The 72,089-nt window shown below is 40.0% G+C and overlaps 2 protein-coding genes and 2 long non-coding RNA genes across 8 annotated transcripts; 3 read left to right on the top strand and 1 right to left on the bottom strand.

The window, feature by feature from the left end:
- The first annotated feature begins 5,196 nt into the window (after positions 1-5,196).
- LOC131246094 (uncharacterized) lies at positions 5,197-31,549 on the top strand. Of its 5 annotated transcripts, none has more exons than XR_009171158.1 (5): positions 5,223-5,999; positions 6,103-6,255; positions 7,219-7,424; positions 9,335-9,403; positions 31,152-31,364. XR_009171158.1 is itself a non-coding variant. In XM_058245964.1 (5 exons), the coding sequence occupies exons 2-5, from the start codon at positions 5,463-5,465 to the stop codon at positions 31,360-31,362; spliced, it is 1,107 nt and encodes a 368-aa protein (XP_058101947.1). In that variant the 5' UTR covers positions 5,226-5,412; positions 5,447-5,462; the 3' UTR covers positions 31,363-31,549. The 5 variants fall into 5 exon arrangements, 3 of the variants coding, with proteins under 3 accessions (XP_058101948.1, XP_058101947.1, XP_058101946.1); XR_009171157.1 differs by lacking the exon at positions 9,335-9,403 and adding an exon at positions 24,266-24,337; XM_058245964.1 differs by lacking the exon at positions 9,335-9,403 and having other exon boundaries at positions 5,226-5,412; positions 5,447-5,999; positions 31,152-31,549.
- Positions 25,061-30,575, top strand: LOC131246095 (uncharacterized). Its single transcript, XR_009171159.1, has 2 exons — positions 25,061-26,705; positions 26,745-30,575. It is a non-coding gene; the product is annotated as an uncharacterized LOC131246095 (long non-coding RNA).
- An 8,954-nt stretch (positions 31,550-40,503) lies between the features above and the next one.
- LOC131246096 (heterogeneous nuclear ribonucleoprotein 1) lies at positions 40,504-44,610 on the bottom strand. Its single transcript, XM_058245966.1, has 6 exons — positions 44,403-44,610; positions 44,270-44,310; positions 43,900-44,063; positions 43,646-43,745; positions 43,351-43,520; positions 40,504-41,401 (listed from the first exon to the last, which is right to left on the bottom strand). The coding sequence occupies exons 1-6, from the start codon at positions 44,504-44,506 to the stop codon at positions 40,910-40,912; spliced, it is 1,071 nt and encodes a 356-aa protein (XP_058101949.1). The 5' UTR covers positions 44,507-44,610; the 3' UTR covers positions 40,504-40,909.
- A 3,447-nt stretch (positions 44,611-48,057) lies between these two features.
- LOC131246097 (uncharacterized) lies at positions 48,058-50,264 on the top strand. Its single transcript, XR_009171160.1, has 3 exons — positions 48,058-48,174; positions 48,269-48,310; positions 50,046-50,264. It is a non-coding gene; the product is annotated as an uncharacterized LOC131246097 (long non-coding RNA).
- The last annotated feature ends 21,825 nt before the right edge of the window (positions 50,265-72,089 follow it).

Consider the following 72,089-nt stretch of genomic DNA (forward strand, 5'->3'; position numbering starts at 1 on the left):
ATTTTATCCTTGAAATTCGTACCTTCTCATATTCCTCAAGGATCTGAGGGTAGCTCTTTCTGACTTCAGCTTCAGTCTCCCAAGTAGCCTCTTCTTCACTATGATGCGTCCATAGTACTTTCACAAGAAGGATGACCTTGCTACGCAATACCTGCTCTTTCCTATCTAGGATACGGGTCGGTCGCAGTACATATGTGGCATCCTCGCTCAACTGCACCTGCTCCCAACTGATAATATGTGAAGGATCAGGAACGTACTTCTTCAGCATAAAAACATGAAATACGTTATGCACGCCCGCAAGTGGTGTGGACAAAGCAAGGCGGTATGCTACCGCTCCTACTCGATCCAGAATTTGAAATGGACCAATAAATCTCGGCGTGAGCTTTCCCTTCTTACCGAACTGCAGAACTCTCTTCATAGGGAAAGCCTTAAGAAATACATGGTCTCCAACCTCAAACTCAAGAGGTCGCCGCCTCGTATCAGCGTAACTCTTCTGCCTGCTCTGGGCTGTCGAAGTCGACGTCGAATAATGTCAACTTTCTCTTAAGTCGCCTGCACCAACTCCGGGCCAATCAAACTACGCTCTCCAACTTCTGCCCAGCAATACGGTGCTCTGCACGGGCGACCATACAATGTCTCGTAGGGAGCCATGCCGATACTCGCCCGGAAACTGTTATTATACGCAAACTCTGTATAAGGGAGACAATCATCCCAACTGTCCTTGAAATTCAAAACACAAGCTCGCAACATGTCTTCCAGAACCTGATTCACATGTTCCGTCTGCCCATCTGTCTGTGGATGAAACGCGGTACTGAACTTCAATTTCACACCCATCGCTTCCTGGATACGAGTCCAGAAGATAGATGTGAATCGCGTGTCTCTATCAGACACAATCTCCAAGGGAACTCCATGCAGACGTACAATCTCCTTGATGTACAATCTAGCTAACTCGTCTGTAGAGTTTGTGACTCCGATCAGTAAGAAATGAGCCGACTTCGTCAATCGGTCGACGATCACCCAAATAGAGTCATATCCCTTCCTCGTTCTCGGTAGCCCTGAAATAAAATCCATAGAGATGAAGTCCCACTTCCATTCTGCTATGTGCATGGGATGAAGCAGCCCAGGAGGTCGGCGATGCTCTGCCTTGACCTGCTGGCACGTGAGACAACGAGATACAAACTCAACAATGTGAACTTTCATGTTGTCTCACCAATAAGATCTTCTCATATCTTGATACATCTTCGTGCTACCTGGATGCATCACAAGCTTAGAATTATGGGCTGACTCGAGAACCTCCCGTCTCAGGTCAGGAATGTCTAGGACACATAGCCGGCCACGAAATCATAGGCCCCCATCTGAACTAACACTCTATTCGGAGTCCTCATCTGTACCAACCCGCTCTCTCATCTTCGCCAAAAGCTCATCATCTGCCTGAGCTGCAACGATCCTCTCGTCAATGAGGGGCTGTACACAAATGTGTGCGATAACCTCATACGGCTCTTCCACCGTAAGTTTCTGCTCAAAGTCTCACACAAACTCCAACATGTCCCACTCTGCTATCATTAGCGGATCCGCAAACTCTATAGCCTTCTTGCGACTCAACGCGTCTGCCACTAGGTTCGCCTTGCCCGGATGGTAAGAGACATCGAACTTAAAGTCTTTTAATGTTTCCATCCATCGGCGTTGCCTCATATTCAAGTCACGCCGCGTGAAGATATACTTAAGGCTCTTGTGGTCGCAAAAGAGCTCGAACTCCTCTCCGTAGAGGTAATGTCTCCAGAGCTTTAATTCAAAAATGACAGCTGCCAACTCTAGGTCATGTGTAGGGTAATTTTCTTCGTGTTTCCTCAATTGTCTCAAAGCATATGCAATCACCCCGTCCTTCTGCATAAGGACACAACCCAGACCAATGCGAGAGGCGTCAGTATATATCGTATACTTAACCCCTTGCTCTAGTAATACTAGCACAGGGGTGGACATTAGCTTGTCCTTCAGCTCTTGAAAATCTATCTCCGCCCTCTCATTCCAAGCAAACTTCAAATCTTTCCGTGTTAACTGAGACAACGGTCTGGCTATCTTCGAGAAGTCTCGTATGAAGCATCGATAATAGCCTGTTAGATCCAGAAAGCTTCTCACCTTAATAACTGAACCAGGCTGCTTCCAGTCCTGAACTGCAGATACCTTAGCAAGATCGACAGCTATCCCTTCCTTGGACACCACATGTCCTAGGAACTTGACTTTCTCTTTCTAGAAATCACATTTCTTAAACTGTGCAAAAAGTTGATTCTTCCTGAGAGTATCCAAGACCGCTCTTAAGTGCTCCTCGTGATCTTCCCGACTCACGGAATATATCAAAATGTCATCGATAAAGACAATGATGAATCGAAACAAGAATGACCGAAATACCCTGTTCATCAGATCCATGAACACGGCCGGTGCGTTCGTAAGACCGAACGACATCATAAGGAACTCATAATTGCCAGAGCTAGTCCTGAAGGCGGTCTTCTGCACGTCCTCATTCTTGACGCGCAACTGGTGATACCCTGACTGCAGATCAACCTTCAAAAAGTACTGTGCCCCCTTCAACTAATCAAATAAATCATCGATCCTGGGCAAGGGATACTTGTTCTTCACAGTCACCTGATTCAACCTGCGATAATCAATACATAATCGCAAGGAACCATCCTTCTTCTTAACAAACAGGACAGGTGCTCCCCAAGGAGACACACTAGGCCGAATAAAACCCAAATTTCAAAAGCCATCTATCTGCTTCCTCAATTCCTCCATTTCACTCGGAGGCATACGATAGGTGGGCAAAGAAATGGGTGTCGCACCAGGCATGAGATCGATAGTAAAATTAATCTCGCGCTGAGGGGGTAATCCAGGAATCGACTCGAACACATCTTCAAACTCTCGAACTACAGGCGTGCTTTCAAACGCCGATCCAGTAATACTCTCCAATAGAGAAGTATAATAACCAAGACGAAAAGGGTAACTGACCTGAACTGAGAAAGTAACTGTCTCGCCCTCAGGTCCATGGATTGTCACCGACCTAGCTTCACAATCAATCTCTGCCCGCATCTTCGTGAGCCAATCCATACCCATAATGACATCGTAATGGTAAAGAGGTGCGATAAAAAGGTCAACAAGAATCGATCCACTCCCTAGATCAATCAAACAATCCATACAACGCTTCTTCATAGCAGATGAGATCCCTATAGCGGTAGTGAGCGTCACTCCCTTCATAGTAACAGTGCCCAAACTCAGGCGCCTAACTGCCGCATACGATATAAGAGAGGTAGTGGACCCTGTATCCACCAACATAGAAACGAGAATACCTTGGATGTGAGCAGTAACCTCAAAGGATCTCGGCACCAAGTCAGCCACAGGCGCTTCAGCTGAGAGCGTGTGAACTCGAGCCTGCTGCTGGCGATTCGACGGAGGAACCATGAGCCATTGAGGTGGCCTAAAGCGAGGTACAGAAGGTCTGAAGGATGGATGAGCTGGCGCTGAACGAAGAGGTGGAGGTGAAATTTTTCGAGTCATTACACGGACAGATCCGTGTTGCGGTTGCCTTCCTAAATCCTCGGCTGGGATCTTGGGTAGACACCGTCGAGACCATATTGGAACTGGTAGAAGAGGGGTTATGCCGACCTGACTTCTCTGGTGAGTAGTAGCAGAGTCCTCCCTTAATGTCGAGCAAGTTACCCATTTGTCAACTTGCCTTTGGGACATGTAGCTGAGCACTGGGGCCGAGCTCTTTTCCTTAGTAGGATACATATGGGATATCGGGGATGACCATCCTCTTCATCTTGTCGTACAACGGAGTTTGTACTCCAGGCCTCTTTCCAAAGAGATGTTCTAAGCACCAGCTTAAAAATGTATCGGTCCGTGGAAGGGCTCGATGTCGGTCGGAGACGGAGAGATTCTTTCTACCGATGGTCGACCCTAGGGTCGTTCCGTGAAATGTAACAGAGTATCCTTCTTTAGCCATTAAGGAGCTCCTTGGTTATGACTGGCGTTGGCCGAGCTCCTCGTACTGTGCATATATGTTCGAGCTGGTTTTTCCTTGGTGGCTAGTCTGTTTTTATCCATAACAAAACATATGAGGTTATGAAAGATTCCACTCACAACAATACAGTACAAGCCAGACTGGGAATCCAAACACTTAAGTTAAGAGTCCATCCCTACGAATGTGCCGGATCGACTCTTAGATGTAACCAATAGTTGTAATTCTCTTTCATCTGTGCTTGCGTGCTAGATCTGAATGAAGATCTTAATCTTGGAATATGTCCACCTAAACTCATATGCTGGGTCAACTATAATTGTAACTCTTAGAATTGCTTTTACTTTGCTCATCAGCATGCTGCTTTAAGAAGCACCTTGATGCTCTCAACCAGGCTAGTGATCCCATCTCAGTGGTAAGTTACATATATTTCCACATCCAGCTTTCAATTTTTTTTTCATTTGACCATACAATTGATGCACCTCCGTAAAGTTATTGATTATCAAGACAAAAAGAGCTCATTGGAGGAAAAGCCCTAATCTTCACAAGTCGCCTAGTTAGTAAGCGCATTGTTTGCTGGATAGACAATTGATTTGTTGGTTGTTCAACCAAGCATTGGACTATCATAATGCCGGGGTCAACAATAATCACGGTTTGAATCGAACCAATTGGTTCTAACACGCGCACAAAGTAGCACACATATCTCATGTGTCCGAAAGTTAATCTTTTATGTAAACACCCACACGCATGTAGAAAACCACACACATGTAGAGAGGCACACATGGAAAATATAAGATATATCACTTAAAAGTATAATACCTATCTAAATGGTGACCGGCTCACACAAGAGGACTGACCATATCCCAAATTTTATTTTTGGAGTACATGTACAACATCAGACTAACGGGAGGGATGGATCGGATCCCGCACATATGCACCATGGTGGTACGTGTGGCTTATACACAAGCTTTGCATATCAAGATTCTTTATTTCTTTATCGCAAGTGATCGATTCGCACCTGCTTTCTTAACAAAAAGGCAAAATAAGTATTTTGTCGTCGTTCGTAAGTTCAGAGACATGTTTTGGTAAATATATCAGGCTGAAGATATTTGTCCAAAAACAAGCCGGAGATTTCGATCATACTCCCAAGTTTAAAATTAGGGAGATTTTATTTATAATATCTCGAGAAAAACATCAAATCTCACGAGAAAATCTCGAGCCAAGAAATTCCGGGAGAAGGAGATTTTTCAAAGTGCGTAGATGCGTCTCCCTTGGAAGAAGCGCGCGTGGGCTAAGCGAACCTCTTATCTATTCCACTGGGAGTAAACATGTAGAGGAAAAAGATCTTTTGAAGTCGGACAGGTCAGGTAGAAGGGATCCCTTCTCTCTACCCTCCAAAGCCGCCAGTGGAGAGAGAGAGAGAGAGAGAGAGAGAGAGAGAGAGAGAGAGAGAGGCATGGCTCTTGTGGTAGGCAACGTGGCGTTGTTGATAGATCCGAGCTCTCCCAGGATCTCATTGCCCGATCGTAAGAATCGTCTTTCAACCCTCGACCTCGTCTCCAACTTCCCCAAGAAACTCAAAGACTCTATCCTCCTCATCAACACCTCTCCCACCCCTACCACTTGCCCTTCTCTCGATTTTGACACCACCGACAGCGGCAGGACCCCCCGCATCACTGGCTTCGGCAGACGCAGGCCCAATTCCAAGGCCAACGCCTTCGATTTCGGTTCCTCCAATGGTCTCGGCGGCGACACCAACACCACCAACAACAACAGCAACAACAGCAATGGTGACGAGGACGATGGTGGCAACGGCACCAGCAATAATGATTGGGAGCAGGAAATGCGGAAGAGGTTGAAAGAGATTGAAGAGATGAAAGAATTGGAGAAGAAGGCGGAGGAATTGCAGAGTGAAATGGCTGACCAAGACCAAGGAGATGATGAAGAAACAGAAGAGGAGAAGAAGAACAGGGTCCGAAGGGAGCTTGAGAAGGTTTGTTCATTGTTATACATATATGTATATATTCAATTCATGTATGTAAGGTGACTAAGCAAAAAAAAAAAAAAAACAAAAAAAAAACATGCCTCTTGTGTAGCTGGCCAAGGAGCAGGCGGAACGGAGGGAGATGGCTAAGTTGATGTTCGATTTGGGTCAGAAGGCATATGGGAAAGGCATGTATGGGCGGGCGATTGAGTTCTTGGAAGCTGCCCTCACTATCATTCCGAGGCCTACTCTCTTTGGTGGAGAGGTCATTGTTACTATCCCTATAGTTGAATTATTCTCATCATTTATTTCATGCTTGTCCTTGAAACCGTTTAGCTGCAGCCTGCTTTCTGCCTGTTCATCTGGTGGGACCCATGCTGTAAAACTATACTCCATCTGATGACCTTAACTATCTGGTTGTTAGTTAGGTCACTAATCATATATGGCAGGCATTTTGCATGGGAGTTTTTATTTTATTTTTTAAATTTTTTTATGGGGGGCATTGGACTGCTTAGCAGATGATGGTGCCTATCAAAGAAACCATTTTGCTTGACTGATCATTGCCTATTTCCTCTTAATCTGATTCAAGACTAGGAATAATTTACAATTAACTCAAGGCCTTTTCGGACATGGTTCTAAATATTATCCAAAACCAAGTCAACCTAGTTTCAATGGGTAAGCCATGCTCTGAAACTAGATCTCGTCAGAAAGTTCCATCCAACTCATAATGAATTAAGGTGAGTCATACAAGTTTTCATCTCCAGTTGAGCTACACTCCAAAATCGCTGTTTAAAAGCATTGAGTTTAGCTTGGAGGAGGGAACAACTTATCATATGAGGTTTTGTTTGGCAGCGTGGATTTTAAATCCTGTGGAATCGAGTGGATTTAGCATATCAGCTTTGAGGTGGGAGTGCAAGAAGGGGCTCTTTTGAGGGATTTTGATTCCTCTGAAATCCAAATCCCTCCAAATCCTTGCTAACAAATGACCCAAAAAGCAAAAAAAGAAATCCCTACAAATCCCTCTGAATCCATGCTGCCAAATGATCCCAAAAATGCATGGTTGGAAGACTGGTTTGACGACTGGTTTCATACTTGAGAAAGTGAGTGCAGATAATGTCCTCTCATTCAAGTGAATTGTGGATAGAGAGTAACAGAATGACAAACTGTAATACTAATTCTTCTCACCTTTATTTTATGCTAAGTCTGTGTTATATTTTGGGGTATTCAGATACAAATATGGCTTGCTATGGCTTATGAGGCAAACAATCGTCATAGCGATTGCATTGCCCTATACCAACAGTTGGAGAAGAAGCACCCTAGTGTCAGTATCCGACGCCAAGCTGCCAATCTCCGGTACATTTTGCAGGCACCCAAGCTCAAAATATCGGAGGATGAGATGGTTACAATACCTCTGATCGGTTCTAGTTATGACAGGTTCGTACCTATTCATTCAAAGACCTTTGTTTATTGTTGCTTTCTTGCTATTTAAAGCTGATGACAAATACTACTGCCTACTAGAGTCTGTTGGTATAGACAAACTGGAAAAAGATTCAACTGTAACATGTAATTGTGTTCTGGCAGCTCAAAGGACTAGTAAAATAGGGGGGAAAAAATGAAGAAAAGCTCCAAATAATTTTACTGAAAGTCTGTTTTTTTTTTTTTCCTTTCTTTTTTGAAGATTGCTGGAATTCATTAAAACGCCAGAAGGCCAAAAGAAAACAACAAACATAAAAAAACAACTAAACAAAAACAGAGAGAAAAACAGGAAAATGGAAGAAAAAGGAAAAATAACAAAAAGCAGAACAGAAAGAAAAGCCTAAACGACTATGAAAGTCTGGTTTTCTATCTCAATTTTTTCTAAGGATCGTGTCGGGGTATGAAAGGTAGGTGTTTTAATCTTTGTAAATGAGATAGATTTCTTAATGTCTACTCTCATTGTGATTAGGTTGGCAGAGATCCTTAGTCTGTTGTTCAGTTCTTTGTTATTTCATCAGCTTAATGGATTTTGTAATTTTTCCTCTCTCCGCATGCTAAAATCTGAGATATTATGTACCAAACCACCCTCCCTGTCCACCTGCAGTCCCCTTATCTATTTTCCTCTTAACAAACACCCTGTATATCCATAAATCAGCCAACTGCAACCCCCATATACTCGCCCTTCCAAACCCAAAATCCAGTTCCCAGATCACATTCAGTCCCTTTCCTGACAGAAAAATCCTATAAACCACACCTTGCACGCCTCAACCTACTGCCATTACAGCCCCAGTTACCAAACCGTACTCCACATTCAGCCACCATATTCAACTCTTAAGCCTTTTCCAGTCAACTGTATTCCCTTACACAAACCCACAACTGTAGCCTCCATCATACCCCCTATTCCACCCCAAAATTCTGGCAACCCCAACTTACTATCTTCAACTCCAACTTCTGTTTAAACCTTAACCTTAAACAGCCAACAGAACAACTTCCAGCTCTCTACTGTGCCTCAAATCTACTTACTGGAGCCCAAATTTTAACCCAATCAGTTTATCTACCTGTCCCTTAACTGGTACCAAATGCTGTCCTCAAACCTGTCTACCTTCCTAACATATTTGCCACTTTATCTGCCGACTCCTGGCCAGCCTAATTGCAGCCTAACATCAGTCATAAAACAGATCATTAATTGCCCCAAATTGTTGTAGATCAGCCCTTCTGCTGCTGAAATCTGTAGCCCATAACCTGTCCTTAAACTTGCCAATATTGTTTTTGTTGATATTCCTTGAGGGGTGGATATTCCAATGCTTCATACAGTTATTCCAATTTGGACTGTCATACACATTGTGATTGTCCTTCTCCATATTCTGATTTCAGCTTACTACCATTTATTGTGATACCCCATTCAGGTTACTGACATTATCAATGATCATATTGCAGACCCTTGGACAATCTACTTTGTGTATGGAAGATGCTAGGGTGCTTCCAATCTTCTTTTTCTTCTCTGGATGCTGTCATAATCTGACGTCTCGTCAATGCATTCATCTCATATTCTTTGTTTTCTTCTTCCAGGTTTAATCCCAACTCTACAGAAAAAAAAAAATAACGAATCACACACTAAACAATAGCAGTTCGACTAAATGGTCAATCAAATAGCTGGTCTCCATATCTCTGACTTCTCACACCACCCACCTTTTATTACTCAAACCCCTGCTCCTTCCTCTTCCTCCACCTCTTCACAATTGAAAATTCTCCAAGAGCATACATCTACGAAGTGTCCAATTCCACTGCACTTAAAACAAGTTGCTTTTCTGCTGTCTTGTCTTGATTGCCCTGTGGATACTGTCTTACCATTCTAATTGTTGTGGCAGATAGGAGGGTGTGATCCGCGTGGCCCTCATGTTGTTGTCTGCTTTTGTAGCTGTTGCAATGGTGGCATGGTGAGTTGCACATGGTACACTGTAACTGGATGAGGTGTGCGACATTGTAAATCCTCCTTGTTGCTGTTCATGTGCCATATTGGGTTGCTCATGTGATAGCAGAAGTTCCTCACTGTGCATGCCAAATAGGCAAATTTGAAGACTGCTTGAGTTTTTATTGGATCTTTAACACCAATTGAAAATGCCTCCTTGACAGTGTAGTTGATCCGACAACATGTACGCTATTGATGATCACATTGCAGATCCTTTCTTGACAATCCACTCGTATATGGAAGATAATAGTGTCTCTAATATTCTTTCTCTTCTTTGAATGCCACACTGGTATTTTTCCTCTTCTTTGAATGCTGCCATTATCCGATACACCAATAAACAATGTTCTGTCAGCGCATCAAGCTCATAGTCATTGTTTTCTTTTTCTATGTCACTTCCTTTTTGTTCAACTCCCATTCTTTCCTCTTCCTATTGTTTCACCTCTTGGCAAATTTGCAACTTCTTCAAAGGACATACAATTGTGAAGTGTCCTATTCTCCACACTTAAAAGCAGAGAGTGTGGTGCTGGTGTCTTGTCATGAGTGGTCAGTCAACAGTCTTGCAAAATTCCAATCACTGAGGCAGATAGTAGGGGTGTCCTGCATGTTGCTGTTTGCGTTTGTAACCATTGCAGATGCATGTTGAATCTCATATGCTACACTAGATGAGTTTCGCAACATTGCAAACCCCCTGGCTTGGGATATGCACACCGGGTTGTCCATGTGATAATGGAAGTCCCTCAATTTGTGTGCTAGATTGGCAGATTGGAGGCTGGTTGAGTTGGAGTTGAATCTCCAATGACAACTGGAATGTGTTCACCACAATGCTGTAAGGTCGAGCAGACAACATCTCCTTCGAAATCTAACATTGCGAAGACCTGCTCAGCAGCGGGAGATGATTTGATGATCTCTTTCAACAAGGTTGCCCAACTTGTGAAAAATGCTCCTTAATCTTCAACTGACAAATTCTATTGCCTGAGCAAAGAACGGTTCTTCAAATGGTTTCTCCATCTTGAACTGGTGGGTATTTTTTCACATAACTTTTCCTTTACCTCTTCCCAAGTATCGATGGGTGGTTTCCTATGTTTACATAAGAGGTCTTCTACATGTTGCTGCCACATGCATGCCGGCCATTTTTAACATTGCTTTTACAAAACCAATCCATTTTTTCATCCCACCTGCTATACTAACCAAAATAACCCACGTGCGTGTCAAACTTGCGAAAGATGTGAGACACCACTATTTGTACAGACCTTGACCTCGTTCTGAACCTCTATCCATGATGCCCCATGTTATAGCCCAAATGATGTTGAATAGGTACCATTAATTCCTGGTCTTCCTCCCTACTACATTCCTGTCCGTAACCATTCCCCTTAACCATATGATCTTCACAAGGTGTGGTTATCCTACTTGATAACTTAGGAGTATCCTCATCAATTTCCTCATTTGTTCCTCTAACCATATTAGGAATCTCTTGCATTTTTCTCTGTATTTGAGCAATCTTCAAGAGATTTGCATCTCTTTTAATAGGACTGTAATATTGGTTTAAGGTTGGTTTTCGAAGGTTGAGTCTTATAAGATGGGCTTAGGAAAATGAGCAATTCAAAAAGATTGGGAAATTAAGGTCTCAAAAGAAAAAGAAAGGGACTCGAAGTGAACTAGATGAGAATTTGAAAATTACCAGAGCGAGCTGGATCACAAGTATGCTTTGATACCAAGTTGGTGTGGGATGCATGTTTACAAAAAATTTCTCATTTTTTATAATGTTTGAATAGATTGAGTAAGCTTAAGATAACATTTGCACCCAAAAATTCCTTTCCAAAAGCCCACATTAATTTTGGAAACGAAATATATTCCCAGCCATGAGACAATGCAAGCCCTTAATTGTGTCACTTGGGGAAAACCCTAGATTAGAAGGGAAAACCAAGTAAGACTAGTTTACACATGATACGAAGAAATTTGCAAATGATGCATGGAATCTTGATTTGATGTTGTTCATCTTCAAAGTGTCTAGAGCATTGATTAGGATGGACCTTTCGTGAGCTTGAAAGATCTTTATAGCATTTGGCTTCTAGCCATTGGTGTTTGGGCATCTCGTATTGCCAGCTAGGGGTCATGATACTAGAGTAGTTTGCGCGTTATGTATCCAAAGAGACATAAGCTTCAGATAGCCACGTAGCTTGTGGTGTACATGTCTTGTATAACAACATGCGACAATTACTCCATCAGACAGTTCCTAAGCTGTTGTGGTTGAGACTTAGAATTTTGACGTCTCAATGGGTACAACATGCTAGGGTATTAGCTTTGCGGGAGGCTCATTGGTGACCATGGATGAAACTGATAGAGTATCAACCTTGTGTGAGGCTCATGGGTGACCTCAGAAAGTTGGTGTGAAGCCATTCCTTTGCTAAGAGACTGTTAGCGAGGTGAATGACACTTTGGTGCATAACTTCAAATGTGCTTGACACTGGAGAGTTGGGTACAATTGGTGTGAGGCTGACCTCCATGTGGCGCATCACGTAAATGGGCTAGTTCAGACAATTGGTGTGAAACCATTCTAATCTTACATGAGACGAGAAACTGTGTCGCACCACCGTCTCTTGGGCGGGGTACCTCTAAGAAATGTTTATAGGAAAATGAGTCCTTAGGAGTCCTCCATTCACACCTTCTGATGCAGGACCAATGCATGAGGCTAAATATTGAGATGAGATCATTCAGAAAATTAAATTAATTAATCAAAATCACAAAACATGCCAAAATCATCAAACATCTCAAGATTCCAATAAGAAACTACAAATAGTCTAGGCCAAAATTAACAAACAACGCCCTGCATGATCATTAAATACTTGAAACTAGGAGCTAATGGATGTAAGAACATCCAAATAGCATAAGAACAAGTCTATTTTAAAAAGGAAGACCTAATACTACCTAGGGCTTGCTCAATTGGTATGTAGGTAAACCTAGGGTTTAGGGAATTTGGGGAAATGATGAAATTTGGGTTTAATCGGCTTAACTAGCTAAGGTGTTTTATGGCTTTACATATTAATTGAAGGGAATTAGGGTCTTGGATGGTAGGATGTTAGGGATTTTAGGTTAATTAGAGAAATTAGGAATTTAGGGTTTGGGGGATTTGGGAAAACGGGAAATTAGGGAATCTAGGGTTAGGATTAGGGTTTAGGGTACGGGGTAAAGGGGTTTTGGTGTGATAGCAAAATGGAATCAAAGGGGGAAAGAAGGGGCTGTTGGACCAGCCTTGGGCTTCACACGTGTGGGGTTTGGGGCTAGGTTTTGGTTTCCCTAGGGTGGGGTTTTGATGAGGAAAGTTAAAGAATAGAATGGGGAAGGATTCTGGAAGGGTTTGGAAGTTTGGAAAGGTTGAAGATGAAAAGCTCAAAGGAATACATTGGATGGAGAAGATAAGCTACGGACGATAGTTGGAAGCTTCACACTCCCTTGATTGAATAAGGGCTTCGCATTGGATCTTCATTCCAAATCACTTGGAATAGGTCTTCACATCGCATGAAGAGGGAAAACAAAGAGTTTTTTTTTTGAAGAAAATAATCCATCATGAGAGGTCACATCCATCTCCCCCACGCCCCCTCTTTTATTGTCTTAACAACTTTCAAAAATTAAAAAAACATCCCTATGTAATGTACTTTTACTAAATTATTCCTATTCTAAAAAAATAACATAATACATCTCTCACAAATGGTCCAAAACATAAATCAAACTATAAAATAAATCCTAAGATAATCCTATGCCATCGAATGGCCTATGTATCATCCATTGGGCCCCACAAGTGGTCACGATCACGATCCAACGGTGATGATGGTCTCGATTGCGATCCAACGGTCAGAATGATATGTCAATGAAGATCAACGACCCGATGCTCTTTAGGAAGATGCTCATGAAGATCCAGGCCTAGCAGGCCCCATGTACGGGTCATCCAGCTATAAGGACACTTGTGCTCTCCTCTTCATCGCATACACTAGAATGGGTGGCGCGTAGATGTACTCATTAACTCCCCTCGGCTGAGAAGAGTTCGCCTCTGGCAAACAAACTCCTGTAATGCTCAAGGATGTCCGGGTCTAAACTCTGTAGCTCCGTCTCGGTGATCCACGTGCTGTCTAAAAGTGGCCTATTCCCACTTGAGGAATTTTTGAAATCCCCCATGGCTAGTGGAAACCGCTTGCTCATTTAGTATGTTTTTAATTTGTTCGCTTTGCGTAGGCAAGGATGATAAGGGTGGTAACGATTGGGACAATGGGTCAAGTAGAGGCCATGGGTTAGGGAGTAGGTCATGGTCGATGTGAGGGGTCTGAAAACAGGGTAGAAGGTAAAATAGCAGAACCCTTACATCGTACTAAATCTTCCACATTAAAAGTAGAAATAATTCCCATGGTAGGTAAAACGTCTACTACTTATGGACCAGGACTCAATTTCTTTAGTATTTTGTTTGGCCCTGCACTATGCACTTGCAATTTCTTAACGGCTTCCTATAAAAACCGTTCAGGCCTTGTACGAACCATAATGTAGTCTCCTACTTGGAATTCCTAAAATCTGCTATGAGAATAAGTGCTTTGTAATTTTCATTACTTAAATTAATTCACTTCCTGATCTCGCTATGCAAATCATATATGTGATGTGCAAGCTCATGTGCATACTTTGAGGGCCTATGGGACACTGATATAGGTATGAGATCTATAGGCTTCCTAGGTTTATAGCCATACACAACTTCAAATGGACTCATGCCTATGGACCTATTGATGAAACTGTTATATGCTAACTCAGCTATAGGCAAAACAACATCCCAAGTCCTAACGTGATCCCCCACAAGGCATCTAAGCAGATTTTCAAGACTCCTATTGATGACCTCAGTCTATCTATCTGTTTGAGGATGATATGCTGATGAGAATTGAAGCCTTGTCTCCATCATGTGTCATAGTGTCTTCCAAAAATATCTCATAAAGCGCACATCACAATCAAACACTATGGTCTTAAGTAGACCATGTAGGCGCACACCTTCCAAAAAAAAAGTTTAGCAATATTGGAGGTGTCCGACGTTTTTGAGCATGAAATAAAATGGGCCATTTTGGAAAAATGATCCACAACCACAAAGATGGAATCTTGTTTCTTGATCGTCTTTGGTAAACCTAACAGGAAATCCATACTGATATCTTGCCACAGAGCATGTGGCACTGGCAAAGGTGTATACAATTCTGTATTTTGCCTCTTTTGCTTCGCCAGTTGACAAGTCTTGCACTGCCTAATGATCTTAGCTACATCTCGCTTGAGACTTGGCTAGTAAAATCTATCTTCCACTAGGGCAATGGTTTTGCCCCTCCCAAAATGACCAGCTACTCCAGCATGAAGTTTCTAAACTATGAAATCACGGAGGGAAGTGCGGAGAATGCAGAGTCTGTCACCCTTAAATAGGAAGCCATCATTGTTGGCGAACTTACGGTTGTCTCTCAGTTGATCATTTCCGAGTGACGCATACAACCCTCCAAAATCTGGGCATATATGATACTCTTCTTTGAGTTGCTCAAATCCAGTTACTTTCACACTCATACTCTGAAGTAGTGCCACATGATGACTAAGGGCATCATCAAGTTTATTCTCAACCCTGGCCTTGTGTTTGAGAATGAAAGATTATTCCTGAAGAAATTGAACCCATTTAGCATGCCTAGCGATGGGGACATCTCGCGCACATGCACGCCCCCCCTACGTACGTACGCAAGGAGGAGGGCCCCACCATCGATCTGGATCGATGACGACGTTCAGGGAGGGCCTCCTAGTTAGATGACTGAGTTTTGATTCGTTAGAGTGGACTCGATAGTCATGTAAAGCCCACCATGGGTTCTCATGATCGTGACCCATTATTCTGATTAAGCTAATATTTTAGGTTTTGCTTATTATTGTTGTTAAGAGTTATCATGGACGATTTAGATTGCTTTGATTAGTTGTTATTTTTCATTACTTCATCGCCAAGTAGTAGGTCGCGCACATGGCGTGAGTTCAGGGTATAGGGTTTTATTATAAATAGGAACCCCTTGTAGTCTTTTGAATTATTGAAGATTAATAAAAAAATTCTGCGTTTTCCTACTCCTCTGAGTTCTTGAGTTGTGGAAATCCAATTGGGTGTGAAGCCCTCCTTTCATCGAAGGGCTAACTACCATGGTGCGAAGCCACATCTATCCCGATTCGCCCCCATCGTCTACCATCTCTATTTCTTATCTCCTACCACCATCCGTGCTTCAAATCTGTCTTTTATTGCAACGATTTTCCTCTTTATAGTAGAATTCCAGATTCTAGCCCTGCAGGAGGGTTGAAACTTCGGCGGAGCATCATGCACAGACCATGCATCTGATCGACACGAAACTTGGGGATTTTGAAGTCCTCCCCTAGCCGACCAGGGCCAAGGAGGCGCTTTCCGCGTTCAACGCCCCCTCGCTGGTGTGGCCAAGCCCCTGCGCACGTGCGTCAGGCCTGGCCCGCTGTCTGCACGCCTGGACTGTCGCCATGTTTAGATTTCCTACTTATTTCATCCCTCTCATACCTGTTTTCCATAACCCTAACCCTAGATTGCATTATTTTCAATTTGTTTGTCCCTTTTCTTACCCTAGGGTTCTCTGAACTGAAATTGGTGAATCCCTTGGATTAAGGACAGATTGCTATGCATGTCTGGATGAGTTTACTTCCTTTTGAGTATCGTTTGGCTTGTAATTTTTATTGATCCAGCCCTAAAATGTGTAGGCCTAGACCCGCACAAATTCCCCTTGCTTAAATGTTTGAACTTTTGTGTGGGATGTGGAAATTTTATGTAAATGTTTCTGAATTAGTTTGATGTAAAGCCTGAGATCTTGCATATCATAGTTAATTTTCATGTCCTGCATCACCTAGGGTTTAGTTTCTTATGGGAATTGAGGTAACGCAATGCCTTATGATTAGAGAATAAGACGAATTCTTGCGGTAATAAATAATGACGCCAATGGCGCAAAGATTGAACGACCGTATAGAACTCTTTGCTTTAAGTAGAGTACCGTTGTTTAGCTTCATTTATTTTCTCACTAAAATAAGCTATCGGATGTCCTTCTTGGCTTAGTACTCCACCTATATCTACTCTAGAGGTAGCACAAGCAGCCTCAAAGACTTTAGAAAAGTCAAAAAGGCTCATGACATGAGCCTCTATTATCTTGTCCTTAAATTTCCTTAAATGCTTTTGACGCGGCTTTAGTCCATTTGAATTCTCCCTTTTTTTAATGCAATCTATGATGGGAGCCATAACGAAACTAAAGCTTTTGAAGAACCACCTATAGAAGGTAGTTAAGCAGTGAAAGCTATGTACCTCATGAATGTTCCGCGGTTCAGGCCAACTCACAATGGCTTTAACCTTCTCAAGATCCCCAGACAGTCCCTTGGATGACATAACAAACACTAAGAAAACTTTATCTGTTAACATTTCTTAAAGTTGACATATAGCTTTTTGGTCCTAAGGATCCCACAAACTTGTCTCGAGTGGTTGAGATGTTGCTCCTTAGAGATAGATAAGAATATCGTCAAAGTATACCACTAGGAACTTCCCTATGAAATGTCTCAACACTTGGGTCATCACCCTCATGAATGTGCTTGGAGCGTTGGTTAAGCCGAAGGGCATGACTAACCACTCGTAAAGCCCATCTTTCGTTTTAAACGTTGTTTTCCACTCATCTCCTGGACGTATACAGATTTGGCGATGGCCACTTTTGAGATCAATCTTTGAAAAGATGGTGGCACTCACCATCATGTCTAGCGTGTCATTAAGACGCAGTATAGGGAACCGGTACATGATCATATTTTTGTTGATGGCTCCACTGTCCACACGCATGTGCCACGTGTTATCTTTTTGGGCGTGAAAAGGGCGGGCATGGCGCACGGGCTCATGCTTTCCTAAATGAATCCTTTCCTCATAAGCTCATCAACTCATTTCTTTAACTCCGCATGCTCTGTAGGATTCATTCGGTAATGCGGGAGGTTAGGTAGAGCTGACCCTGGGACGGTTAATGGCATGTTGTATGTCCCGCATAGGTGGGAGCTCATCCGGCAGGTCATCTGGAAAAACATCCTTGAATTCCTTCATCACCGGAATCACTTCATGTCAAGGTATTCCATGTCGATAACGGTGGTTGTAATGGTCACCACCATTACCGATACGGAGGCGTAACGATCGTTACTACCCCTATAACGGTTGGAAATTTTCTTTTGATTGAAAAATTCTGAAAAATATCTAAAAAATTAATAATAATGTAAATATTCCAAATATGTATTCATTTTTTAAAAGATGTTTACGGTAGTGTAATGGTTCACTTTGTGGTGAGAGTGTTGCATCGGGCTGTCTAGTGAATTAATGAACATGATTATATGTCTCTAATATTTACACATCACAATCAAGCATTAGTACTAAAACTTAGAAAAAGGTATAAATACTACTATATATTTTTTTAAAATTTTTATTTTTAAAAAAGGCCCTCAGAGCTTCTTCTTCTTCTTCTTCTTCTTCTTTTTACGACGAGAGGGTGTCCCCATCCCTTTAAGGCGAGACTATTCCCGCGCAATCACCCGTGAACCACGTGCATCGGGTAATCCACGGGGCCTTAGAGCTTCTATTCACTCAAATTACTTCAATATATGATTTTAATATTAAAAACTATAGTAAGAGTTGTCGAAATCTGTTGTAAAATGATCTAGGAGAGTTTTTGGAATCAAAAAAGTGAAAAAAATGAGGAGAAAAATGGATTTAAATAGAAAAAAAAGTGGCCATTTTTCAACCGTTATAGGGGTGATGGTTGTTATGCCACGTAACGGCTGATACGGTCCTAAAAAACCAACTGCCCCGTTTCACCCCCATACCGCATAATGATCATAGCCGTTACATATACGTATCGGCGTTTACGAGCGTATCGTAACGGATATGGAACACCTTGCTTCACATGGCAACTTTTCCTCAACCTGAGGCGTAACTTTCCTAGCCACAAAGGCATACACCTCGAAGTTAGTTGTAGTCTCTTTCTCAAACTCTTTTGCGTTAATACTATACAAAGACTTGGGCTGGGGTTTCTTCACATCCTTCCAATCACCTCTCTTAACATCTTCTTTCTTTTCTGGAGTGCTCTTGGGTGGGAGAGGATTCAAGATAATCCTCTTGCCTTCATACACGAATGAACATGTATTCGAGTGACCGAATAGTGTTGCGTCCCTATCATACAACCAAGGCTTATCCAAGATGATATGGCTGGCATCCATAGGCACAACATCACAACGCAACGTGTCTTTATAAGATCCAAATTGGATATGAATGAGACATTGCTGGGACACTGGAATGGAGGATGTGTCAACCCAAGCAACACGATAAGGTTGTGGATGGGAAACGAGCAGAAGCTGAGCCAAGCCACTGTGCTTGTTGAGACCACGTTGGTGCAGTTGCCGCCATCTATAATCACTTTGCAACTCTTATCCCCACACTTGACATAAGTATGGAAGATGGCGGTTGTACGCTAATCATCACTGTCTTTGGCCTGTGTTAAGGCGTATCTCACTACTCCGATTGGCGTGGTCTTAGTCTCCTCAGCATCTTCGTCACTTACACTAGTCACGTCAGGCTAATAAACTTCCTCTTCATAGTTGCCCTATTCATTTTCCTTATCCTCACATTCACCAATCATGAAGGACTTGTTCCTCCCTTTTGAGGGACATTGATGCGCAAAATGACCGACCCCTTGGCAATTGAAGCACCGCACTGGTTCACCTCCCCTAAAGCTAACACTTGCTATCCCTTTTCCCTTAAGAACTCTAGGGTTGGATTGAGAACCAATTTGGGACTTGGATCGATTCCCAACGTTAGACGTAGTCCCTTGAGGAATAGTCTTAACATTTGAATCTTGAGAGTTAAATTGCCTTCCAACTTGTGGTTTGAGGTAGTACTCGAGGTCTTGCATCACTTGGTACATGTGCTTCAAGGTGCCAATGTCATGAGAGAAGACTTCTCGTTGGATCTCGAATTGGAGGCCCATTTTAAATGTGGACAACGTGATCATTAGGTCCTCTTCAATGTTACATCGCATCATGTATTCCTTGAATTTGGCTATGTATTTTGACACGGTCATGGATCCTTGGTGAAGGGATTGACACTGGTCTAGGAGCCTCTGGCGGTAAGAGAGAGATACTTTTCCCTAAGTAATTCTTTCATCTCTACCTAGTGTGTGACTGGGGTATCTCCAGACCTCAATCTTACGCTCTATGTTGGTCCCAAAAAGTTTAGCCTGGCCCAGCAACTTCATCTTGGCAAACCTCACACGACGGACATCTGACATATCATGCCACTCAAAATAGTGGTCCATGTTCGCCATCCAGTTAAGGAATGCCTTGAGATCCAGGCGACCATCAAACTAGGTGCTTCAACCTTCACACTCTTCATAACATGTGCATCTGGGTCATGGCGCTTCTCACGATGTGGTTGCACGTGTGCTATACAGCGACCAACACTTTAGCCACACTACATCGAAGTGGTTTTGCTCACAATGAGTGTAGGCTTTGCACCAACTGGAGACAGTATGTGAGAAGTGGCTTTCTGCTAAAGGAAATCATATCTCACGCTAATTGATGGAAGTCTCGCACCAATGCTTGATTGTTTGTGCGAAAGGACTTCTTCGTCATCTTCGTTCGTGTAGAGATGGCCTCGCGCTAACTCTTGGTTGTTTGTGTGGGTTGAACTTGTGCTGAGGTTTTGATGCTTGTTAAAATGGATCTCGCACCAATGCTTGGTTGTTTGCCTGAGCTCGAGAATGCGGTCTCATGCCATCCCTTGGATGTTTGCACGAATCGGACTTGGTGATTTTTCCCATGGCAACAATGCACTAAAGTGCTGATGGATAGATGTGTTGGATTTCAAAAATGTTTTGGAGGGTAATTGTACCTAAAATTCGAGAGATAAACTCACCCATATTTGAAGAAAAGAATGATAAAATTCTTGGGGAACAATAATGGTTTTATTGATCAAAGGATCGGTTAAAAGGCCAAAGAATAACAAATTGGCCCAAGAGACACTAGAGATATCACAATCGCGAAGAGCGGTTGAGATCGAAGCCCATTCCCTTACATCCGGCTTAGTCCTAATAAAAACCCCGATGTGCTCCCACAAAGATTGTGGAAGCATCGGTTGTTCCTTTCCTCCCATAGTGCGTAAAGGCCAACCAATTATGCCAACCTCCTACCCCTCTAGACTGCATCTACTATCCTCTAATCCAATTCACACATATTTGTTTTCCACAAGGACACCAATTGTGCCTTACATCGCTTGCACGGATATCCCTGATTTGGACTTATTTTAGGAGGCAACCTTATCTTCTCATCTTCCAACTTAAGATCTTCATCAACCACCTTATTTGCCCCTCTCCCTGCTTCTGGACGAAGCTCTTACCTCATAATTAATAGAACATTCAAGACCCTTCAATTCTCTCCTCCCTTTGGGAGACCTTAAGCTTCTTAGTTGTTTGATTGCCTAGGCTTTCTTGAATTCTCCTCTTCCACAAGTTGAAAAAGGGCAATATAATATTCTTGCAATCCCCAAATGTAACCCCTACCATGCTTCCAACGTGCCCCAAAGCTTCTTGAATAATTTTATACCTTTTACCATGGAAACGTCACCCCCACTTCCCCTACCTAGATTTAAAGTCACTGCTTCCTAAGTCGAGAGGATCTAGTTATCATCCACTCTGCTTCCAATAAAAATTGGTCACGGGGAAATGTCCAGAGTTTAAAAGACAAGCTCCTCATCCGCGAGAGCCAGCTCTGACAACTCTCCAAGCTCCCATCATAGGAATCAACACAAACAGAGATGTGGTCCCATCTCCATTGTGTCGTGTAGGCTAGAGAGTTGTAGCAGGATTTGTTGTGGGAGGGATTGGAAGGAAAGAAGTTCCATTTGTTGAAATGGGCCTCCTCATTAAAGAAATTTAAGGATTGTAATTTTACTTTTCTTTTGAGGTTGTAAATGTGGGGTTGTTTTCCCTTACACCACCTCGAAGCACTTTATGAATAAAATTTTGTTTTTGCCTTTCAGGAAAAAGAAACCTTAATTTAGGAAAATGTCAAATAGGCCCTTAGTTTCATTGTGAAATCCACTTAGAGGAATTTCATCTTTCTTTCTACACTATTATTGGGTGGGACCGAGTTCGAGGAGCGTTGTAGCTCTACCTTAAGGTCTCAAATCCCACAACATGGCTTCAATGCCAAGAGGATCTCCCATCATCAAAACCCACGACAACATAACTAAACCCTTTGCCTTTATTACCTTTCCTATGGAAGTTGCATTCCAAAAGATGTCTTGTTACTGCTAATTGTTAAACCTCTAGACTCGAATCCTTCCACCCATTGTTTTAACTATTGACGATATTGGTCGATATATCCCACGATATATCTTGTATCCCACCTGTGCGATACGAAACACACAAGTAATGTTGATATATATCACATGTTCGATCCGGGGAGCATTTTCAATTTTGGATCCATTTTTTTGGTTGAAATTATGTTAAATCAATGTCATATGCTTATAAATCCATTGGTTCTTCATGTTTTGCATGAAAAATCATGGAGAACTTTGATTTCGATATCCATTGGTTGTTCATGTTCTTCATTTTTTTTTTTTGAAAATTTCCTTCAACCGGCTATCAATTGAGACTAATTTCAAAACATTTAGGAGTATTTGATTAAATGATCATCACATACACTCTAATTTTGAAATATGAGTGTAGGTGGTCCGATTTGGGGAAAATTGGGAAAATTTTGAATATTTCCCAATTTCTCCCAAATTGGTTGCAATGTTGCACTCTAAGCATAAAATCAAGCATTAAGGGATGATCTACTGATTTGTTAAGTCCTTGTCAATTTTTGAAAAATAAAAATCATTTTTTAATTATAAATTATATATATATATATATATATTTGAAATTTCCCTTCGACTAACTATCAATTGAGACTAATTTCGAAGTATTTAGGAGTGTTTGATGAAATGATCATCACATACACTCTAAATGTTATAAATTCAATTTGAACATAGTTGCATTAGTTAGTCAGACAACACATTACTTGGGACCTTATACAAAGGAAACCTATTATGTGCACTTATTTTTTGAGATGTTATGATTTAAAAGTGTGTATTAAGGGTTATTTATTTATTTATTTATTTTTATTTTTTATTTTTTAGTTTCATTGAAAAATTCAACCATTTTCCCAATGTTTCCCCATGTTTCCCAAAAAGTGCAATAAATTACTGGATACAAACAATATATCCCGTGCGATAGTTGATATGTATATGTATCCCAAGGATGCGATACATTACACGATACTGATATTTCGAACACTACTTCCACCAACCTATTACTTGGCATTCACCCCTTCTCTAGTCTCGTTGACCAACAACAAACGATAATAATGTAAACCAAGGAACCCCTTGCTCTATATTGGCTGTAATCTATTTATAACAAGTTCAAAGTAATGAAAATATATCTATAACATGTGTGAAAGGAAGGCGCCAAACAATCCTTTCTAAATTCTTTCCATTTTCATGCCCTTCCTTTGATCTCTCCTTTAGTAGCAAAATTTTGTTAACCATAAAAAGAGAAAGATAAAGGAAAAGGTGCAAAAGGGTATGGGCTTAATGCTGGCACATGAGCATGAGTTACAGTTGTCGGGAACTCATCTAAACAAGCTATTCACACTCTTGTAACTGCAGCCTTGTCATCATCATTATAGACTTGTTCCAATGATTTGGGGTGACTTTAGAAATGTTCTACTTGCCAATGATTCCATCAAGATTCAAAATAGGAACTCTCATGATTGGTTGTCAATAGTTCAACAACCCACCTCCTTGATATTGACCTTCCTACTTACCCATTATGGGAAACTTGGATAAAACCCAATTTGCCTCTAGCTCCAGAGTCGATTTGGTTACTGTGAGCCCTCTCTAGGGGGACAATTTGGGATCAAGTCTTGCTGATGATGGGTTCTCATTACGAAACCCAACCAAAAAAAAAAAGGAAACCTAATCCAATATAGTTGATTGTTGACTACGTTTCTTCTGATTGTTACCTTAACCCTTCCCAGCATGCATGCCTTCAATGATGCCAATATTCCTCCTCAGCGCCCACCCCATCACCTAACTATACACTCTATGATATTCTTTCTCTATATCTATAGAGACAATAATGGATTCTTCCTTTTCACTTTATACTTTTCCATTAAATATGTAAGAACATAGCTTGTTTGTTGATATCCTTGACGTGAGGCTAAAATACCTTGTTTGTTGATATCCTTGACATGAAGCCAAAATGCTTCTTTGAAATCCTTGTCTTTACTCCCCATCCTCCTATAGAGCTTCATAGTTTGACTCGTGTGTCTGATCCCCTGATACTGATTGTCATAAGTTTGGACCCCTAATAGCTGGTGCAACTTTGTTCACCTCCTTTGTTCTTGTAAACTAGTTATGTCAATATTTCTTCCCTAATTAACATTTTCTTGACCTGCTCAAATTTGTGAAAGGAATACTTTTTTTTTTTTTTTTTTAAAAAGAAAAAGAAATCTCATTTGCACAAAACTTTTACATGGGGGCCATCCCGCTGCGAATTGCGCTTTAGACTTACACTCCAGCTCCCGTTTCCTAGATGTTTATACTAGCTAAGGCTGCATTTGGATGCACAAGCAGATTTGCTTGTGAAAATTCATTTTAATAAGAGGAATTGCCAAAAAACTATTGATGTTCCCAAGTATTTGTGCTGAGTAAATGGCCTTCAATTTGCAGTTAGGTTAATTTTCCAACTTGAAAGCAATGGAATTGCAGTTTGGAGCCCTGACCCCCAATACTAATGCCATGGTAAGGAAATCACAGATTGGTTATTTGCAATTTATTGGACCAATGACACAAAATTCAAACTGATCTGCATGTAGACACCATAAAGAAATATACTAAGAATTGGAAGAATTCAAGACGGCATCATCTAAGTCAACTGGATTGCTTAGATGCAAGGTTGGCTTCAAGCATGGCAATTTGTTAGCTTGTTATTCATACTTAATTTTAAGAGGCAACATATTTGATCTCTGCTAGATCAGATTGTTTGAGATAAATTGAAGGTACTCAAGATTAGCCTCTTCAGATATGAACTTTGCATGCATATTGTCAGCAAAAATAAATTGTGGCATTCTCAAAAGTTTTGCTTTCATTTCTTAATATGGAGAGCCGCCAGTTGGTGGGTACCATTATTTTGCAGATTCATTGTGTTTTGCACCAAATATTGCAATATTTTGACCTTTAGAGGGAGGTAGAAGTTCATCATTGTCATCCAAGCCTTGTCCCCAACTAATTGGGGTCAGCTACATGAATCCCTTTTAAAGGGAGGTAAGAAGTTGGACTACTTTAATATTCCACTATCGAAATGCTGCATGAGATGACACACGGGCCATTCCAAGTTTAAGTGATAAGGGTTGATGTTAGGTGGGCAACTTGTCATTAAACTCATACCAAGAAATCATGAGAGTTCCTATTTCTTATTTATTTATTTATTTATTTTATTTTATTTTTATTTTATTTTATTTTTTTTTTCGAAAAGGCAACACACACACACACCCCCACACCCACACACACCCATCATGGGAGCTTCCCATCAGGTTGAGCTTTGTCGGCCCCACTAAAATCTATTTCAGACATCTACCCCATCAATCAGATGCACACTTGCATGGTGGGCCACGGGCCTAAAAATCAGGCCAATGAATGACTTAGGTGGGCCACACCATAGACAACAGTTGAGAGTAGATACCCACCCATTGAAACCTTCATGATCAATGGGGTCCACTAAGATGTGGATCAGACATCCAGCCCATCCATTGTGTGTGTGTGTGTGTGTGTGTTTCTTAGGCACTGATGCCCAAGAGCACATTCTTTGTGTGGGCGGAAATGGTTGTGGATAATATGCACTGCCTCCCTCTCTGCTAAACAGAGGGCCATAATCCTAGAATTTGCTGTGATTGCCGATTGGGACTGAAATGCCATCAACACAGATGCGGCCTCATCTAAGAGTAACCCATTGATCCCAACATCCACTAAAAATCTGTCCTTTGCCAATGAGAAGCACTCTTTTAGAGGAATTGGCATTACTTTCGTACTTCCCCAGCCATTGCCTCCGATTACCCTTAAAAGTTGACATCGGCAAACAGCTTCCCAATATATGAGATTGCTCATAATTCCCCGACGAATTTTCTCAATTGATGCTTCTAGTCCTTTGAAAATGCAAGCATTTGTTTCGGCCCAAATCTCCCAGAAAACTGAGAACGGAGTGACTGACCACGGAATTTTGCCCTTATTTTAAACCGCCAACCTTCCCAGCTGTATTTCTCGTCAAGCAACTTATCCTTGAAGACCCATGAAACTCCAAAGGATGGTAGATTTATAGACCAAACTGATATTGCACAGGGTTATTTTAGGAGAAGATGAGACACTGATTCTTCATTATGCTTACACAGCATGCAGTTATTTCAGAACTTGAAACCACTTTTTTGAAGCTGATCTTGAGTTAGGATAGATTGCAGCCCTCGGATCGGGAGAGGTTATCAGCCAGGCAGGTCAGGTGGACAGTAATCCAGAGGCTTTGACAGATCTATGGGTAGCCCAAATGGTCATCCCCTTGGCAGTTGAAGATTGGGAAGTGTATATGGGAGAAGGGGTAGGGAACGCTGAACATTTAAACGTAGCAATCGATACTTTATCTTTGTGGAACCCACAGACCGGAAAGGTTTCTATGGCACAGGGGATGGCACGTATCAGGAAGGTAATGTTGGAGATGGCATGTTTGGTGGGTATCACATTTGATGATAGGCCAGAGGATTATGTGGCCCTATTTGAATTTGTTGAAGAGGGAGGTAGATACCGATGCAAGATATAAATGATGATAGCAATAGAGAAAGGCTGAGATCGGAATTTTGAAGTGTCAACGAGTTGCGGCAGATTGCAGAAATGTCTAACAAAGGGAAAATGGATGAAACAATGAAGATAGCAAGCTGGGATGTAAGGGATCTGGGGTGTGTGCAAAAAAGAATCCAAGTCAGGGATATGTGCAAAAGGTGCAAAATTCAGATGGTGGCGTTCCACGAAACTAAGTTGCAAGGAACAGATCAGGCCATCGTGAAATCGCTATGGTGGGGTAAACAGACTGAATGGAAAGCTCTCGATGTGAATGTGGCAGCAGGTAGTATTCTGGTTATTTGGAATTCAGGTTTATGGAAGAAAGGATTCTTGGAAGGGTCAATTTTCTGTATCTCTGTTACTAAGAGACATCTCAACAGGTTTTCGATGGGTATTCACGGTGGTGTAGGGTCTGAACAGGCTGAATCTAAGATCACAATTTTGGGATGAGTTAGATGCTTGTCATAATAGGTGGCTTTTGCCGTGGTGTGTGGGAGGTGACTTTAATGTCATTCGATTTGTGTATGAAAATCGAACGGGGAAAGAATAACCCGAAGCATGAATTGTTTTTTTCGGAATGGATTGTAAAGAATAAGATGGTTAATTTACCAATGGGAAGACTGAAGTTTACATGGTTAAATGGGCAAGCTAAATTGATCAAATAAAAGTTAGACCATTTCTTATTGTCATTGGATTGGGTGGAAGAATTTTCATTAGTGCATCAAAGAGGTTTTGCCAAGACCAATATCCGACCATTGTTCAATCATGTTAGAATTGGATGAGGAGGATTGGCACCCTTGCCCATTCAGATTTGAGCTCGCATGGTTAGAAATAGAAGGTTTCTCGGAAAAGGTGATTGAATGGTGGTCTTCCTTTTCGGTTCAAGGAAAAGCAGGATTTGTGTTGTTCCAAAAACTCAAGATGTTAAAAAGAAAATAAATGAATGGAGAAAAGAGTGCTTAGGGATCTGAGTGGAAGAAACATAAAAATGCTGCAAGACATTCAGTTTTTTTTATTTAAAAGAAGCAGGAGAGTTATCGGAAGAGGAGAGGGCATGGTGGGAGGTACATAGGCAAAGTATAATGTGAAACTAAGAGAGGATGAAATAAAACGGAGGTAAAGATCAATGGCTCTATGGTTAAAAGAGGGAGATAAGAACAAGGAAGTTTTTTCATGCGATGGCAGGTGCTTGAGCTAGGACGAATAAAATCAAGACACTTATGGTGGAGGGGCAAATAGTCAATGATAAAGCGAATGTGTGCAACTCCATAATTAATTTTTATACAGATCTTTTGTCGAAGGAAGATTGGAGAAGATCATCTATGGACAATCTCATTTTCGGTTCAATTTCTAAAGAGTCTATGGATTTGTTAGAGAAAGCTTTCTAGATGGAAGAAATCGTGAGCACAATCAAAGAGTTGGGAAGTTATAAAGCTCCGGGGCTAGATGGTTTTCTGATAGTGTTCTTTCAAAAGTTTTGGGAGCTAGTCAAGTCGGATGTGGTGGCATTTATCAATGAATTCCACGAGAAAGGAACCATAGCATCGGAGTTAGGGGCTACGTTCATAGTAATGATTCCAAAAACAGAAGAGGCCGAGAGTTTTAAAGACTTTAGGCTTATAAGTCTCATGGGAAGTCCATACAAAATTCTGTCAAAAGTATTAACTCCTAGATTTCGAGCGACTATTGGAGAAATTATTTCTTTAAACCAAGGGGCATTTGTGGAAGGGAGACAAATAGTGGTCAGTGTATTAGTGGCACAAGAATGCATTGACTTGTGTGTTAGAAAAGGGTCGAAAGACATAATATGCAAGCAAGATATTGAAAAAACTTATAATCACATAGATTGGGACTTCTTGGATTACATGTTGGGTACGGTAGGCTGCGGATTGATGTGGTGGTCTTGGATTCCATTATGTGTAAATTTTGCAAGATTCTCGGTTTTGGTAAATGGATCTCCGAATGGCTTCTTTGCACCTTCTAGAGGGTTGAGATAAGGAGATCCTCTCTTCCCATATTTGTTTCTGGTGGTAATGGATGCGTTTAGTAGAATTATCGACAAAGGGGTAGTGGGGGGCTTGGTGAAGGGATTTTGGGTGGATAGTTTGGAATTTCAAGGGTCATGTTTACAGGATGTAGATGATATGCTATCATTGTGTGAGGCGGATGAAGAATTTGTTGATCGGGTTTGAAAGTAAACATCAGAAAAAGTGAGGTATTGGGAGCGGGCATTCCTAAGGAGGAGGCGGGGAAATTCGTGACTATTTTTGGCTGTGAGAGGGTTCCTTTCCTTATCATGGGCTCACACCGAGTATTGGGAGGCCGTCGAAACAACTATGGTATAAGGTGATAGAATGCTTTGAAAGAAAGTTGTCCCAATGGAAGAATAGGCTTTTATATCTAGGTGGAAGGCTAACTTTGATCAAATCAGCAATGTCTAACCTTCCAGTATAATTTATGTTGTTATTCAAGTGTCCGAAATTAGTATTGAATAAGTTGGAGAAAATTAGGTGAGGTTTTTTTGTGGAAAGGAGTGGAAGAAAAACAAAAAAGTTATCTCTAATAAAATGGGAGGATGTATGTAAATCGTGGGATCAAGGGAGAGCTGGTTTAAGAAATTTGAAAATTATGAATTTGTCTTTGTTGGGAAAAATGGGTATGGAGGTTTGTAGCGGAAGAGGGGTCAATATGGTGAGAGGTGGTAGCGAGGAAGTATGGGGTGGAAGAAAGGGGCAGCTGGATGAAATCATCATCATTGTACAGGGCATTCTTTATATGGAAATCGGTGGTGTCATTAAAAGATGAAGTTTAGGATGGAATAGGATTTTCATTGGGGGACGGGAGGAGCATTAGATTTTGGGAGGATCTGTGGGTGGGTGACCAGAAACTGAAGTTTTCCCACACTTGGTGGGGTTGGCATTAGAGGCCGATTTGACAGTGGATGGATGTTTTTCAAGGAGAAGAAGCGATATGGGCTCCACTTTGTAGAAGGAATCGAAGCAGAGGTTGAAGAGTTTATTAGTCTTCTTGGTCTGCTAATCCAAAATGCATCCAGTAGTTTCAGAGCTGGACTCGATGAAATTGTTAAAAGACAGATGTGGAAAATTTTCAGTTTTAACTCCTACAATTGTTCAAGTGGGGGAGCTAACAGAGTGGGGGTTAGTCCAACAACTTTCGTATGGCGATATGGTGCTCTTCCAAAGTTATCAGCTTTCGCTTGGTTAGTGAGTAAAAAGGAGGTGTTAACAGTTGACAATCTTTGTAAGAGAATGATTATTCTCCTGAATAGTTGCTTGATGTGTTATCAAGATGAGAAATTGGTGGATCATCTCCTTTATACATTGTTCTTTTGTTAAGAGGATGTGGAATTGTTTCTTCAGCCTATTCGGGGTATATAGGTGATGCCAAAATCCATAGATCTTTTATTCTCCATGTGGCATGAAGGATGTAATGGGAAGGTGAGGAAAAAAGTTTGGGGCATGTGTTTACTAGCGGGTTTATGGTTCCTATGGTTAGAAAGGAATGATTGATGCTTCAAAAATCGAAAGGGGAAGTCTTAGAAGTGTTTAATAGGTCTTAAGCACATGTAATAGAATGGGCGATTGTAGCAAAGATTAAAGTCCAATTTCCGGATAATTGGTTGGAGTTGTTTCTTTTTCGAGCATCTTTGTAAATATTTTGGCTGCAGCCTTACATCAATAAAATTATCATCGTTTCAAAAAAAAAGTTGGGATTTGTTCTTGGATTGCTGTCCATATGAATGCTGAAGTCCTAGGCAGAATTGCTACCTTCCAAATGTTGACTAGAAAGGCATTTGAGGGGGTTTTTGAAACTTATTTGAAGTAAGATTTACCAGAAAGGATCTGGAGGCCAATGTCTTCCAGATTTTTGTATCTTCCTCATTCGAGAAGAGACCTTGAAGGTCTCTTAGATTTGCATCATTTTAGTAATTTGGGCTATTTCACCATCCTCCGGATCTCTTCTAAATCTGATGTCCCACACCACCTTCCCATTATGAACCATTGCACACTCTTTCACCAGTCTGCCTCTATGTCGATTATTCTGTAGAGGCTGGGGAATGCTGTGGCGAGAGATTTGTTCCCAATTCGTTCGTCTTCCCATAGGCGAATGTTTTCACCCCCCTTTTTTTTTAAAATCTGAAAATGAAGGCCTGCTTTGAGTGTTGCACCCTATATCTTGCTACTGTCCCCCATACTGCAGATCCCCCTCTGTACTCTCAGAAGATGCTGCTGAATGCTTACAGTTAGGCTCCCAGCCCATGTTTTCTGTCCCATATTTGTCCAACATCATACTTCTCCAAGGAGCATGCTTTTCAGTAGCGATCGGGTAGAGATCCATGCGTCTAAAGAACACACCTGCAATACCAAATCCGTTCTCTACGTGACCTATAAGATGGAGAAGAGGTTCTTGGGAAGATCAAAGAACTTGTTCTTTCTGTGTAAGGAATTCCTCCAACCATGAGGTGCTTATGGATCAGTAACATACAGGGGCACCTGCCCAGAAAACAAAGCAGCTAATGTTACACATTCTACAGTGCCGATCCAGATACATCTACGCTGCGCCACATGATTTTGGCCTTTCCATTCCTCTTGAACATAGTTCACCCTTCAAGTTTGATTTACGTATGCTACAAGTTTTGGTTTGTATGCTGTGGTTGCTCAAAGTAGTTTTTGTTGGTAAGAGTGATGTCAGGGGCACGGTTGATTGGCAGGTATGCAGGATCATGGAGTGATAAATACAAGGATCAGGATCAACCGAGAAGTGGGGTGGTAACGACAAACCAGCTTCCTTCAAGTAGGGACTACTTGGGTGATTTCTTGGTATGGCGTCCCCCGAGTGGGTGGGAAAAAAACCAGGTGTTTTGGCTTGCTCTGATCTTTTGGTTGGGCTTGGTCAGTGTTGCCGTCTTCCTTCAAAGATAGATCAAACATTTGAATGTGATTGCTCCTGCGTCTCACATGTTTATATTATATGTATGCATGCTTGTTTCATGATTTAGGTTGTCCATATTATATGTTTTCTTGGTAAAGCAAAGCATGATATATCACACACCTTGATGTCCTTTGTAAATTATAAAATTGCCCAAGGGATGATGTTTCATTTCTTTCATGATGATTTTCTGTGTATTGTATGATGGATTAATGATGGGATTTGGGGATGATGATGATGATGAACAAAGAAAGATGAGAAGTTGACTTTTAAAAAAAGATGGAAATCCAGAGGCAACATGGCACAGATGAACAGCATCCTTGTTCATTAATGTTAAGCAGTAGTATGGCTTCCTTGTTTGCCATGGTATAAAATCAGCACTAAAATGTTAAATCTTGGATCCATAATGAAGATTCAATCGGTTCATGCTTGGATCATGTGAATCCCTTCTTTAGAAGAGTTGGTTTTGTTGCTATGTCTTTGCTTGGGAGGGATCTTCAGAAAGGGGACTTTGAAGCCGGCCTGGTATGGATAGAAGGGTGACTGACAACAATAACCCAAGCTTTGCTCACAAAATTTAAAAAAGAAAAGAAAAATAAATTCCTTTGGTATCACACCCTGGAAATCTGACATCTGGCCTGGCCCAAAATTGCACTTAAAAGATCTGCTCTTATTTTGCCCATTGACTGCAGAACGTTTATCTTCTCATCTGTGTATTTTATGGCTGAGCTGGCAAATATATGGTTACTATCAGATCACTGCATCTGCCTAAATATTCGAGGTATTCTCCATCCACAGTGTGGCCCAGTATTTGGATGGTGTTGGTTAGTATGTTCCATGCACATAAATGATTGAATTTGTTACCACGACATTTCAAATTTGTGTTTCCCTTACTTTTATTTTAGTACTAGGGTACAAAAATATTGTAGTGTGAACATCTAGGGGCAAAGGGCAAAAATATTTGTGTTTAAAAAATTTGTGAGTTGACTTGGTTACTGGCTGGGTTGACTCAGTTCAGCATAAAAACCAGTAGGACTTGGGTCATTACAAGAACAGGCTGATTTGAGTGAAACTCATCAAAACTAGGTCTGACTCGGTGGAAACTTGGTCCTTTAATTTTTTTTTTTTTTAAATAATAATAATAATTATTATTATGCAAAACCATGGTTGGAGATATTAACTCATGTTGATTTCTAAAAAGAGGTTAGAAAAGAAGCAGCAGCTAACGATGGGCAATGTAGGTCATGTGTTTTATTTAAAAATTTGTAGAAATAAATGGTGTCTTTTTAGGACAATGATTGGTCACGCCTCATTTCTTGTTCGTGTACAGACTGTAAAAATCATGGATGGAGCACAGATTGAAAATCATAACTAAATGATCCTAACCAGCTAAAATTGAAATGTTAAAAATAAAATGGTCAGGTGTTTGAATTCAATGAGCAGAATCCGATGGGTCCATCCTATATCGCAGCCCACAATTTGGACAGTCTGGACTGGCCGTAAAATGTATGACTAATATCCAGCAGATTGGACATCATAATTTGAAAAAAAAAAAAGTTCAATATCAATGGTCAAAATTCAGCAATATCATATGGATATTCATTAACAAGAGCAAAAATGGTTCAATAGCGACCCCCCACCTTTCCTCTCAACTATTCTTCCTTTCTTTTTCTCTCTGAACCATCACTGATTGCCTCCAACCTAAAATAATTATCAAGGCTATGAAAAGTGCATTGTATAACCCATTACTTCAGTAGTCACTCAAAAAGAAATCCCGGTCGTAAGGGCAAGCCTCAAATTAATACATTTTATGGGGAGTGGGAACCTAACTGACAAAAGTGTTTGCACGTGTCAACCACAGTTCCACTTGCGTTAAAAAGACATTAGACACTACTTGGACCTAAATGTTTAAATAATTGATCTTTATATGTTGACATATATGTTTTGGATGTTGAGATAGATAAAATGAGCCAACTAAGGGAAAGCCTCTTTTTAGTTCATCACATATAAACGGTCTGTTTCACTTTTCACCTTTTTAACCGACACACAAGCTCTGGGTGGATCCACATCTCAGAAGCATAATCAGCTTCTGAGCCATCAGTCAGGCAAGAAGACAGCTAGCTATTGCAAAGTGGAGGTGTATAGCTGAATAAGCATCAATTACATTTGCTTTCTCCCGACCCGACCAATTTGCATAACAGTTACAACTCATATATTTTTGACAGGAAAACAGGCGCCTAGCAGCTGCTATTAAATTATTATTATTATTATTATTATTTTTTTTCAAAAGAGCTCCATTTGCTACACAAATGAGAGAAATATCAACATTTTCTTCTACTGCTAAAGGGAAGAAGGCTTTTTTGTGCCAATTGCAGTGCCTGGTGCAGACCTTTTCCATAAGGATTTGATATTATTCTTCAAGTCTTTTTTCCTTCGATAACCGATGCTAAGAGTGGGGATATTTTTGCTCCTTGAGATGATTTTTACATTGCGTTTTTCTAAAAAAAACCAGAGAATAATGATGACTACTACATATGCTTTGGTTCACACCTTAGATGCTATAATTAATGTGTGAAGTGAAAAATATTCTAATTTATTTTTCTCTCTAAATGGATCATATCAATAAGCCTTTTTTTGACCACATCCAATTGGAGACAGAAGCTCGCTAAATTTTATTTTATTTTATTTTAAAGAAAAAAAATAAAAGAAAAAAAAGTGTGCTAAAATCCATGGAGAACCAACTAACCTCATTGCTGTTAATAATGATAGATGCAGTGAAATCAAATTATGAATGAAGGTCCGTCCGAGTCTGTTGACATTGCAAAGGCCGACATTGGTTTTATATCTGGTCAATGAATCTCACAGCTTCACCTTTGCAGATAAGAACAATGTGTGTGTATGGTTGATTTGGAACCCTTGTGGAAAAAAGAAAAAAGAAAAAAGAAAAAAAAGAGAGTCATGGATCAGCTTGCTGGACAACTATATTTTTATCATAGAAGACATCATCAGCTCTCGGAAACTGCATCTAGATGGGAATTATTCTCCCATGGATTGATGGACTTTCATGATGCATTATTAGATAAGGGTGAGGTTAGAAGTTGATGTAGCACGGGTCGCTGACACTTTCATGTCCAAGATGGATCAAAGAAGGCCTGATTGGAGGCGCAAAAGTTATCAAGACCGTCAGAACCTTAAAACAGGCATATCTTGCAAACTGAAATGAGTTACTCGACATACTATATATGATTTTGGGATAGGACGAGCTACTTTAGCCAACCAACCCGGCACAGCTGGGTTGCCCGCATCGAATTTGCGAGATTCCATCAGATCGACGGTCGAATTTCATGTTTCTTTTCGTTTTTACTATTTTTAGTAAGTTTTAGTTTGATTATAACTCTTCATCCGTTGGGCTTTAGGAGTTGTGTCCAACATGGAAAGTGTTTAGAAAAAATAGGAGAATAACGTGGTTAAGCCACATAGGACACTTACTATAAATAGTAAATTTACTATTTATAATAAGTTACGAATTTTATAGAGTTTTAGTTGTAGTTTAATTCCAAAACTTTGGTATCCCTATTTAAAGGGCTGTAAATTCGTTTTTATTATCAATCAATCAATTTACAAATTTTCATGAATACTATTTCTATTTTCTTGTTTTTTCTCGTGGATTTTAGAAGTCTCTGTGAGGAGTCCAGAGAAGCTTCGTGGATTCAAAGTAGTTATCCTTGAGGAAGACGGTGATCAACATCATTATGTTTATCCCTGCGTCAATTGGTATCAGAGCGAGGACTCCTCTCTGGCCAATGACAAACAACGAATGCATGAACTAAAATTCTGTAGACGGTGATATAGAGATTCGTTATCTTTCAGAAAGAATGAAAGCTTTCCACCGAGAGAGTCAGTCGACTATGCAAGGGCTGCAGGCAACCTTCAACCGTATTGCGGATGCATTAATTCTGCCTGAACCCAAGGCGATGCTCAACCGCTTGTGGTCGTTGTACAAAACAACTCCGATTTCCACAGAACACCTACCGATAATGGTGAATCCTAGGCCACCATTGTGAACATGAGGAGGCCATTGTACATGCCAAAGGTAGAGATAAATTTACAACGACACAACATCTTTCGAACAAGGTGCACTGCATACCAAAAAGTCTGCAACGTGATCATTAATGTCAGGAGCGATGAGAATTTCGTGTCGAAAACAATGATGAAAAAGCTACAACTGAAAACAGAAAGACACCTATCTCCATACACGATTGGATGGATCAAGAAGGTCAACAAAATAAAGGTAACCGAACGATGTCATATATCCTTTTCCAATTGTAAATATTATAAGGATGAAGTAATGTGTGACGTGATCGACATGGAAGCTTGTCGCATGTTACTTGGTCGACCATGACAATATAATATTGATGTTACGCATAGAGGTCGAGATAACATATTTATATTTATTAAAGATGGTAAAAAGATGTAGGAGATGAACCAACCCAAGACTTCGAAGGTTAAAGAACAATCTCCCATACCCAAACATGATTTCGTTAAACAATCTAAGGAAACAAGAGATGTAAATGCATTAGTTGAAAAAGAAAAATATATGGAGCCTATGAATATCCCAGAGTATTTAAAACCAGTGTTGTACGAGTTCAAGGTGATTGTGCTCAATGAACTCCCTAATAAATTGTCTATCATACAAGATATACAAACCACCGAGGAAGGAGCTGGTGGCGAAGGATGGACGACCGAGGATCGTGGCAAATCTTTGATCGTGAGGCGATTACTGTACACCCCACGAAATGAGTTACATCAACAGCGACACAATATTTTCCATACGTGGTGCACCGTCAATGACAAAGTCTGTGATGTGATCATAGATAGTGGTAGTAGCGAGCACATTGTCTCGAAAGTGATGATGGACAAGTTGCAGCTACCTACGATAAAACATCCTTCCCCTTACTCAATTGGTTGGATTAAAAGGGTGAATAAGACCAATATAACTGAACAATGCACTATTTCATTTTCAATTGGTAAAACTTATAAGGATCAGATACCTTGTGACGTGGTCGACATAGAAGTATGCCATATGTTACTCGGTCAACCATGTCAATCAGACTGTGATGCGACCCACTGAGGACGAGACAATATTTAAGTCTTCGTTAAAGATGGTCGAAAGATAGTTTTTGCTTTTATGACACCAGAGAAACACTCTGAAGCTTCTAAAGTGGATGAGAACTCCCTCTTGACCATTCGGGATTTCGTAGAGGAATCGAAGGAAATTGGCGAGGTGTCCACCGTAGTGGTAAAGGGATAGAAATCGAAGCCCTTAGACATTCTTCCAAGTTTAAGATCATTCCTAAACGAATTTAAAGAAGTCTAGCCAGAAGATTTACCCGATGGATTGCCCTCATGAAGGACATCAAACATCGCATAGGCCTTGTCCTTGGGGCTAGCTTGCCCAACTGCCCTCACTGTCAGGTGAGTAAAAAAGAATGTCAGATCTTGCAAGCACAAGTGAAGAAACTGATTCATACTAGTCAAGTAAAGGAGAGCATGAGTACATATATTCTTTCTGCTTAAAAGCGTAACGCAAAGTACAAGAAAAGAGCTAATAAACATCGGTGTCAAAAGTTACCTGAGAATCATGAGCTAAGTCCCTTGAGTAACTTGAGGATGAGTTTTTTCCAAGTGAATGGTTCTGATGTAGGACGTGGCACAGATACATTCCTAGCATGGTTGGACCAAAAGAAGGTGGACCGTAAATTGATCATAACTTTTGATCCAGGTATCGTTACGGTGCACCTGATCGAGTATCAAGAATTGAAGCAGCACGAGAACTTGAGGACGAGTTCTTTTGAAGTGGAGGGGACTGATGTAGAGCGGGTTGCGGACACTTTCATGTCCAAGATGGATCAGAGAAGGCCCGATCGGAGGCAGAAGTCATTAAGACCGTCAGAACCTTAAAACAGGCATATCTCGCAAACCAAAATGAGTTACTTGACATACTATATGATTTTGGGGTAAGACAAGCTACTTTAGCCAACCAACCCAGCATAGCAGGGTTGCCTACGCCGAATTTATGAGATTCCATCAGATTGACGGTTAAATTCCATGTTTATTTCTGTTTTTACTATTTTTAGTAAGTTTTAGTTTGATTATAATTCTTCATCTGTTGGGCTTTAGGAGTTATCTCCAACATGAAAAGTGTTTAGAAAAATTAGGAGAATAATGTGGTCAAGCCATATAGGACACTATAAATAGTTTACTATTTGTAGTAAGTTACAAATTTTAGGAAGTTTTAGTTGTAGTTTAATTCCGAAACTTATTCCAAAGCTTGGTATCCCTATTTAAAGAGTCGTAAATTCGTTTCTATTATCAATCAATCAATTTACAAATTTTCATGAATACTATTTCTATTTTCTTGTTTTTTTCCTTATGGATTCGAAGTCTATGTGGGGAGTCCAGAGAAGCTTCGTGGATTCGAAGCAATTCGAAGCAATTATCCTTGAGGAAGAGAGTGATCGACCTCATCACGTTCATCCCTGCGTCAGAAGTAGACAACTGAAAACTAAAACACTCGATCAAATGATTCACGATGATACCCTTCTTAATTAAGCTAGAATAATTGGTAAGCTTTTAAGGCTGTGAATGGTGTTTCTAACGAGCTTAACAAATGGTATGGTAGAGCCCGTGAAAATGTGATGTTACCATCTCTCTCCCTGCAAGCAAAACCAGGAGCAAAGAGCCTTTTTAACCACATTCTCAGCTTCCCTTCCACAAAATGACTAAAAAAGGGGGAATAAATAATTTTCGTATCATCAGAGGAAGTGATTGAGTTTCCAAAACGTACCACCACACCAATCAACAGCCTCTTATCTTACTTTTTGATATCAAGTTAAAAATAGACAAGGGATCTTTCTCTCAAGCAACAACAGAGAGCAGCCCAGCCACCGGATGTTCAAGCTAAACAGGCTCAATGGCACCAACGATCAAACAGTGAACCTCACCAGATACATGGATGATGATAATTAGGAGGGCCCACTTTTACACAGCAACGACCAAAGAACGGTCCTGTCACGTGTAACGGTCATATTTTGAATCCATTCATTAGTAGAAATCCTTATTTATTTATTATTTTTTTAATTTTTTATTTTATTTGGTTAGATAGTGGCTTTCACACAGACAAACCCCCACTCCTTCATCCACCAGTAAATGCAAAGCGTTACAAACCACCCCAAAACTTACATATATACTTTAGATCCATGCATCACTCCTATTCCTTGGATCATTAGGCACTTCCCATGTGCAATTTTGATTGGTCTGGACAGTCCAGAGTGCTAACATGTGGCAAATACATGTTCAGTTGAGCCGAGTGTTGCATAGTTTCAACCTTTGGAAGAAAAAAGAAAAAAAAAAGCAATGAAACTGTACCCCTATCAATGCAACAAGTCATTTAAGTATTGCACCAGATCACCATCAACATGTTTGCGTGGGTTGGCAGAACATGGGCAGAAACTGAGATCTCAAGCAAAACATATCAGCAGAGGATTTGCTACATGGTAAGGAACGGAAACCATTAGACCAAGGTGTGACCTCGGCTGAATGATAGAAAGTAATTGGGATATCAAAACACTTTTTTCCAAAATGAATAGGATCCAGAGACAGCTCAAATGGTGCCGTGTAAATCGTTAGGATGTTAAACACATTGTTGCAGGAGACTCACCTGACTTGGGGAAAAAAAAGTGAAACCGGACCGATCTGATGGATCCGACCTGATCTGAACTGAACCAAAGGCCAAGATCAGTCGAATCGAGTTGGCCCAGTCAGATCCGACCATTGATTGGATCGAGTTTGGATCAGTGGTCAATCCAGACCGATCTGGGACGGGTGTATATAAGTTTTTTTTTTTTTTCTTTTCACTTTTTAACTAACCAGCTACCCGCACCAAACAACCCTCCCTTATCCTAAAAACCCCCTTTCTCTTTCTCCACCCGAACGAGCGCCGCACCATCTCAATCCTGCCACCGAGTAGCCCGACCCACTCATCATCACCGTTCATCATCTCCATTGATTAGGTAGGTATCCTAGTTTTAATTTTTATTTATTTATTTTTTATTTTATCTTCTATTTTGAAGTATTTTGGAGCGGTGGCCCCCGCACCCACCCATCTCTCTCTCTCTCTCTCTCTCCCGATTTCCCTCATCTCCTTTCTTTCCTTCTCTCTTTTCCCACCTCTTCTCCTTTCTCTCCCTCTCTCCCAATCTTGATTCAGCCCAGTCCTAATAGACTGTACAGACTTAACTCGATCCGACTCAGTTCGGTTTTCCTGACCGAGTCGGACTCGGTTCAGGTCAGGCCAGCAAGAATTCGGATTAGATCGAGTCAGCCCTGCTAGACTCGGTCCCAGAACGGATCGAGTTTGGGTCAGGTTCTTGAAAAAATCAGATCGAGTCAAGTTGGACCCAATCCGGTCCGACTCGATGCCCACCTCTAATTGGAATGGAAGTAGTCTGTGAAGCATTTCCATTACCTTTTTATTGAGAGGCTTAGAGCCCTTCAACAACAATACCATGTCTAATAAACAAGAATGCAAATAAAATCCATGGGTCATAAATAACACTCCCATGAAAATAATAGATGGTCAAATATCACATGATTCCTTAGACAAACATTTGGAGTAAAGTAGAGGGGAGGGGTCTTTATACATCCGCACACCGAAAAGTATCATAATGCAACAGTTGCGTACCAATGGACCATTGGACCTGACCAGCTCCACCATGCGTGGATCATGCAAACAAATCCTAACCCAATCATTTCACCTTCTAAATCGGACAGTTGTCGTATTATTTCATAGCTGCGTATTTGTCCACACCATTGATAAAAGGGCTTATTAGGAAATTCTAACAATGGAGGTCTTGTTCCGTGATGGAATCATCAAATCAACAGTCTGGCTTACTAAACCCAAAAAAAAATAAAAAAATAAAAAAAATGAAGAAGAAGAAAAAAACAGACATTACCTAAACATTGGGTTGGTTGAAGCACATTGAGCAGCCATCTATTTTCGAAATGAAAGATTAAAAGGAATGTACCCAGTCTTTTCACGAAGAAAGAGAAATCAAAAAGTAAACAATGGCATATGATCAATTAGTTCTGGATTCCAGATTGAACGCAGCCCCATTTGCTAACAACATCACAAGTCAAAAGTAAAAGATGTCATCCAAAATGAAAAGCACACAAGTTGCCTCTTTGACTACAACTCCATTGCAAACAAAGTCCTACTGGTAAAGAAATGGAGGAAGCACAAATGAAAAATGAGGGAGAAAGTAAAAACCTTTTAACAGAGAAAAAAAGTAATCTCAACAATGAAAGGAACCATCCTCACATTCAAAGGTAAGAAAACCTTCCCCTAGGAAACACAAGTATATAGGATCTCCTTGACACCAAGGGAAACAGCCTGATGCTACAAATGAAGATTTGATACTGCCAGTCTATGGCCTTTTGAGTGCTAGGACTTAATTAAGAAACTCTGATCAGCAGACCTCTCTACCTGGTGTAGGGATGGTATCGACCGCTAGCATTACCTCCATAACCACCCCTATTTCCATAATAGCCACTGCCCCCACCTGTCCCACTGCCTCCAAAGCTGTCATACCCACTTCCATAGCCACCACTACTGCCACCACCATATGCTCCATAGCTCTCGCCTGCTCCACCATAACCACCTACATCATAACCCCTACCGAAGCCTCCACCATATCGGCCTGAGTAGCCTAAGGAAGACTCCCCTCGATAACCTCCTAAACTGCTACCACTGTATCCTCCATAACCACCACCATATTCATTTCCACCATAACCACCATAGGCACCGAGTCTAGCACCATAGCCCCCACCTGCCCTATAAGAACTAGCACCAAAACCACTGTCGAATCCACCATAAGCATCCCCAAAGCCACCCATGAAAGCAGGCTTAGGATTGCTAAAATGCTTTGACGGCGGTGGGTTTGCTTTCTTTGGCTCGGCCTTCTTGATCTCCACCTACAGCAAAACAGAATCATTAACCTAGACTGTCATACATTTCAAACTATCTAAGACTCTATGCTATAAAGCAGGGGAGTGCTATCAGCGTTCAGTGATGACTAATTACTAAAACAAGCATTATCCACACGCAACTGTGAAAGGATCAAGAAACACACACATGCACCCAAACATATAACCTATTGATGGCACTATAGTCATTAATAAATCACCATTCTTAAACAAGCTAGCCTAAGATTTGGAAAAACCTAAAACACACACACAAAAAAAAAAGGAACAGCTAGACTACAGTGATAGATTGATAATTCAGCATTTTTTTAAAACTGTGGTGTCTTAATCACCATAAACGCAGCACAAAAATGATGGGTCAATGAAAATTAAAGAGCCTCATATTGGATGGATCAAATTCCACAATTTAGACTAATCAAACCATCATAACCATCACCTAACTATGCTTGTTGGATTTCAACCACCAACTATTTTATTTCTAACCATCCAATTTGACATCCACCAATTCGATGGTTAGATTGTTTGACCAGTGTGGTTTCAAGTTATGTGTGGTATACATTTGGCACAATGATTTGGAGAATCAAATTGATACGTAACATGTATGTATGACATGTAGACAAGTACACAGTTAATGACACATCAGACCTTATTAAGTGGTGGTGAAGAATCACCCTAGTTTATTGTCATGTTCTAAAATATTTTCCAACACCACACACACATGCACAAATACGTATATGTATGTATAAGTCTCGAGTGTACATACATACCAGTTGGACCATTAATCTACTGCATGTGCGCGCATGCAGACATGCACACAAGCATGAGCACGAACACATGCACACGCACAAACACACACATAAGCTCAAGCACGCACACGCGCACAAACACACAAATATGAATATGTATTATGTATATATGTATCTCCGTACATACAAAAGTATATAGGGAGATGCTCACATCCAACAACTTGGACTGCTAATCAACCACCGAACTAGCTGATAGTTTTAATATTGTCACATATGTGCAGCATCCAAACCATCCAAAAGTTTTGCCCCACCACAAGGATCACCTTGTGCAATGAATTTGATCAACTCATCAAGTGGGCCACACCTGGATTTTTATTATATTAATGGCTATACATTGGTTTTTTTTTTTTGGTGGTCCACCTAATGAGTAATGAATTATATGGGCAAATTTTTTATACTAGGTGATCCTCATGGCAACTTATTGGATTGTTGGATGTCACACATGACAATTTGGAGCTTACCTGCTGGTTGGATGGTAACTAATCACCCAATGGTTGAACATGAGCGTGCGCGCACACACATAAATTTACACAACAAATAATTCATTAAGAAAGAAGAAAGATCACAACAAAGGGAAGGAGTTCTCCATGCAGATCATACCACTCAGCTTCACCAAAGAGGTAGTAAGACATTAGCTTCCCTCAAAATCAAGGAAAACAAACTGTTTAACCTAGTAAGCAAGGGAAAAATATCACCCACAAAGAACATCAAGACCCCAGGTTTGGACACCAAGGCGAAGATGCGCATATGTTCTTTGACCCTCAAAAATTTATAAAATTTTCAGTATGTAACACCAATAAGGCATTAAAAAGGTCAATATCCATGTCAACAGTATATGTGGTGTGTGCTACCTGATCCGTATGAGTTTTGGAGCTGGTTGATGCTGCTACAACACAGATACATTAAACCAAGCAAATAACTGATGCAACTCTTCATGAGTAGACTGAACTTACAAGCAACATGCATTTGGAATGTCAAACCATGCAAATAATTTAAATTTCGAAAGCATGGAAAAAATGAGTGAAGATATGCAGGAGAGCTCATTATTTCATAAAGAAGATATAAGCCTGAAACAAATAAACAATCCATCACAGCTGTAATCATCATCTCCTTCCTAGATTCCACATAATATACCTGTGCTCCATCAAAATCAATCTTGTTCCCTTTGGCTAAGAGATCATCAACAGCTTCCTCAGTTTCAAATGTAATAAACCCAAAACCGCGAGAACGGTTGGTGGAATGGTCACGCATTATTTGATGCTCTTTGACCTCTCCAAACTTGCTAAAGAAGTTGTTGAATTCATCTGTTCCCACACAAGCAACAAAATAACAGAAACAAATGCCACAGCACACACTTGATATTAAAGGAAGAAGAAGAAGAAAAAAAAAATCTAAAGCAAGGAAGAGAAATGGGCACCAGTAAAAATACCATCGGTTACAGTCGTAGGAATTCCGCCCACGAAAATCTTCTTCGTCTTAAAATCCTTGGTAGCAATGGCTCCTTTTGGTATAGTTCTTTTGATTTCCACCTGAAATATCCCCAAAATCAGAAACAGTTATAAGACCCCCCCCCACCCCACCACCCAAAAAAAAAAAAAAAAAAAAAAAAGAAGGAAAAAAGAAAAAGGAAATCGACAAGATTCTTCAAACGCATTTAGGAACACAACCAAAACAAAGTCATACTTGTTTTCCATGGATAACATGAGTTTCTTGAATGACTTTATCGACCACCGATGGATCAGCATAAGTCACGAATCCAAACCCACGGGGCTGTCCCGTTCGCCGGTCTTTCATTATTACAGAATCAGTAATTTCACCATACTTACCGAAGTGTTTGGTAAAGGTTGCTGTATCATATAAGGAAATAAAGAGAAAACAAACATGAATATATATACCATCAATCGCAGATTGGGTCCATATGGCTGAAGAATCTCACATATTAGAAGATCTTTTGACCAAATATCCAAGCGTCACGATCTTCCAATGTATGAGATTTCAAAGGCCCAGAAGAATACAGAAGCGTAGAAAGGGGCAAGTAAAAGGAAAAACAAACCAGAGCTAGTTTCTTTAGCTAAACCCCCAATGAAAATCTTTCTGCAAAGAGAAGAAGAAGATAACAATATATAATGAAAAGAGAAAGAAATGAAAAAAAGGAAAGAAGACGGAGATAAGAGATGGAAACTTACCCTGGACTGGCTCCGCCTACTGTATGATTATGAGGTTGGGATTTCTCTTCTTCTGCATTTTCTGAGGTTTTCAAGTCATTATCTTCGCCGTCGGAGGAACCCATTACTTTTCTTCTTCTTCTTCTTTTTTTTTTCTTCTCGTTCTAGGGATTTTTTTTTCCTTCTCTGTCTGAGATGAGCCGATTTGAAGTGAGAGAGGTTAGAAACGTAGCCCTAGAAAACTCATTTGTTAGGGCTACAACGACCTATTTAGGTGAAGGAGTGCCGAATCGAGTCTACTCGCTCCCGCGCGACATCACGGGCGCGTTCGTAACCTGCAGGGCCAACGTAAATAACGACGCGGATCGCACGAGTGCACATCGAACCGCCGCAACTGTGGAACCGAGCCGAACCGTTCGAACTGTCCGGTCCTAGACAGCAGCGGTTTCAGTTCTGGTTCTAAAAATTAAAGAACAATTGGATATGGTTCCATTCCGGTTTAAAGCTTTATAGAATCGAACGGATCGTGAATCAAACCGTTGATATGAACCATAGATTCGAACCGTAGATCCGAACCGTTGATCCGAATTTTACTTTAAAACAAAAAAACCTTAAATATCTAATCTTTCTACTCTCTAGCCCGGCTGCTACCGCCCTTGCCTGCCCTCTCTCTTGCCGACTGCGCCCCCTGCCCTTACCCTCTCTCTCACCAACTGCGCCCCTGCCCTTACCCTCTCTCTCACCGACCGCGCCCCTACCCCCCCCCCCTCTCTCTCTCTCTCTCTCTCTCTCTCGCCGTCTCTATTTGGCAAATCAGGCCAGTCCGGCAGTCCCTGCCTAATCACAGGCAGCCCAGGCCCCTGCCTAATCACTGGCAGCCCAGGCCCAATCACCGTGCCGCCTAGGCCCTCTCTCTCTCTCTCTACCATTATGCTCCTGTGAGAAAATTACAACATACGCATGTCTTTGATAAAATACCCATCATATGCCTACATTTATAACTATACGGTCTGTTGCAGCAAATCACCTCCTTCGTACGGATGCAATGGGAGGCTGGACCGTCCAAATTCCAACCCTCGTTTTGAAAATTTGTATGGTGCAAGGCCTAAAAAATAAAAATGACATTTATTATAGGATGATCTTGAGCATATTATTTTGTTAAATTTGGACGGTTTCTCATTACTCATCCATTAAAATGGTCATAAGGACCTTCCTTCCACGAGTGTGGTTTTCGTACCATTCTCCATTGACTATTGGGCTCGTGATTTTGGACGATATAGATTTGCACGCATGTGTAGCAAGGGTAAGGTTGATGAGTTGATGTTGCAGCTGACTAACTGACCTTTCCAGCGTGAACGATAAGAGGTTGAACACTAGGTACGTAATTCAAATCCAAACCAACCATATGATGGGTTAATGTGTAGATAAATCTCATGCTTAAATATGAATTAAAAAGATGCAGATTTCAATTGCAGTAAATTGTGGGTAAAGAAGAGACATTAAAGTGTATTGTAGATTTCACGTCCACTCTAGCCATCCCTCTCTCGCTAGCCGTCCCTCTCCGGTCTTCCATCGCTGGCCGTCCCTCTCTGGCCATCCCTTGCCTCGATCGGCTCGAATCTCGATCCGAACTTCAACAACGGCTTCATCATCATTCTTTGTGATGGTAATTACTAATTATCAATGTTATTGATTTTTTGTAAATATTTTATTGAATGTTAGGTGTTTTATTAATTTTTGCTAATTTTTTTTTTTTTTGTATATCTTAATTTTTATTAGATTTCAAGTACCGGAGAGACAAATAATCCTTAGGAGCTTTCTATTACTAATTCTCCATCTCATGCAAAGGTATGTCTTCCTAAAGACAAGGGTCGTAAATCTGATGTTTGGGATCATTTTACTAAAATTGTAAATGACGGGGATGGAAAAGTTAAAGGGGCTAGATGTAACTACTGTAATTCATCCTATGCATGGTTGAGTGAGAATGAGACTAGCACTTTGAGAAAACATATATCAAAGTGTCCCAAGAATTTCCAAAAAAAAAAGACAAGAAACAAAAACTTTTGTCATTGCATTCAATATCAGAAGATGGTGGTAGTACCCTTGGTGTTTGGAAATTTGACCAAGATCTATGTAGAGAAGCATTTGCAAAAATGATAATCGTAAATGAGTTGCCTTTTAAGTTTGTTGAGCATGAAGGATTTCGTTACTTTTGTAGTGTGATGCAACCTAATTTCACGATATTGTCACGTACTACAATGGCAAGGGATTGTATGGTATTGTATGTGAGTGAGAAAAAAAATTGAAGGATTTATTAGTGAACTTAAATCAAAGAATTTGTCTCACTATGGATTCATGGACCTCAGTGCAGAATTTTTCTTACATGTGCCTTACAGCTCATTTTATTAAAGATTGGAAATTGCATAAAAGAATTTTAAACTTTTGTGTGAATTCTAGTCACAAAGGTGAAGAAATTGGTCATGCGGTGGAGGCATGTTTAGTAGAATGGGGTATAGAGAAATTATGCATGCTTACTGTGGATAATGCAAGTTCCAATGATGTTGCTATTTCATATATGAAAAGAAAGATGTCTAAGAGGAGTGATACTTTCATGTTAGGCGACGAATTCTTTTACATGAGGTGTTGTGCACATATTCTTAATTTAATTGTGAAAGATGGGTTAATTGAATTAAAAGATTCATTAACTCGAAATTCATGGGGTAGTGAGGTATGTTAGGAGTTCTCCACAAAGAGAACAATGCTTCAAGGCATGTGTAGAGAAAGAGAGGATAACATATAAAAGTTCTTTGTACCTAGATGTTCAAACTATGTGGAACTCCACATATCTCATGCTAGATGCTGCAACAAAGTTTCGAATAGCATTTGAGAGATTAGAAGGGGAAGATCCACATTTCACCATAGAACTTCATGGTGACCTCCTACCACTAGTGATTAGGATGATGCTCGAGTTTTTGCAAAAATTTTGTAGAAATTCTAAGATGCAACTATTCGCTTATTTGGTTATTTATATGTCACTTTTAATTCATATTTTCATGAAGTTTATGCCATTGAAAGTTTCTTATCCGAATGGTCAATCAGTATGGATTTTACTTTAAATACCATGACTAAGAAAATGAAGATTAAATTTGAGAAGTATTGGGGAAATATTGAAAAAGTGAATATGATGTTATTGATTCCCGTTGTGTTGGATCCTCATTATAAATTGAAATATGTGAATTTTGTTATTCTAAAGTTTACGAACCTGCCATGGTGATTGAGCTCACTAAGAAGATAAGAGAGACATTTAATCGTATTTATGATGAGTATCAAAAGTTTTACTCAGTTAATTCTTCTTCAAGTCTAACTGTTTTTGACATGGATGTCGACCAATCAATTAGTTGTACAAGTGAGCAATTAATTTCTCTCTAATCAAAGTTTCAAAAACATTTGGAAGAAGAGGAGAGTAATGAAGGCAAGTCTTAAGTGGACAAATATTTAGAGGAATCTTATAAAAAGGATGATCCAAACTTTGAAATTTTGAATTGGTGGAAGGTGAATAGCTTAAAGTATAGAGTTCTTTCTCAAGTTACAGGTGATATTTTAGCCATTCCTATATCTACCGTTGCTTCTGAATTGACTTTTAGTACTAGAGGTCATGTTTTAGGTCAATTCCGTAGTTCTCTTACCCCTAAGCTTGTGAAATGCTTAATTTGTGCACAAGATTGGTTACGTGCTTTGCCTCTCCTAATTCAAGTTGAAAAAAATATGGTTGAAATTGAAGCTCTTGAATCAGGTAAATATTTATTTGATCAATATAAGTTTGTCATATAATTTACTTCTAGTTATTGTGTTCTTCTTGATTTTAATAAATTATTATATTTTTGCAGCCCTATCTTCTATTTAAGGACTTTCATATCGAGTTTACTTGGGTGAGGTTCAATTGACTATGTTTATTGACCTATTCTTACATTTTTCATCTTTTTATAAGATTTGACTGAGGTGACCTTCTCTAACTCCACTCAAAATCCCACCAACATCTGCATGGATAAGTCTATGGCTTGCTTCCATTTTACATGAGGCATGCATGTATGCCAAAAATGGCCTCGACATATATCAAACATCATATAAAGGATACAACAGTTGTAAGTTCAAGCCTCCAACAAAATCCTCAATGATAATGTGACTTACAAAGCCAAAGCATTTAGTAAAAGTTTATGTCTGGGCAAGAAAACTTCTACATAGTACCACTGACACGAAACAATGTCTGGGCAAGAAAAGATGGAGGAGCAGCATGGGGTTGCTCATCTTTTGTTGTTGTACTTTATCTTAGGGCTGTTGTAGTCTTTTTCTAGTTTTTTTTTTTCTGTTTTATTCTTCATGTTTTCTGCTTTTTTCCCTTTTTTGTTCCTCTTTTGTTTCTGTTTTCTCTTTTAATAAAACATCATCTTTCAAAAAAATAAAAAATAAAAAAATTTACAATTACATGAAGGATTTCAACAACTTCTTTCAACACCTAAGAAGCAATATCTAGATTGCCTGCTCCTAATTCATTTGGTGTTCAAACCATGACTTCATCCAGTCAGGGGATTGAGTCCAAAAAAATATATACAAAGCTATATCCTTTTATTCCTTGTGGCTGAACTAAAAACTTTCCACAACAATACTTTTATCAGTGGTCAACCATGGATTTTTTTTTTCATTGCTTTCGATTTCATCAGCTTCCAGACTTCATGAATAGGTTTTGGGAAGCAACAGTGACTTTACTAGCTATTTGTAGCTCTATCCTTGTATTGAATTAGAAAGCCAATGTATAAATGAATGTTTGAGTAGAGGTAGAAAGAGCTTGTATTTATTTTAAAATGCATGAAAAGCATATTTGTAGTCTAACTATTATGCTTGTTACAAGCAATTAAATAGATTTTATTTGCTATACTTATGTTACGGAATTGAAGTTCTAGTATTAACAATCTTTCTTTATCCTGTTCTCTCTCTGCAAAGATCAAAACAGGTAAGCTTGAAGAATTGGATTTGTACTATTCCATTTAATAGAGCCAAAATGACCCAAAAGGGCCCTGTTACTTTTGCAACATGGGAAGATCCCCTGATTTGTGATTTTCATTGTTTAAGGTCCTACATGAAATGTATAGGATTGCAGTCTAGGGCTTGGTTGTTGTAGCAAATAGATAAAAATCACCTCTATTTAGTCATTTATTCTCCTTGTTTATACCATACATGTGGCATGTGTATGATGATCTGTACTGTTCATTCATCAGAGATAACCATGAAGGTGTAAAACTGGCATCCAAATTTAATGGGTGAATTTAAGATGGTTAGGTCCATTATTTAAATAATTTTTGTTTTTTTGTGTGCATTTCTTCTGCATGGTGGGTGATTTGCCATGATTTACTGAATTGTGACAAATGCAAAACTGACATCTACTGATGTTGTCCAATTTTCATTTTTCTAACGTAAAAATGCACCTTGTATAGGTAATAGAAGGGAGAAATCACTTGGTCTTCTTACTTAGAATTTTGTTAAGCTCTTCCTCACCATGAATGTATGCTCATTTGTTGGTTCTCTGAGCATTACGAAGCAATTCTAATTTCTGATGTGTTTGACTTGAATATGTCATTAGCCTCTCTCCATGCACTTTGATTTCATCAGGTAGATACAGTCTCACTTGATGAAGCTGCAAGGTTGTTGCTTGGTAACGATTCATCACAGATGAGAAGTAATAAACCTTCTGATTTCCCTCTCTCCTTTTGAACTTCTCTTGATTTCTCACATCATGCTGACATCAATTGCAATTGTATGGTACATTAAACTTATATGCTGTCTTCAGGAGAGCTGAAATCAATGAAACTTTTTTTTTTGTTTGGTTTTTGTTGCTGATTTTGAGGAAGGCAGGGCAAATTGTATATGCTACTTGCTGATTTTGGTTTTTGTTGCTGATTTTGAGGAAGGAAGCCACATTTACTCCAGTATTTTAGATTTCATGCCTCATAACTGATCCAAAACCTTTAAATGATGGGCCTCACAACTGGTTGGATAACCTAAAAAGGAGAAAAAATCAGAACATTATCTAACTGAGCTGGATTTTTTAAAGCCTAGAACCGTGGAACCGATCCGGAACCGAACCATTTTTCACAGTTCATTTCCGGTTCAGTTCTATGGTGCTAACGGTCTGGTTCCGGTTCCATAATTTGTAGAACCATAGGAACGAATCGACCTATGTGCACCCCTAGTGGATTGTGTATTACCCATTCATACCGTCATCCCCTATCCTTATAATAATGTCCGATCAAGATTTGAAAAGATTTCTTGATAATTGTATCAAACAATGTCACGTAGTTGTCTAGAGTAACCCATGCAAGAATAATTCATCTCATACCAACTCAATCAAACCAAACGTTACTTTTCAATTATCTTTTTAATTACTAATTAATTTACGTTTCATAGTGTAATCCTTTACTTTTCCTATCAAGCAAATTACATTTCCTGGTGTAATTTTTTACTTTCGGCCTGCTGTTTACATTTCATAGTGTAATGCATAGTGTTAATCAAGTAGCTAGTAATTTTAGCTGTAATTTGAGTCCATGGTGGCACGTTGGGTTCAGTTCTTCACTCGAATATGTGCTTTTGTAGCTGTTCTCCACAATTGACTGTAAGAATCCTTTTCTCATTTCATACAGAAAGTAAATGTGTAACCTATTATCAGAGGACGAACCCCACTCTTTGAATAGCTTCTAATCCTGTTTGCATATTGAGCGAGTGGTTGAATAGCCAACCGATCTCATCAGATCTCGGTCATACACTACGTGTCTGCCTATCTTAGCACTTGGGGTCATAGTTGTTTGGTTTGAATTGAGCCGCAATTCCAATTCTGGTATGCCCACACACATACAACTGAAAACCAACCACCAACAGTTTTTTGCACGCCCGGTGGTAGCCTGTCTCTAATTTACTGGCGTTCTATTGACAATTATGAATAGAAGTAGTCGCATTGCTGGTATTGATCCCCCAATGCCAACCGCACCACCTCTAATTAAAGACATGCTGGTTCAAGTGACCCTTATTGTAACACCCCGTACTTTTTCAATACTTGAATGTTCCTTGTAATACCTTAGTAGCACAATCATGTTCATTTTAGCTTAAATTAGGATGTAGTGAGATCTTCTTCCATAGAGAAAACCATCCATCTGTTGATTTTCAAGATAGACCATTGTATCATTTTGAAATCGAACCATATGCCATCAATATTGGGTCTTCAGTCACAAGATCTATCATTTATCATATATATAATTGGTATTAGGAGATTCAACACTCAATTAGTATAATTATGGAAGTACCTTATTTTGTCAATTAGTGTGAGTTATGAGTCATGAAATTGCAGTTTTTGCGCCACAATGCGTCTAAGTGCGGAAGTATGGTGGAGCTAGAGAATATAGGCTAAGTCTTAGAGAGGGAGTGATTAGGACCAATTAAAAATTATACCTATTAAAAACAACGATGCCTAACTTAAACTAATTTACCAATTAAACTAAGTAAGGTAATGTAACTCTAAGGCTTACAAGCCATTAGAGGGTCCAATCACATAGACTACTCATGATATGCAAATAAGCAACTAATCTATATATTTAATGTATATCTGTGACGCCTTGTTGGCTCTATTCCAACGGTGGGAGATTGTGACGCCCCGGTCCCTGCTCCAATGTGGGCGGGCGTGATGTGGGCAGGGCTGGGTACTTGTGTGAGCTACTGTTGCAGGTGACTGTGGATGGAACTCTGTCCCACATCACTTGGGCAGTCGTTCGAAGTCCTGGCTATATGTGAAGGCTCTCCCTTAACTATTGTGACATGTTTTAAAGCTGTACGAGGGAGACCCCAAAGTGGACAATATCATAACGGTGGGGCGGGTCATCTCAATATCTGTGTGGGGGATGTGCTACCTATCAATCAATAAGCATTCATCTAATCATGTATATATAATTTTAAACATTCAAACACATGCACAATTAAACAAGTGCGCAAATGACAATCCCAAACACAGTCATATATAGTGGTTTGGCTACTTGCCTACTCCACTCCCGGTGGACACACTCAACCCATGAGTGTATTAGATTTCACCATTGGAGTTTTAAATCAGATTTACCTCTAACCTTTACAGTCCTTACAAGGACTCTAATATTTATGCCCTACACAAGAGCAAATGTCCTACATAAAAACCTAGATTTATGCCCTATATAAGAGCAAGGGTCATACACAAGCACCTAATGCTTTAGGCCCCACACAAGAGCCAAGGTCCTACCACTAGGACCTGGGATTTAGGTCCTACACAAGAGTCAATGTCATACATAAGAAGTTAGAGTTTAAGCCCTACACAAAAGCCAAGGTCTTACACAAGAACTTGGAATTTATGCCCTAAATAAGAACAAGGGTCCTACACAAGAACCCAAGGGTTTAGGCCACACAGGCCAAGGTTCTACACAGGAACCTAGGATTTAGGCCACACAGGCCAAGTTCTTACATAAGAATCTAAGATTTAGGCCACACAGGCCAAGGTCCTACATAAGAACCTAGGGTGAGTTTGGAACACAAACTCTTGTACTCCAACCTACACAAGGAAGGAGTACTGAAATTGCGATAGGACCACTACTATTGAAATATGAATATATGTCCAAGTGTCATAGAGGGGGGTGAATATTACTTTTTAAAACTTTAATCCTACTAAACTATAAACTCTACCAATTTTAACAAGTCAAGTAGGATTATCAAGAAGTCATTCATTTTCAACTTCTAAGATAGTGAAAAATCTAAGTATTGCAATATCTCAAACATGTATTGTGCATAATGTAAACATTCCAACAATCAATACATACAAGCAAGAGCAATCATCACCAACACAACAATATATGGTGGTTCGGCTATGCGCCTACTCCACTCCCGGCTGACGCACTCTACCTTAGAGTGTGTCAGATTTCACTATCGGTAGTTTTAAATTAGGTTAACCATAAACCTTTACAACTACACAAGGTTAACTAAGGAGTTTACATAAGACATCCTTAGGTGCCTATACAAGACAACTCACTATGCCTACACAAAGCAAAGACTCATGCCCACATAAGGCAAACTCACTATGCCTACACAAGGCAATCACTCATGCCTACACAAGGCAATGGGTCCTACACAAGGACACTACACGTATTCTCTTGTCGGAGGCTCATAAAAGGTCTTAGCGAGCTTGAATATAAATTCTGAAATCAAATCCTACACAAGGAAAAGGCTTTAGAATCTATGGACTATATTACTTACTTGTAAGTGAGTGAGCCCCTTTTTAACACATGTTGGTGAAAATCTTTCTGTTGTTGAAGAGTCTTCATGTAACACCCCGAATTTTCGCTACTTTGAATTTGCCAAAAAAATCCTTAATTTTTTTTTGTAATAACTAGCCGTGTCATCACTTACGGACCATTGACGCTCGAGGTGAGCTTCTACGTGGTTGGTACCAATAAAGAACCATATAAATGAAATTAATCAATCGTAAAAAACCAATGAATCCAACCGATCACTTAAACATCGAGTTCAGCCTCGAGATTTATTCACATAGTGCCCAAATCTAACCGACCTAACACTAATTATCAAGACAATCATAACTAAATTAAAGATCTACTCGAAGTCGAGTTAGATAAAATTCGGAACTTGACCAATGGACCAAATCAACTCAGTTACTCTTTTAGCCTAAAACCAACAGATTAGAGTAATCATGACCAAATCACTACTTTCGATAATTTTGAATAGACCACACTATGAACTTAGTTAATCCATACTTCAACAACTGCGCCCAAGAAATTCCCCTACCCAATTTATTCTAGAAATGCCCCGTTACCCGAACAAGCTCTAGACCGCTCGTCAGTGGGCCACCAGTCCCAAAATTATAGAGTAATGTCTATCCCACTGGTCTTGTGGTCCATCACGGATAATAGACTCAGACGACGCCCGAAATAGATGATTCACGCTGTCAAGTTAGTACTTGTAAAGTGCAACTTGCCCTAGCATATGCCTAAAGTCTGAATTTTAAAGCAAATGGCTCCACCACTTAGGATAATAAATTAGGACATCTCACCCATCGGATTGCACACAAATTTGCACCATAGGTTGAAGATATTTCCCTGCACTCGTCTGCCAAATCTGACCCCCGATCGCGAAACGGTGACCATTAATCGCAAATCGGACCATTGCGACAAAATCCCGCATCCGTTTACCGTCAAACCTTGCCCAGCCCTTCATTGGGCCATGGGGCACCTATCTCTTAAATTAGATGGGCCAGGGGGCCATCAGGATGGCCCCAATAATTAGATATGGGCCCCACATGACCATTAGAGGCATTTCTTGAAACCTGGGGTCAATAGACACAATTTCTGGGTATTTATAAGCCCTCTCTCTCTCATTTGCTGAGATTTCAGTAATTGAAATTCAAAGAGAGAGAGAGAGAGAGAGAGAGAGAGAGAGAGAGAGAGAGAGAGAGAGAGGGTGAAGGATTGCACCTTGGTGCTTGAAGATCGCTACTCCCCGTACCCATCGCCCTTGCAACCTTGAAAATTTTGATCCTACCGCCCTAGAATCGAGCTACGCCCGATCTAAGGTAAGAATCAGATGTCAGCCTAATTTTCCCTAATGATCGGCCACATGCATGCATCCTACCACCATTTTCTTGCAACGCAGGGCCCCGTCATATCGAGTTTGTGGACCCGGCGATGTTAGGATGCTTGCAAAGGCTTTCGGTTGATAATAGGTGCAGACCATTATCTTTAAGTGGCTGATTATTGCGCCTAGCGTAGGTTTAATGAATGTGATTGGTGATTGTTAGTGCATGTGGATGAATTTTCATTTGGATTGCATAAATGGGAAATTAGGCTAAGAATTGTTAAAATTATGGGAGAGGGTTTGGCCCTAATACCCCAAATATGTGACTTATACCTTTGCATGCTCATGTAAGGTGCAAATATTTAAATTTTCCCAAATTGCTGCTAGTTAATTGTTGATTCCCTGAATTGGTGTTAACTATGCTTAAAATGATAACATGGATTACTGTAACTTGGTAATTAGTGATTGATTTCCTGATTATATGATTAATTATACTTGGATGGAGGCATGAAATGATGTAATTTGGTTAATTGGTTAAGTTACTTACCTTAAAATTCCGTGTATGGCTGAACTGTGTGCTTCATGTTGAATTTATGGAAGATAAACTTCGGTGTATTATTTTATGACTGCCCATGTGATGTATAGCTGGATTATGATATGTATAATCTGTAAATTTGGGTGGAGCTTTGCATGTTGCTGTCCATCTTATTACAATTGTTGGAATATGTTGAACATGATCCTTGTAGTTTGGTGAAGATTGGTGTATTGTTATCCATATACTTAGAATGCTGGATTTTATTGCCATTTGTGAAATTATTCTTAAATTTGCTGAATTTATGTTATCCATATGTGAACTTGTCCTCTCATGGATTGGCCGATAATAAAAAATTATTTGGGAATCCCATCGTTGGATCAGCCCACGGGTAAATCTGGCCTGAGTAGTTAAGCTGTATATTGTCTCTGGCCATTCCGTTTATAGTTCAACTTGTGGGGGCATATTGACTCTTAGGTCGGCTATCCTTATACGTTAACCATGTTTGATCATGCCTGTATGAACCCAAAGTACCCTAAGACCTTTACACATACTATTAATTGTAATTTACGACCCACAAGGCTCATAAGCCAGGGATGGTGGTATGAGACACTATGCCCATGCTGTCGGCTTACGCTAGGGTGACGAGCCTCCCCTTAGTGACTAGTGAGTACCTAGACTCGTGAGTAGGGGACGGTGGTATGGGACAATGTACCCGTGCTGTCGGCCTTTGCTGGGGTGACGACCTCCCCATAATGACCGCGAGTAGGACATTTAAGTCCCAATTATTTACGTCAGTGATTATACTTCTTTTTAGGATTGACGACCTCATATAGGGCTAAGGGTCACGAGAGTCACATGACCACGACTTTTGGGCCGCGCGATCAGGTTAGGGCAATAACTCCACTAAGGGTATTTCGGTTTTCCCAACCTGATGGATGAATGAACCTAATTAACCAAGCAGGCTAACATATTTCATGACATTGCATCATTATTGTGGCGATTATGCAGTTGAGGTCACAAATTGAGGGAGTGTTAATCATTACGAACGTGAGATGTCCACGCTTGAGGGAGCGCTGGTGGTGAGGAGCATGCATCATATCATAACCATGCATTTGCATTAACAATAACATCTAAGTTTTTATGCTGTTTGCTGTTCATTAAACATATTCTATACATGATAATTTATGTGGTCTATTGCTAATAGTAACACTGAGTTAGCTACTCACTCGGTGTTCTAAAACACCAACCAAAATCCGGTATAGATGCAGGTACCTTGGAGCGGGACACGCTGGACAATGTTGGTGCAGACGACGACGAGGAGCAGACGCACTCCCAGACTTCGGCGGTTTCTTCTAGTTTATGGTTAGATGGTCGTGGGACATGGGCCAGGGCCCTAGTCATTGTGGGATATTTATCTGGGTGGGTCTAGTTCCTGGTTGGATTTTCTTGGTACTGTATTTTGGATATCTTACCTGTTTATTGGCCCGTATTTATATTTTATAATATTCTCATGCTTATGTTTTACTAAACCTATCATTGCTTATAAATAAACCCAATTGCATTGAAATCTAGAGCTCATTAGGGCATATGTGGCACTTAGGAATTCAAGAGCCGAGTTCCTACTCGGCCCCTGAACATCCGGGGCATTATAGTTGGTATCAGAGCATGGTTCGGGTTAAGCTGGGCCTTGGTCAATAGGTCTATTATAACGCCTTATCGACTTAGGAGGGAACGATCGAACTTAGCGACGTTAAAGGACCCCAGGAGTAAGCTATTTGGCTAGTCTGAACATTGTAGTCTTAGCCTAGGGTTCAGGTATAGAAGGGACTTAGGCCATTTCTACTTCATTTCTTTCCCATTTTTACTCTTTTATACCCTCTTCATTCTCAAATCATCATCCCATTCTCTTCCCAAGCTCTCAAAACTCAATCCCTAAGTCTCAATTCCCCCTTCTAACCCATCTCCTTCAAAAATCTCACCTTCCACCACTTTATTTTTCAAATATTTCTAAGTACTTTCATATTAGACACAAATCCTAAAGCTTAAAGGATGAAGAGCTATAATTAAATGAAAATTTACTATAAATAGTAAGAATATAAATAAAATGGGTTTTTGATCATTAAACTTATGGAATATCACAAAATAACTAAGTTATTTGGATATATTAGCTTCTCCTACCCCAAATTCATATATGGTACGTCGAGTCACTCATTCTGGATTGAGAGATACACCTGTTTCAAATATCGAGTGACAGAGCTACCACCAGCAACTCCAAAGGACGGTGGCGGCACACCGCTGTTGTCTCTAGAGGGGGGTGGCAGCACCGCCACTTCGGCGGCGCGCCGCCAACTGCCATAGGCCGCTGGATTTTCTACGATTTTCTGGTTTTTTTTGACCAACTTTAAAAAGGTATATCTCCCTCAATATAACTCCGATTGGGGTGATTCAAAAGCCAGATTGAAGCTTGATAAGTCTAGTTTATATAAAAATAAAATAAAATAAAATAAGATTTTTATATAATTAAATTTGGGGTAATTTGACAACTATCCAGAAATCATCAGTTTCAGACAATGGTTACTTTTAGAATTTTAATAATTTATCTACAACTCCAAATGAGATGAAATTTTATAGGATAGAGTTAAAATTAATTATAAATCATAATAATTTTTTTAAAATAATTAAAGCATTAAAAGGATAATAAACGCTATAAGAAATAGAGACATTTCATAATCATATAAGAATTCATTAGTTTCAAACAACTGTCACTTCTAGAATTTTAATAATTTTTTTACAAATCAAAATGAGATGAAATTTTGTAATATGGGAATAAAATTACTAATGAATTACTATAAAAAAATTTAGAAAATAATTTAGTTATTTTAAGTATGAAAAATGTCACAAGTAGTAGAAGTATTTGTGAAACGAACAGAAAATCGTTGGTTTTGGACAAGTAGTACTTCCTAAATTTTCATCATTTTTATGGAACTTCAAATGAAACAAAATTTTGTAAAATAAAAAGAAGCTTAATAATAGATTACTATAAAAAATAATAAAAATAATATGGTAACTAAAGGTGACAAATGTATTATAAATAATAGAAGGGTTGAAACTAAAAATTTCTACCACTTCGAGTTGCCAATAGACTAGTCATGTCTTTTCATGTTAGAGTTTAGTATTTGATGTCTACTTAGGAATTATTTATAATCATACTAAGAATTGCCCCATGATTAAATTTGATTACATATATACATATATTTATTTGTTTAAGTTATTTTTGGTGCAATTAAATTAAGACTCTTGAGTAGGATTAAGTTTCATAGTTTAATACTCCGTAAGCTCATGTTAGAGGCGGACTACAATAAAATATTATAAGTTTCTTATTTTCTTATGAATTTAAGGTTCATACCACGTCAAAGAGATATCCCTCCTCTTTCCTTTTCCGCGGCCTTATGTCATTAACATTCCAAACCTTTGAAATATTTTAGAACTCTCGATCCTTCCTTTCCTTTCGAAGTTAACAAAACTGAAGCATGGTTTGCTTACAACCCACTGGCCATAAGATTGAAATAGTAATGCTGAGAGAAAACCTTAGGCTCCTAAAAACCTTTCCAGGATAATCATTTAACCATAGGCTAGTGAAAGATTTATTAATTACTAATCTAGACAAGAATTAAAACGAGGACTCTCCTTGACCAAGACCAGGATGATAACCTTCTAAATATAATGCTTAAACTTTTCAATGATGGGCATTCCCTAAACATTTAGGTTGATCGAACTACAGAGTTACAAAAGTATACACCTATGAAGAATTCGCAGCTTGACCCAATTCTCAATTCTAGGCGATTACCAATGGACTCACTGCTTTGACCAAGTAGAAGACCAGGATCTACCAAGATTAAGAAGGGATATAATGAGCCTTATACCTTGGTCAGGTAGATGATCGATATATCGGGATCAAGCCCACCACAACCATCTCTCCGTGTTGGTCGAACATTTAAAAACATATATTTTTACTCCAGATAAAGGGGAACCGTCATCGTGAATCCATATCTTACAATATATATATATATATATATATAATTTGTATTAAACCATTAGAGTGAAAAAAGTTTTAAGGGGGGTAGACTACAATAAGCCAAACTAGCATAGATAGTACGCACCATACCATGCACATGAATGTGAAACCAACAAAACATAGGCATACAGAATTAGGGTACCTTTACCAAATTACGTTAGGCAATTTTGAGGACAAAATTGTTTTTAAGGGGGATAGATTCCAACACCCGGGATTTTCACTACTTTGAATTTGCCAAAAAAATCCTTTAATTTTTGAAATAATAAATAACCACGTTATCACTTACGGACCATTTACGCTCGAGGTGAGCTTATACGTGGCTGGTACCGATAAAGAACCATACAAATGAAATTAATCAATTGTAGAAAACCAATGAATCCAACTGATCACTTAAGCATCGAGTCATTCCTATGATTTATTCACATAAAGCCCAAATCTAACTGACATACTACTAATTAATTAAGACAATCGTAACTAAATTAAAGATCTACTCGAAGCCGAGTCAGATAAAATCTGGATCTTGACTAATGGACCAAATCAACCTAGTTACTCTTTTAGCCTAAAACCGACAATTTAGAGTGATCATGACCAAATCACTACTTTTGCTAATTTTGAATAGACCATACTGTGAACTTAGTTAATCCATACCTCAACAATTGCACCTAAGAAATTCTCCTACCCAATTTATTCCAAAAATGCCCTGATTACCCAAACAAGCTCTAGACCACTCATCAGTGGGCCACCAGTCCCGAAATTATAGAGTAATGTCCATCCCACTGGGCTTGTGGTCCATTGCGGACAATAGACTCAGATGACGCCCGAAATAGATGATTCACACTATCAAGTCAGCACTTGTAAAGTGCAACTCGCCCTAGCACAGGCCTAAAGTCTGAATTTTAAAACAAATGGCCCCACAACTTAGGACAATAAATTAAGATATCTCACCCGCCAGATTCTACCCAAATTTGTACCATAGGTTGAAGATATTTTATTGTACTCGTTCACCAAATCTAACTCCCGATCGCGGAACGGTGACCATTGATCGTAAATCAGACCATTGCGACAAAATCCCGCATCCATTTGTCGTCAAACTTTGCCCAGCCCTTCATCGGGCCATAGGGCACCTATCTCATAAATTAGATGGGCCAAGGGGCCATCAGGATGACCCCAATAACCAGATATGGGCCCCACAGGACCATTGGAGGCATATCTTAAAACCTGGGGTCAATAGACATAATTTTTGGGTATTTATAAGCCCTCTCTCCTTCATTTGCTGAGATTTAAGTAACTGAAATTCTGAGAGAGAGAGAGAGGGGGAGAGAGAGAGAGAGAGAGAGAGAGAGAGAGAGAAGGGAGGGTGAAGGATTGCACCTTGGTGCTTGAAGATCGCAACTCCTCGCACCCATCGCCCTTGTAACTCCAAAAATTTCGATCCTACTGCTGTAGAACCGAGCTACGCTCGATCTAAGGTAAGAATCGTACGTCAGCCCATTTTTCCTTATTGATCAACCACATGCATGCATCCTACCACCATTTTCTTGTAATGCAGGGCCCCGACACATTGAGTTTGCGGACCCAATAACGTTAGGACGCTTGCAAAGGCTTCCGGTCGACAATAGGTGCGGACCATTACCTTTAGGTGGCCGATTATCGCGCCTAGCGTAGGTTTAATGAATGTGATTGGTGATTGTTAGTGCATGTGGCTAAATTTTCATTTGGATTGCATAAATGGAAAATTAGGCTAGGAATTGTTAAAATTATGGGAAAGGGTTTTAGCCTTAATACCCTAAATATGTGACTTATACACTTGCATGCTCATGTAGGGTGCAAATATTTAAATTTCCCCAAATTTCTGCTAGTTGATTGTTGATTCCCTGAATTGGTGTTAACTATGCTTAAAATGATAACATGGATTGCTTTAACCTGGTAATTAGCAATTGATTTCTTGATTATATGATTAATTATACTTGGGTGGAGGCATGAAATGTTGTAATTTGGTTGATTGGTTGAGTTACTTACCTTAAAATTCAGTGTATGACTGAACTATGTGCTTCATGTTGAATCTATGGAAGATAAACTTTAGTGTATTGTTATATGATTGCCCATGTGATGTATAGGTTGGATTATGATATGTATAATCTGTAAATTTGGGTGGAGCTTTACATGTTACGGTCCATCTTGTTATAATTGTTGGAATATGTTGAACATAATCCTCGTAGTTTAGTGAAGATTGGTGTATTGTTATCCATATACTTAGAATGCTGGATTTTGTTGCCATTTGTGAAATTATTCCTAAATTTGCTGAATTTATGTTATCCATTTGTGAACTTGTCTTCTCATGGATTAACAGATAACAGGAAATTATTTGGGAATCCCATCGTTGGATCAGCTCACGAGTGAATCTGGCCTGACTAGTTAAGCTGTAAATTGTCTCAGGCCATTTAGTTTATAGTTCAACTTGTGGGGGCATATTGACTCTTAGGTCTGCCATCCTTGTACGTTAACCATGTTTGATCACACCTGTATGAACCCGAAGTACCCTAAGACCTTTGTACCCACTATTAATTGTAATTTATGGCCCACAAGACTTATGAGCAGGGGATGGTGGTATGGGACACCATGCCTGTGCTGTCGGCCTATGCTGGGGTGACGAGCCTCCCTGTAGTGACCAGTGAGCACCTAAACTCGTGAGCTAGGGACGGTGGTATGGGACACTGTGCCCATGCTGTCAGCCTTTGCTGGGGTGATGACCTCCCCATAATGACCGCGAGTAAGACATTTAAGTCCCAATTGTTTACGTTGGTGATTATACTTCTTTTTAGGATTGACGACCCCATATAGGGCTAAGGGTTGCGAGAGTCACATGACCACGACTTTTGGGCCGTGCGATCGGGTTAGGGCAATAACTCCACTAAGGGTATTTCGGTTTTCTCAACCTGCCGATGAATGAATCTAATTAACCAACCAGGCTAACATATTTCATGACATTACATTATTATTGTGGCGATTATGCAGTCAAGTTCGCAAATTGAGGGTGTATTGATTATTGCGAACGTGAGATGTCGTCGCTTGAGGGAGCGTTGGTGGTGAGGAACATGCATCATTTCATAACCATGCATTTGTATTAACAACAGTATCTAGGTTTTTATGCTATTTGCTATACATTAAACGTATTCTATGCATGGTAATTTATGTTGCCTATTGCTAATGGTACCACTGAGTTAGCTACACACTCCCACTCTAAGAAGGTGTTCTAAAACACCATCCAGAATCTGGTATAGATGCAGGTACCTTAGAGTGGGATGCACTGGACGATGTCGGTGCAGACGACGTTGAGGAGCGGACGCACCCCCAGACTTCGTTGATTTCTTCTAGTTTATGGTTGGAGGGTCGCGGGACATGGGCTAGGGCCCTAATCATTGTAGGATATTTATCTGGGTGGGTCTACTTCCCGGTTGAATTTTATTGGTACTGAATTTTAGATATCTTACCTGTTTTGTGGCCCGTATTTATATTTTATGATATTCTCATGCTTATGTTTTGCTAAACCCATCATTGCTTATAAATAAACCTAATTGCATTGAAATCTGGAGCCCATTAGGGCATATGTGGCACTCAGGAATTCGGGAGCCGAGTTCCTACTCGGCCCTTGAAAATTCGGGGCGTTACACTTCAGCTCCCTTAAACCGCAACCGTCTGTTGATGATCTAATCAATGCTCCGAGGTTGTTGGTTTAGGGTTTGGTCTGATCTTCTCTAATAAATGATTCTTCTTTAGAAGTTAGAGAATTCCAATGAGGTAAGCATTCAAGTATTCTAGCACAATGATTTGCCATTAAAGGGTGTTGCTGGAAACTTAATGAATACTAGAGTTTGTAATTCAATCTAAGCAATGAAAGATGAGAATAAATGCTTTAGCTATAGATTGAATCATGAAATCTTATGGGAAAGAGAACTTGATGATGAGGGTATTAACTATTAAAATAACTCTCTCAAGCTCTCTTCAAATCTTGTTCATTTTTCCAAATAGTAACCCAAGAGTTTATATAAAGAGGGATCCCAATGGTAAAAAAATGGGCTGAAATCTAATCTTCTCGATGCCATCGAATAGTCTTTGATGCCATCGACTTAATGCACCAAAGTTTTTCAAATAGTGCGGGGCAGATTCTGTCCGATGCCATTGAGCATACTTCAATGCTATCGAAGAGGTCTTTGATGTTATCGAGAGATACTTCAATTCCATTGAGATTTTCTCTATAAGGATCTCTTTGGTTGCTGGACAGATTTATCCCTTTTTGATGCAATCGATCAGACCTTTGATGCCATTGAAATTTGAATTTCGATGTCATTGAATTGTCTTCGATGCAATCAAAAAAATATTTAGATTTTCCTAGAAAGCTTGTTGGACAAACTGGTCCTTATATCGATGTGATCGAACGAGCTTCAATGCCATCGACAACTTATTCTCGATGCTATTGAAGCAGGTTCGATTACATCGGGGATCACTTTAAGTATTTCAGAAATGGAGGGAATAAGCCCAATGGTCGATTTAATCGAAGTGGGTTTGATGCCATCGAAACACAAGTTTCGATGTCATCGATAATCTCCAGCATATATTCAGTTTGTTGCTGGACTATTTGGGCTAGGTTTCAGTGCAATCGAACCATGTTCAATGCGTTGAAATTGTCCTTATTTCAATCGACAAGACATTTGAGTTTACCTGTTATAGCACATTTTTCCTCCAATACTTAAGGTACAAAACCAAGCTTACTAAGAGATATCTAGAAGCAGTTGTGGGTAAGTTTTAATTTTTTACATTGGGGCATATACCTGATTAGGGTTTGTTTGGGTAGATGAGGCTTAGTTTACTTTTTAAGCACATTTGTATATCTTTATCTTGATGAGTCTTGAACTTGTTGTCTTCAATCTAGGGCTCACTTGACAAATAAACTTACCATTCACATATATTGACAAACAAGGGCAGATTTAAGTATAACAATGGACTCTTACGCATGACACTTACTTATCGGATTGAGTCCTTTTTTATGCTCTTCTTGGGTTGCTTGACCTCCGCTCTCTCGTGCTTCAATCAAATCCAATCAAATCCCTGATGCTCTTCCGATCATGTTGCGCAACTTTGCCAATGCTTTAACTCCATAATCATCACCTTGCTTGTGATGCTTCTCTAAGATGTCCAAGGTGATAGGAGTGGGTTGAATCTCCTAAAACTAATGGGTAGTTGATTATCCTTGGGGATTCAACTAGATGGGTCTCCTAGAAGACTTAGACAATGATATACCAAGATCACTTAAGTCCAATCTATAGGAAATGGAGGAGTTCAAGCACATTTCGAATGGTGAGGTTGGAATCCTTGTTAGAGTTGAAATCTCAAGGAAGATTGCTTGGAACTCATAGGAATATAGGTATGGGATGAAGGATTTGCATATGAGATCACCCTACCTTCTATTGCTCTAAAAACCCATTAAAAAGCTCAAGAGTCGAATGCCCTATTTAAATAGTTCGAGCTCCAACGGTCAAATAACGGGTAGAAAACAACTCTGTCGATGCAATCGAAGGGTCTTCAATGCCATCGAGGACTCCATCGATGTCATCAAAGAGCTCTCCGATGCCATTGAAATTTCCAGACAAAAATGATGTTTACTTGCTGGACAAATCTGGACCCGTTTTGATTGCATCGACCCGATCTTCGATTGCATCTAACATCATCCTTCGATGCCATAAAGAAAGTCAGTGGAAAAATCCAAAACCTTGCTGGACAAATCTGATTCTTAATTGATGCCATTGAGGGGACTTCGATGTCATCGAAACTTAAGTTTTGATGCCATCGAAGGGGCCTCGATGCCATCGAGATTTTCAGATTAAAATCTAGTTTGGTTGCTGGACAATCCTGACTCTCAATCGATGTCATCGAGCAGGTCTTTGATGTCATTGAAGACTGTTGGATGGCAGCTCGATCCCATCAAACATCAATCGAAATATGTTGTTTTGGGCTATCTTTTGCACAACAGTTTCACACCTTTACTAGCCTTGTTTATCATGTTTTTCTTGGTCTCCTAAGGCTAAGGGATGATCAAATTAATATACTTATTGGGTCAAGATCATCTAGAGGCTATAAGGCACCTCATTTACCTATATGTGCTCCTTGATGCTTCTGCTCCGCTTGTGTCTTCGGTCTTCACTTTCCAAAGGCTCAATTGACTACATGACATAACTCACGTGATTGACAAACCAGGGTGTAAAAATGAGTGCACCAACAAGTCTCATAGTCATGAGAGTCTCAAAGAAGAATCAAGAATGAAGACTTTAAGATTGAAGGCATCCAATTCACAACAAGGTAAGGAAATTACAAAAAAACCTCATCAAAGCCTATACCAAAACCCACTAAACAAACCCTCCACTAGCCCATATGTTATAGGAAAAACTATCTTAAAGTATGCTAGTGAGTTGAGTGGGTAGAAGTCCGTGTAAAAAGAAAAATCTCAAAATAGACATTTTCAATGGAATCAAAGTCCCATCGAACTGCCTTTGATGACATTAAAGACAACTTGATGACATCAAGCCCAGAGCACAAATAGTCCAGGAACAAAATGTTTATATTTTGAATTTTCTCAATGGCATCGAATGATTCTTTGATGGCATCGAATACATCTTCGATGACATCGAAGGGACATTCGATGACATCGAAGGTCAGCTCGATGGCATCGAACTTGGACATCCAAATTATCTCAGGTCGAAAAATTGAATTTTCTCGATGGCATCAAGCAAGCCTTCAATGGCATTGAAGGACCTCTTCGTTAACATCGAAGGTCACTCTATGACATCAATCTGAGAAGTAAAAGCTATCTAGCTAAATCTGGAATATAATTAAGAATTTCTCGATGCCATTGAAGGTCATTCGATGACATCAAAGGGACACTTTGATGTCATCAAAGACCATTCGATGACATCGAAACTAACAAATTTCTGCTTATTTTTTTACCGCTGCAAATCTCTTCACATATATAAAAGATGAAGGTTTTGGTAAGTTGGTGAGTAATAGGGGGAGCTTTATGTGAGTGAATACCCATAGTTATATCTTCCCAAATCTCTCATTCCTCATCGAGTTCATCATTCAATCCTTGTCTAAAAGACATTCATTGAAGCATTCAAAGCTTGGATTGAATAATGAACTCCATCATTCATTGATGCTCTAACAACCACACCTATTGGAAAATCTGTATTCTAGCTTGTATTGAATGCTTAGCCATGGGGATCCTTAACAAGTTCATAAAGACTCATTAATACCTAGTTAGCATTCACAAAACCCTTGACCCAACAACCTTGGTATCTTCAACGACACATTATTATACAATAGTAGTTTAATTCTTAGTTGATGAGAGTGACTTTGGGAGTTAAAAGAGTAAAGGTCATTCTCTCGATTCCAATTGAACACAACTGGATCTAGTATGAACTGGTGATCAAAACATATATGGATAGGCAATTCTTGAAAAATGACATTCTTTCTGCTTGCTGGCTCGCTCCTGTCTCAATGCAGTGAATTGTTCCAAGATCGATCCTATCCTAATTTCTTTTATTGACCCATCAGAACAAGATTCACTTGATTGATACGTGTACCAATCCAACATAGATCAAATATATTTGATCGAATCATGTCTTGAAGGGATTCAACTCATACCATCGACCCAAATTCCAATAGAAAAAGAATCTGTTCGATTATAGACCTCTTTCTCTAGTCTTTATCTTCTCTTTCCCTCATAGTATTAAGGTGGATTAACAACTCTAGTGGTTAAAGGAAGAACAAGAAACTAGGAAAAGCTATCCTTAGGATCAATGCCAAGACCTTCTCTCCTCTGAAGAAGAGGAAGCAAAGCTACTCGCCTTATCGAATAAAGAAGGGAGAGGAAGTCTAAAACTCTCTTAATAAGAGAAGCAAGCTACAACTATTGGGATAACAGCTACGACTATTGAGTGAGTAAGACAAGGAACTAAAACTCCTCAACTCATTAAGGACATAGAGTGAGTTCCTTCACTTGAACTGACACAGACAAGAAGCTAACATTAGTTTCTTCACTTGAGACAGTTGAGTTGAGTTCGTTTGTTAAATTAGGAAAGTCAGTTAACAAAGAGGGCGAGCACATCATCTCATCTCCAAATTGTTGAATGAAGCTGCACAGGCGATCTCGAGTAAGAGAGTCGAGTTCGAGGTGAGTCCCACATCAAATGAAAAGCGACAGTCATGGAGGGGACTACTTTCATTCCATCCCTCCTAATAGAGCCATCCCACCTGATAAAAGGGATAAAATTCGAAGTCATCCTTACTGCTGATCAGATACGCTCTTCTCTTCCACCCCTGGACTATATTCCATCCCGAGAGATGACCAATACGCAATTCCATCCATCGTATGCTCGGCCATCCTTTCGGCATCCCTAAAACTCATGGCGAAAGGAAGGGTTGAATCAAATGCTTATAGATTATCCACTGGGCTTATTAATTCTCGGGTGGACAGACTACATTATAGGGAGCGTGCTATACATCATATGGATTAGGACAACCTATATTTGATGGGTCAGGTGTGCTGCTATCATAATTATGTACTGCTACCAGAAATGAGATGCTATAAAGAGTCGTTCTCTAAACACTTCTTATGTGCTGATTCGAAATAAGACCTGAATCACCTGATAAAGGAGCTTGGATCAGAATAATGTTAAGGAAGGTTAGGGTAGGCGACTCATAAACCCTATTCCACATATTAGATGATGTTACAAATATGACTTTCACCACCTGATATACACGAATTAGTTGCCCTTATGTGTAAAGGGGTTGATTGAAAAAGGACATTATTCATGCCATTGCTAGATCCACACTACCAGCACTCCTCCTGGTGGGAGAGGGAACACACTCCTATTTGTTTGTATTGACCGAATCTAAACCCCATATGAAGCTCCGGCTGGATGAAAAATACCTACTTCTGAGTTGGTCGCCAATATACCTATCTCTCTTGTGTTTCTCACTAGCCATTGAGGGCAATTCTACACAGGTCCACCCCACTCGTGCTTATCGATCGATAGAAAATCCCCATAGAAGGTAGGCTTGGCTTGCTCTCTTGGATCGGTTTCAAAAGAATGGTTGGATGTATACTCATCATTTATGATAATCATCCTAGTCATCTTTCGGAGTTGACTCTAATTAATGAACTAGCTTCTGAGGTCAGAACAAGGAAAAAGCGAATCTAAATGTCTTTGGTTGGATTCCATCTAATGGATGCGTACCTTGAGGTCAATCAAGAGTTGATCCATGATAGGTTATACTATATAGCATGTCAAATGGTTGGGAAAGAAAGAACTATTTTTAAATCATGGGCCCACCCCGTAAGACCTAACTAGTGAAGAAATCTCTCTTCCTCAAACCAATCAATCGACGCTTAGGTCTTACAGGGTGGATGGGGAATCAAATACTTACTAAGAGCTTTGAATAAGAGGAGTTATAAGATGCGGAACGGGATCTACTTACTTATGGGTCCTGTTAGTTTATTCAAGAATGTGTATAGAGGCCCGGCCTTAAAGACTTTTATTGTTTACTATGTTAGAATATCTGGTGGGTCCGATGCTTCCTCAGAAACTAATAGAAGAAATTCTGTAGGGGAAGAAAAGCGTTCCATCACCTATCTCACCTATTAGTTAACCTGATTATACTATCGATCAAGTGCGAATCCCTCTCATGCTAGTTCAGGAACTCCCCCCTATGGACTCTAAAGCCCTACCCTATTCGCAAGACAACAAATTACAGTTATAGAACAAAGGTTGATTTCCTTTTTTAGGACTGCTTTTTCACTTTCACACGAACAGTGTGAAACATGTATGGTTTCCTTGCAAAGTCTTTCTGCTACATGTTTGATTTAATTTAAAGGTAGAATCCCTGAGACGTAGTCGATACATATGATGGGCGAGGCTTCGAAAACAGCCTGTAACTACGTCTCCGGATCTGTCTACTCCTACTCATCAAGTACACTGCTTTGTAAACTTTGCATATCTACTTGGCTTGATTCGAACGAGGTAGTGATGAGTTTCACGCACTCTAAGCCTGGCCCGGGTGCGGTTAGAAAGATTGGCCACAATCTGGGCGGTACCACCCACCCTACCCTACCACCTATAGGTGGCTGTCTATCCTACAACTACCCGAAGAGGAACTGCAGTGATCTTGAATAGGGATCCTACAGTGATAGATAGAATCCCCATAAAAATACCAATAGATCGAGCACTAGTGATTTCATCCCCCTTTCTCACGTAAAAATGATTAAAATTCGAACACGGCGCATTTTACTGGGAAGGATCGATATTGAGGCTTCTTCTTCCCTTTTCCAGAGAAAAGAGCCTCCTCACTCTCCTTAATTAAGAGTCCAACCATCTGCCTAGCTAAAGAATCTTAATTTATTAGGAGGTTCTCTAATTCTAGCAATGTGGGCTGTGTCAGCCACCCACGAACTGCTGCTATGAAGCCACCGAACTTTGGCCTCAATCCTCGGATGATTATCCTGTGCATCCGGGTTTTGCTGATCTTAGACTCATTATCCAGTTAAAAAACGTATGTGCATGCTAGCACGTTTTACTAATACGCTTTTCGCTTGTTGAGATATTTTGTTACATATACATATATTTTTTACTTTAATGAAATGCTGCAAGATTGGTGTGCTTCCCTGCATTAGTGTGCCAATCTAATTTTCCAGGAATTGTAGACGAGTATTGTTTACTTGGGAAAATAACACAACAAATGAGTCCCAAGCCTCTTTTGGAGTCTTGGCTTCTTGAATGTGCTTTAACAGTTCCTTCTGCACTGATGCTTTAATAACAAACATCGGCTTCCCAGCTTAGCTTAGATTTTTCACTTCTTCAACACTTTTGCGTTCACCATAGTGTTTTCTGGTGGATCAGCATCTGAACCAGCAACTGTCTCCTATAGATTCTATCCTTGGAGATAAGACTCCATATAGGATTTCTAGTAACCATATTGACTGTTGCTAAGTTTCTCAATCCCGCCCAATGAGCTACCCAGATCTGCCATTTTTCAGCCTTCACTTGAGATTCTCTCCCTTGTCAGCAATTGACACTCCCTTATCACTGAACCGATGACTTGTGGTCATCCCTGATCGATCATGTAGATCTCGATCCTCCACTCAAGACACGATAGCCATAACATGCTATTGCACTTTTCGTGCACTACCGTTGTAGTAACGATGTATTACGAGCAATCTTTCTCTTGCTTACATTGCTACTGCATCCAATTTCAAGTGGGAGTGTCTCCACTACACACGATCCGATTTAGCGACGTTTCAGAATCATGTACCCATTTGCCAAATATCCAACGTCGGCTCAGTACAAACTGTTTCACTCTATTAGAGCACCAAAAAGATGAAAAAAGATTGAAGGGATGGAAGATTTGAGGAGAAATAAAGAAATGAGAAAGAAAGAAGAAACTTAAGTATCATAGTAAGTGGTTGCGTGGACCGCGCAATCAATGGTTAGTTGCACGGGTTGCGCAAACAACTTGATGAGTTGAGAAATATATAGTTGGTTGCGCAGGTCGCGTAAACAGCTTAATATGTTGTGCGGGTCACACAAACAAGATTAGAAGCAGTCTATTATGGACGATTTGATCTGATACAAGGTGGGTCCCATAGCATAAAGATTGAGGGTTAACACATGTGGAAGCCTATAAATACCCATTCCCCCTCTCATTTGGGCATCAGAAGAATTTTGGAAGAAGGTTAGAGCTCCAGAGGAAGTTGAGGGCAGGAGAGAGAAGTTACAAAGTCGTTGTGTGGTCCATAGTTGGTTGCGCGGGTCATGCAACTAGGCTGTTATGCAGTCAATAACAGCAAAGAGCCGAAATGCTGCTAAAATCATCAAGTTTGATCGTCATCACTTCAAGTTCTCCTTTTGTATAAGGGATAAGCTCGAAAAGGGAAGATTAGATGATCAGACCCGCACAACATTCCTCTTAGAGTGATGATCAAAGAACAAGTCAAAATGCTGCCGAATTTGATATTCAGATTCGACATTCAAACTTTGTCAATTCCTATATTTTAAATGATCTATCTTAGAATCAAGGGATAGTAGAGGATGTAAATGAACTCAGTATTAATAAAACAATGATCGTTCTTCATACACTTTCTCTGTTATGTTCAAATAAGATAATTCCCCCAAATCGAATGCATTTGTTTCTTGTTCGAAACAAAATGGCGACTCCACTGGGGACTATCTTATTTGACATTAACATTGAGAGTGTTATAGAACTTTCATTGCAGTTTGGCATCATTTGATGCCAAAATGACGACGCTCAGTGGGAACATCCTCCCCTTCATCTCCTAGATAGATTACGTTATCCTTTGAATACTAATTAAATTTAATCCTATGTTTCGTATTGAAGGTGAAAAGAT

This window comes from Magnolia sinica, chromosome 5 (assembly GCF_029962835.1).
Source record: "Magnolia sinica isolate HGM2019 chromosome 5, MsV1, whole genome shotgun sequence".
In the NCBI taxonomy this organism is placed as follows: Eukaryota; Viridiplantae; Streptophyta; class Magnoliopsida; order Magnoliales; family Magnoliaceae; genus Magnolia; species Magnolia sinica.

Bases quoted from the DNA above. Each gene is read 5' to 3' on its own strand.
- LOC131246094 (XM_058245964.1), top strand. From the start codon at position 5,463: ATGGCTCTTGTGGTAGGCAACGTGGCGTTGTTGATAGATCCGAGCTCT. The intron at 6,000-6,102 runs GTTTGTTCATTG...CCTCTTGTGTAG, and splicing joins TCCGAAGGGAGCTTGAGAAG to CTGGCCAAGGAGCAGGCGGA. The intron at 7,425-31,151 runs GTTCGTACCTAT...GTTGATTGGCAG, and splicing joins ATCGGTTCTAGTTATGACAG to GTATGCAGGATCATGGAGTG.
- LOC131246096 (XM_058245966.1), bottom strand. From the start codon at position 44,506: ATGGGTTCCTCCGACGGCGAAGATAATGACTTGAAAACCTCAGAAAAT. The intron at 44,064-44,269 runs GTTTGTTTTTCC...TATATGATACAG, and splicing joins AGCTAAAGAAACTAGCTCTG to CAACCTTTACCAAACACTTC. The intron at 41,402-43,350 runs GTATATTATGTG...GTTTTGCTGTAG, and splicing joins TTGATTTTGATGGAGCACAG to GTGGAGATCAAGAAGGCCGA.